The 72,089-nt window shown below is 37.4% G+C and overlaps 1 long non-coding RNA gene across 3 annotated transcripts; it reads right to left on the bottom strand.

Annotated features, from left to right (window-relative positions):
* Nucleotides 1-40,806: 40,806 nt before the first annotated feature.
* Nucleotides 40,807-62,736, bottom strand: LOC129647655 (uncharacterized). Of its 3 annotated transcripts, none has more exons than XR_008712415.1 (4): nucleotides 62,387-62,736; nucleotides 59,205-59,313; nucleotides 58,367-58,523; nucleotides 40,807-41,099 (listed from the first exon to the last, which is right to left on the bottom strand). It is a non-coding gene; the product is annotated as an uncharacterized LOC129647655 (long non-coding RNA). The 3 variants fall into 3 exon arrangements; XR_008712413.1 differs by having other exon boundaries at nucleotides 58,367-58,467; XR_008712414.1 differs by lacking the exon at nucleotides 59,205-59,313.
* Nucleotides 62,737-72,089: the final 9,353 nt, after the last annotated feature.

The raw sequence follows: 72,089 nt of genomic DNA, 5'->3' as shown, positions 1-72,089 counted from the left end.
AGATTGAACTCCTCTCCTCCAGAGGCCAGGACTCCTGGCATCTTTCACAGCTCGTAGTAACAACTTTTCAAAATGAAAACAAATGTACAACTTATCAAAATTTGTGGAAGGAACTGAAATCAGTACTTATAGGGCAGTTTATAGCAAAAATTAGAAAAGAAGGATCTAAAATCAGTCACTTATCTTTATCTTAGGAAAGTAAAAATAGAAGAACAAATTAAATTCAAAGTAAACAGAAGAAAAGAAATCATAACTCTAAAATGATGAAAGAAATCAAAGAACTTACTAAATGGAGGGGTAGTCTATGTTCATAGATTCAGTAATCTTAAAATGTATTCTTAAAATGTCAGTTTTCCCCAAGTTTGTCTATAGATTCAGTGTAATCCCAATTCAACTTCCAGAAAATTACTTTTTGGAGACTGACACATTGATTCTAAAATTTTTACAAAGAGGCAAAAGACAAGAGTAGCCAATATAGTACTAATGTCATACTAAAGGAAAAGAAAAAAGTCAGAGGACTGATGCTACCCAACTTCAAGCCTTACAGTAATCAAGACAGTATAGTATTGATGAAAGAAGAGACAAATGGATCAATGGAATAAATTAAGGAGCCCAGAAATGTATTGCTGTAAATATAGTCCACTGATCTTTGACAAAGGAGCTAGAGCAATACAATGGTAAACCTAGATACATTTTACACTAAATAAGATTTTATATTCTTTACAAAAATTAACTCAAATTGAACCACAGATCTAAATGTAAAATTTAAATCACTAAAAGATAATATGGGAGAAAACCTAGATGCTATTAAGTATGGTGATTCCTATAGATATAACACCAAAGACACAGTCCATGAAGAAATAATTGATAAGCTGAACTTCATTAAAATCTAAAACCTGCTCTGCAAAAGAGAATGTCAAGATAATGCAAAAAAGAGCCACAGGCTTAGAGAAGATATTTATGAAAGCCACATCTGATAAAAAAAACTGTTATCCAAAATACACAAACAAGACTCATCTATAAGGACTCAAACAACTCAGTTAAAAGTTGAGGCACAGACCTTAACAGACCTCAGCAAAGAAGATATACAGATACCAAATTAACACATGAAAATATGCTCCACATCATATGTCATCAAAGAAATGAAAATATGACAATGAGATACCTCCGTGCAGCTATTATAATGGCCAAATCCAGAACATATTAAATACTGACAAAGATGTGGAATAACAGGATCTCTCATTCCATTGCCGCGGGAAGGCTAAATAGTACAGTAACTTAGAAAGACAATTTGGCAGCTTTCTATAAAGCCGTGCAATTCAACAATTATACTCCTTGGTATTTACACAAAGGAGTTGAAGTTAGATCCACACAAAAACCTGCACATGGATGTTTATGGCAGCTTTATTCATAAATGTCAAAATTTTGAAGCAACCAAGATGTTCTTCAGCAGGTGAATAGATAAATAAACTGTGGTCCATCCAGACAATGAAATATTGTATACTGCTAAAAATAAATGAGCTTCCAAGCCATGAAAATACATGTAGGAACAGAGTGTCAATTCTTAAAGTAGGCTGATAAGGAGTCTGGGGGTCCTGAAGAGGAGGAAGGGGTCCAGGGCCCTCTAAAAGGAGAAAAGAACAATTTTTTTTTCTATATTCCGTGTCTTAGCCACATTTTTTTTTTCTTTAACATCAGAACTAATGATTATACAACAAAACAGTTTATCTTCCTCAAGGGTATGTTTTGGCTTAAACTCTGTACCAATGATTATATAACAACAATGTTTCCTGCTCTAGGAAATTTCTCCTCAAGTACCTTCTAACTAATCTTGTTATCTTAAAATGCATGTTATGGGAGTGGGTCTGGTAAGACCTTTATAACCTTAAGACATTATTTTGATTTATTGTTAATAAGCAATTGGAAAAGTAAATAGCTCCTTTGCTAAGACTAGGGATGGGGCATTCTCTGCCCCCTTCTGATGTCTATGTCAGAAACTTTCCCTGTCCCTTTTTCACTGTAATAAAACTTCTGCCACATGAAGCTTCATATGCTTGAAGCCTTGTCTCTGGAGACAAAGCTAAATTCTCTTCTTTGGAGATCATGAATCTGACACCATTCCCTGTAAGCTATCAGGACCTTAAATGCATATTACTAAGTTAACAAGGAAGATCTGAAAATGAGAAATACTGTATGATTCCAACTACATGATAGACTGGAGAAGGCAAAAAAATGTGGAAACAGTAAAATCATCAGTGGTTGCCAGGGACTGAGGGAGCTAGGAGAGGGATGAATCAGATTACAAGGCAGTGAAAATACACCATGTCACACCTTAACACTATACACATGTTGTTAATCCACAGAAAGTATACTGAGAGCAAAATGTAACATAATTTTTGGACTTCTGGTGACAATGATGTGTCAAAGCAGGCTCAAAAGGTGTAACAGATGCCCCCTTTAGTGGAATGTTGATGATGGGGCATCTATGAATGTGTAGGGACAGGGTAGATGGGAAATCTCTGTACTTTCTACTCAACTTTGCTCTGAATTTATTGATAAAAACTACTCTAACAAATAAATATATAAAAAATGAAATAATATGTCCAAATTTAAAGAACTGGGAAGGAATGTGATCAGGATCAAAGAAAAAACAATTTATTGGTCAGATTAGGGAAAGAATGTATTAGAATTTTAGAAGAGAGAAGACAGGATAAGTTCATGGCTGGCACAAGCGCTGTGGTTTTACTGTCAAAGAGAGAGAACACATAGAAGCCCCACGAAAGAAGCCCCATGTCAGTTACAGGCTAAAGAGACAGGCAGGGTGTTTGCTGCATTTACATACATTCTACCATAAAGCAAGGTTAATCAGAGCTGCAAGACACTTGCATAATATAAGTTTAGACAGAATAAAGCTAATGGGCTAATTTTACCTCAAACACTCACAATTCTTCGCATATCTAGAACTATAGAAATCTAGAACTAGATTTCGCATATCTAGAACTAGAAGAAATCTGAGATTTCTTATCTGAATTCGTCTGCCTTTAATTGACTTTTTGATTTCTGCTAAAATCACAAGATGTTTCAAAACAAGTCAGTTTAAGAATAATCTCTTACTAGGTAAATATGAGGCAACTATAAACTGAAGTTCCTTGGTATCATCAATCATAATGTGCTTTCAGGTTGTGTGGAACACAATCTCAAATCTAGTCCATTCGACCATAACTGACAGCAATTACTATTGAAGAAAAATGTGCAAGTTATTTGATTTTAATGTTGAACCACTGATGAATCCCACAAAAATGGTGAATTGACCCGCTCTCCAAAGAAGCACTGTGCCTGAGACATTTATTACTCAATTTGCTCAAGCATTTGTTAATGCTTTCCTTTGTAATATGCTTTGAACTCATTTGCAAAACAAAACAAAACAAAACTGAGTTAAAAGATGACAACATAAATCAACTATTCAAATTATTACATATTATCCATACCTAAGGAAGGGAGTGGAAATTCCCTGGGCCACTGACTTTTTTCAGTCCATGGTTAACGGTACTGATGGCTTGATGATGATGATAATGTAATCCTACTGTAAGTAGCTGCTCTGCTGGCAGCTTCCTCTTTCCATTCTTTTCCTTTGCTTCCATTTCCATTCCCAGTCAGGCCTTCTATGTGAAGATGCTAGAATAACATTTTGTCTTTCTGTATTCAAACAACTAAAAGCTACACATAAAGTCAGATCATCAGGATGTGATTTTTTTTCTGTTAAGAATTTCATTAATGCAAACAACTGCTACATGACATGTTGTTGGACCTCTAAAACATTATCTTCACTTATTTTGTACATTTTACGGCAGAGACTCCAGAGTGTTAGCTATAGGTAGCAATATTTTGTTTCTGTATAGAATATACTTTTTCCTTATCTCTTGTAAGAAGTAAATTGTCTTTCTTACAAATCTAATTTGCTATAAACCAAATACAACTTAATCTTGTCAACTTCTTTCTATTGCTATTAAATGCTTACACAAGCCCTCCTGACACATTTAAACAAATTCTGCCTATTAGAGCAAGTCCAGTTAGTCCCCACCCAGAGCCATTTCTGCCCCTCACCCCATGAATATGATAAGCAGCTTTATTTGTATCTTCATTTTTTGGTTAAGCTTTTACTGACCTCTCCTTGCTCTTTCCCAAATGTGTAAGTGTAACCTCAATGTCAAGAATAATTGCAATTTTCTTAACCTGGGGTTATTTGTTCCTTCTTTTGAGTACTGGGTTCAGCCCAGTCATTTTTTACCCTTTCACTATAACTAGAAACAAAGTTGTTCTCCCTCTGTCTGGAGATGGCCCCATGATATTATCCAATATAAGTTTAGAAAAAAAAAATTGTTTTGAAGTGATCTAAATGAATGATAATAATTTAAACTACTGAATTAAAAGAGAAATTCCCAATTCCCACCAAGATTCTCTGTGACACTTAGGGGCTCAGCTCTTGAATACTGAGCTGGTATATCGGTTCAGGCAGTAAAGAATCTGTCTGCAATACAGGAGACCAGTGTTTGATCCCTGGGTTGAAAAAATCCCCTGGAAAAGGAAATGGTAACCCACCCCAGCATTCTTGCCTGGAAAGTCCCATGGACAGAGAAATCTGGTGGGGGCTCGCAAAGAGGCAAACATGACTGAAGTAACTAACACTTACTATATCAGTTATATCTTCAAGTGTTACCCTTATTTCCTTGAAGAGATTTAATTCCCCCAAAAAATTGTTTACTTGTTTTGTCCAAGTTTGGGACATGGAAGGCTCCTGAACTCATCTATTGCTACAGACACATAAAAGCCTACATTTATGCTCAGAGCAATTCCCTCTGAAGAAAATTCAGAAATTGATACCAAATCCAGTCTCTGTGCCCTGACACTGAATTAAATCTTTGAGACAGAGTTTTGTGTGAAGTAGAAAAGAATAGCTTTATTGCTTTGCTAGGCAAAGGGGGTCACAGTGGGCTAATGTTTTCAAGACTGTGTGACTCACTCTGGAGGGTGTAGTGAGGAGTTTTTTATAGAATTGATTCAATGACAGTGTGATCAGTTCATGGACATTCTTCTGATTCACTGGTGGTGAGGTAAGTGTGAATCAGCATCATGAACCTTCTGTTTCCAACTGATCTGGGGTCTAAGTGTTGTGGACAGCATACGGTTAACTTCTCCCATTTGGTGGGGGTTTCAGTATCTGCAAAACTGCTCAAAGATATTGTTGTGTGTATCCCTTGAGGAGGAATATTTTCCTAAGGCTGCACTACTGTTCATTGACTGTTCCTCCTAGTCTCTACATCCCTTCTCTTCCCTGATTAGCAACTGTTTGATTCTGCCTGTTGGAACTCATGAAAGTTTATGGAGGCTGAATGAAGCTTATTTCCTGTAATCAGAAAATGAGGGACCCAGAAATGATTTTGTGTCCAGGAGTCCCAGAGGATTTTTCTGGTTTTAAAACTAGTGTGAAATGAAACTATCTCCTGCCATATTAATCAACAAGAAATATCACAGCTATCAGCAATTTATGGCCTCCAAATGTGAATGAGGCTCCCAAAACTGAGATCCAGCGGATACTGCCATCCCCAACCCCCACCCCTGCATGATGATGGCTGAGGAATTGGGAGAAAACAAGAAGCAAGGTGAATAAGGAAACAAGACTGGCCCCAGATAGCTAAGGTGCATATGAAAGGAATGATTTCAGTGGGCACAAAAGCTTGCCTCCTCCCATAAAGAGAATGCTAAATTCCTTAGCTTGATACCTGATCTTTGATGTTCAGACTGCCTGCTCCCTTTGTTGCAAGCTTGTATACATCCTGACTTCTTCCCTGCCTCCTTGGAGCAGTTTTCTCAGAGCTACTGAGATGTTGTTGTCTCCTGGTTTCTGAGTTCTAAACATTCCCATCAAATAAAATCTCTCTACTTTCATGTTGTGATTATATTTTTTAGTCAACAGTTTTGGCAACCAACATGAAGGGGCACAGAACAAATTTCTCTCCTTTGTCTGAACTCTATGAGACACTGGAGCCATGGGACCAGCAGATACCCATTGTGCCCCTCCACTTCTTCAGGAGTTTGGGACATGAGTGACTGAAAGTTGTTCAGTCGTGTCTGACTCTTTGTGACCCCATGAACTATACAGTCCATGGAATTCTCCAGGCCAGAATACTGGAGTGGGTATCCTTTCCCTTCTCTAGGGAATCTGCCAAACCCAGAGACTGAACCAGCTGAGCCATGGGATGGATTTGAGTAAGTCTCTCCTGGTCCTTGGATCTCCCATATTGGTTGAGATCCTGAATTTTTATTTGGTGGAGTTAGCAGGTACCTGCCCCCTCTCAGTAAGGTATTGGGGAGGTGGGGGGGGGGTGTTGGTGGTGGGAAGACACCAGGAAATACCCACCCAGGATCTAGATACTGGGTGGGGCTCCGTTGGAAGATACTGAAAGAATTCCCATCCAGTTGAAAGACACTGGGAGGGGGAGGGAGTCAGTTAAGGTCACTCAGGTCTGGGTTGAAACACTCAGATAAAAACCCATCTGTGAAAAGGCACAGGTGAGGGCAGCCAGTTTTTACCAAGAAATACTCGGGGCTTGGATGAAAAACACTGAAGAGGGAGGTGGCTCCCTTGTAGAAAGACATAAGGAATGGAGCTCATACTTGCAAGTATCTAACGAACTGTAGAAATTAAATCTCACCCTAAATATTGAGAGGGTTCTTTAATGCCTATGCAGTTAAAGATTAAAAACTGGCTTGGTAAAACCTTAAGTAAGGCCTTCTAGAGAAGCTCAGATTTCTCTGTGTCTTTGAGATGTAAATATCCTATCTGATCTCCCAAGGTTGTTCTATTGTGTGTTTGTTTGTATTAGGCTTATAAGAGATCACTTTTTTTTTTTTAAACTTTACATAATTGTATTAGTTTTGCCAAATATCAAAATGAATCCGCCACAGGTATACATGTGTTCCCCATCCTGAACCCTCCTCCATCCTCCCTCCCCATACCATCCCTCTGGGTCGGAATTTTTAATTGGTGGCCAAATAATGTATCCTTTTAAAATTAAAGAAGAAAAATTTTAAATCTCATTGTAAACAACTTTTTTGTTGGTACCTATAAAACAAAAGTCAAATTAACCTAAGAACTTTTTTTTGAAAGAGAAAAACTGTTTTAGGAAGCTTCACTAAGGCCTTCTCAATGGGCCTTACAGATGCTAATAAGAACAGTTAAGAATATCAATAAAAAACTTGGAAAAAAACAAACAAACCAAAAAAAAAAAAAAAAAAAGGTCTAGCTATGATTTCAACGGTATTTTTTTCTTTTCGTTTCTTTTCTTTTACAAAAAAGGAGTCACCACAATTGAATTTTTAAAAAAGATTCTTTGGATGGTTATTTATAATGGGATAAATAAAATAGACATTTATGTAATTAAAACAGGATTTGATATTATTACACAACCTAAAGTTGGCCTCCCTGGTGGCTTAAATTGTAAATAATCTGCCTGCCAATGCAGGAGACACAGGTTCAATCCTTGGGTCAGAAAGATCCCCTGGAGAAGGGAATGGCAACCCACACCAGTATTCTTGCCTGGAGAATTCCATAGACAAAGGAGTCTGGCAGGCTACAGTCCATGGGGTCACAAAGAATCTGACATGACTGATGACTAACACTTTCAATTTTACCTAAAGTTAATGAGCCAAGAGGGACCCTCTACTGGCCCCCAACATTAAAAATTAAACAAGTCTATACTATTTACCCCAGTTCTAAGTTATATATTTTAGAGTCTAGAAAAATTTATACTGAGATATCTGACCAGTTATTTGGGGCCAAATAGGCTAAGGCCTGAATTCCTCGGTTCTACCCAACTCTGGGGATCCCAGAGCCTTTTATATAAAAGTAGGTAAAATAGGAAACAAAAAAAAAAGTCATCTAAACTCTCCTTTAAGATGAAAGTTTGTTGACTGTATCTTTATGAAAGCTAAATTAAAGGTATAAAAGTTGGTAGAATCCAGATCAGTTCAGTTCAGTCACTCAGTTGTGTCCAACTCTTTGTGACCCCCATGGACTGCAGCACACCAGTCTTCCCTGTCCATCACCAAATCCTGGAGCGTGCTCAAACTCATGTCCATTTAGTTGGTGATGCCATCCAGCCATCTCATGTTCTGTCATCTGAAAGTAGTCTGAATTGGTTATTTCCCATCTGAAAGACAGTGATGACAGGGAGGAAAAGAAAAAAGAAAAAAAAACCCTAATAGGCCTCCTTCAATTTCCATGGGTGGACTTCCTTAGGGGTGAGTCTTCTTAAAGTTTATCCTACCTAGTACTGTTGTAACATCCCCAGGTCAGGGTGCAGATCCCCAGGCAGGCTGAGGCATGACAGCCTACTGGAGATCGAATCCCCAGACAGGTCGAGACAGGTCAGCCTCCTGAGAATTGGATTCCTGGGCAGGTCAAGGCATGTCGACCTCCTAGGACCTCTGGACTGGCGGATCCCCAAGCAGACTGAGGTGTGACAACTTTCAAGGACCAGATCCCTACTGCCTGCAATGCGGGAGACCTGGGTTTAATCCCTGGGTTGGGAAGATCCCCTGGAGAAGGGAAAGGCTACCCACTCCAGTATTCCGGCCTGGAGAATTTCATGGACTGTATAGTCCATGGGGTCACAAAGAGTTGGACTTGATTGAGCAGTTTTCACTTCACTTCTTCCACCATGGGAGTTTTCACAGAGTTGGGCTTCTGCTGTGATTGGCCTCCCCATCAAGGGGGCGAGCCAAGGTTAAACCGGTTTCAGCCGGTTAAAACTGAGAAACAGCGCCATAGATGTTGGGGGAGTTTGTGATTTCCTCTGTTCTGTCTCATCGCAACAAAAATTTGAAACAATGGACGGACCAGTGCTATAGCCCTCAGACTGACCAGTGTTACAGCCCCATGTAATTTTCTTCGAAGACCAGTGTTACAGCCCCATGTTAAAGTTCATTTGGGATTCTCCAGGCAAGAACACTGGAGTGGGTTGCCATTTCCTTCTTCAGTGCATGAAAGTGAAAAGTGAAAGTGAAGTCGCTCAGTCATGTCCGATTCTTCGCGACCCCATGGACTGCAGCCTACCAGCCTCCTCCGTCCATAGGATTTTCCAGGCAAGAGTACTGGAGTGGGGTGCCATCGCCTACTCCAAAAGGAAAATATATCCTTGAGGCGTGAGGGAATGCCAACCCAAAATATTTGAAGAGAAGAGGAGCCGCCGCCCCCACTCTCCCCCCACCCACCCAGCCGCATTTTGGCTCTTCTTTTTATATGTTTTTTCTCCTCTCCCTGAGCCTCCCCTATGTAAATTGGCCTAGCCAGGAAGGCTGTCTGTGTTACCTGAGGTTCCCATTCCAGTCCTCGGATCTTCCTTTATTCTATTTTCGTGGGCTTTCCCCTTCTTTGCCTTTTAGTCACTGCCTTTCTAGACTCCTTTTTCCTACTCTAACTACTTACCAGTTAGGACTAAGTTTAAAATAAATTTAATTGAGTTTACCTTTAAATGAATTTAAAAGTAACTTGGTGCAAAAAAATACAGCAACTTGAATTTGGCTTTTCTCTCTGTTAAGAGGACACACTTTCTTCAGATGTTGAAATGCCTTTGATAATAGATTTAAGTTTATTTATCTCTTAAATGATCTATATTTGCCTCTGAAATTCTTTATTGTTACTTTGGCTAAGTGAATAGGTATTGTTTGACAATGATCTATAGTCCTATCTGACTGAGTGTTCTAAACATTTTTGATATTTGTTAACAAAACTTCCTAATCATTCTAATGACGCACTTTTAACTTCTAGCTAACTTTGGGTTGTTTCAGAGGTCCCCTGAAACATCCCAAAGAGAGATATTATACTAATTAGGTTCATTTTATATGCAGAATTACATGGGAAGTATTGTCAATTGAGTAATAAATCTCTGGTCATATTGTATAGTAAAAGTTACTTATATAGATATCCTAGAAACTATATGGAGTTCCTAAAATTCTGATAAGTTCAGGTAAAATGCTATCAGTTACAATCCTAGTTACTTACTATCTTAGTGTTGTCACAGCACTAACCAAGTTTCTCACAAAAATGATTCTTCTTCAAAAAGATTTATTGGAAGAACTTTTGGATAAATACAAGTTTCTGAACTGGGTAAGAAATTAAGCAATTCTAATGGAAAACCTGATGACTTCAGAAAGGTTAAAGAAAATGCACTGAATGAACTGAGTTTCTGTGCCCTTAAATGATCTATAATCTGTATTTATTTTCTTTGTGGCCTTGATTAAATGAATAGGTAGTGGCCTATGATCCTGTGTTTTAAAATCTTTCTCATATTTCTAAAAGCTTCCCACATACCAAAATCTACCCAACCTTTTTAGCCTCCAGCTGACTGTGGGATGGATCCTTTGAGGAAACATCTCTGAGGAAACAGAGACGAATGTTAAATTTATTTGGTATTTTTAATTCAAAGACCTTGTCAAGTGCAAACTTTATGTTGTAATATATAGATAAATATCATTAATACAACTATTTCAAATTTTACATGGAATCCCTAACATCTGCCATGTTCTGATATAATGTTTTTAGTTATAATTCTAGTGCTAATACTAAAATGTTTTATGTTGCAAAAATATCCAAGTTTCCTAACTGCATTGTTTTCAAATCTTTAACCATGCAGAAGAGCCATGGTACAATCTGTAAGAAAGTTGCTTTTAGAAAGATGGATATCCATATGGAGAATTCCCTCTGAACTACACAGTGACAGAGGGACCCATTTTTCTGGACAAATTGTTAAGGGAATTTGTAAAATGTGGATGATTATGCAACATTTCCATTGTGCATGTCACCCTCGGACTTCTGGGTTAATAGAAAAGACAAATGGAACAATTAAAACTCAGTTGGCTAAAATTACAGATGTTTATTCCTTCCCTTGACTTAAGGCCCTTCCATTGGTTCTCAACCTGGGATCTACTCCTTTGACAAATATCACTTGTCTCCCTTTGAAATTATTGCAGGGAGACCAATGAGATAATAGATCATATGATCCTATATCACTTAAGGTTTTGTTTGAGCCCTCCAAGACTCTCTGGTGGGTATGGAACGTGAAAGTGAAAGTGACTCCGTCGTGTCCGACTCTTTGTGATGCCATGAACTATACAGTCCATGGAATTCTCCAGGTCAGATTACTGGTTTGGGGAGCCTTTCTCTTCTCCAGGAGATCTTCCCAACTCAGAGATCAAACCCAGGTCTCCCGCATTGCAGGTGGATTCTTTACCAGAGGAGCCACAAGGGCAGCCCAGCAGGTATGGGGTTTGATTTTAAATGTGATTTCATCCCTCCTACCATCTTACTGAGCTTCTCCTTTTCCCTTGGATGTGGGGTATTTTCTTTTTGGTGAGATCCAACATTCTCCTTTCGATGGATGTTCTGCAGCAAGTTATAATTTTGGAGTTCTCGCAGCAGAACATGAGTGCATGTCTTTCTACTCTGCCATTTTGCCAGATGAAACTGCAGATCGTGACTGCAGCCATGAAATTAAAAGATGCCTGCTCCTTGGAAGAAAAGCTATGACCAAAATAGATAGCATATTTAAAAGCAGAGACATTACTATGCCAATGAAGGTCTGTCTAGTCAAAGATATAGTTTTTCCAGTAGTCATGTATGGATGTGAGAGTTGGACCATAAAGAAATCTGAGTGCCAAAGAATTGATGATTTTGAACTGTGGTGTTGGAGAAGACTCTTGAGAGTGCCTTGGACTGCAAGGAGACAAAGCCAGTTAATCCTCAAGGAAATCAGTCCTGGATATTTATTGGAAGGGTTGATGTCAAAGTTGAAAGTCCAATACTTTGGCCACCTGATGCAAAGAACTGACTCATTGGAAAAGATCCTGATGCTGGGAAAGATTTAAAGCAGGAGGAGAAGGGGATGACAGAGGATGAGATGGTTGGATGGCATCACTGACTTGACGGACATGAGTTTGAGCAAGCCCCAGGAGTGGTAATGGACAGGGAGACCTGGTGTGCTTCAGTCCATTGTGTCACAAAGAGTCGGACATCACTGAGTGACTGAACTGAACTGAACCAAAATTACTTAAAGAAGATATATTGTATTATTGCAAGGGTTTAATCAAATTATTGACAAGTCATTCTAAACATGTTTCTAAGCTTATTGTGGTAATCTACCCTCAAATGAAGATCAGATGTCCCAAGACTTACAACCAGGAGATTATGTATATTAAAAAAGACATCATTTAAAGGACTCCCTCCAAACTAGATGGAAGGGCCCTTATCAGGTTCTTTCAAGTAGTGCAGTGAAACTAAAGGGAATTGACTCTTGGATTCATATTTCCCACCTAAAAAGGGCTTCTGCACTAGGCTAGTCTATAAAGAGAAATGATGACCTTTAAACTCACCTTAAAATAGTGCTCTGATAATAAGGAAATACCAATGCCAGGAAGAAAAGAAGATGACATCAGAAACAGCTGTCTCAAGATGCCAGACCGGACCCATATGATTGTTCATAAGTTTTCTTCTTAGTTTCTTGGGCTCTTGTACATGAATAAAAAAAAAAAAAAAAAGTTTTTTCTATCATGGGCATGATCTCATGCAAATTTTAAAAATCAATCAAATTGTTGGGTTTGTGGTTGATTACCTGCATCCAGTACTTCTGGTTTACCCAGACTCCAAGGCTCTGATTGAATGGCCCTTAGAAAGTTTATTTTGAAAGAAAATAATTACAGTTCTCTCTGGGCTACTACTGATATCACTAGATGGGACCCACTCACTTGGCCAATCAAACATACTTATTCTGAACCTGACCATAAATATGTTTTCCCTTAAGGTTACTCAATCTCAGTAAGAGCAATAAGTTGAATTCCAGTCAAAAAATGTAAACTGTAGACTATTAGGAGGGACAATTCCTCAGTTATGGGATGGATTATCTGGCTAACACCAGGCTATGGTAATCTAAGCCTAAACTATGGTAACCTAACCCCTACGCTGAAAACAATTAAATCATACCAAAGATAATCAACCTAATAGCACTAGAAAATTAGGCTGGGTGTCTTATGAAAATTGCTAATATACCATTTCTCTTAAAGACAGTGATTGGTAAGAAACAGATTGGATCATATGTCCAAAAATATACTGACTGGTACCTAACAGGATTCAATGGCTTTGTGGGTCCAATCTATGATTGTGGCTTCTACCAGGCTGGCTAAGATATACTTTAGGATTCCCTTGGGCTCAAGGCTACTTATGAACCTTATGTGACCCCAGCAAATTTACCATTAATATGAACCCTATGGACCAAGAGATCTGTATTTCACTGGCATGATCACTTAGCAGCTATTTGTGCCTTCAATAGGATTGGAAAATGTTATTTCTCACATTGAAGCCTTAACAAAATTCACTCAAAAGGCATTAAATGATAGAAACCAGACTATTAATCTACTAAATTTTGAAGTCTCTATGATAAGAAATTCTGTCTTACAAAATTATATGGCCCTTGATGTCCTTACAGCATCTCAAGGGGGCACCTGTACTATAATTCAAACTTAATGTTGTGTTTATATACTAGATGAACCCTTAAATAGGTGATGTTTTTGAAAGACAGTTTGGTTCTAGAAACTCATGGCTTAAATCCCTATTTGTAACTTTAATCGTGCTATTAGCTTATTACTTATAATCTTTTTAATTTATAAGATTGTTGCCTTTTGTATTCCATGATATATAACCAGCCTCTGGCCAAATTAATGATAGCTAAGTATCTTAAAGAAATAGATCATATTCATAATGTAAAATATTTGTAATAACGTGGTTCTAGATATGAGAAGATGCAACCATAGAAATATCTTTTGTATCCCATTATGTTATAAGATAAAGGATCCAGAGAATCTTTTACTATTTATTTATCAATGGGCCTAATCTAGAAATTGACACCCCTGCCAGTGCCTGCTTTCTGTAGTTAAGAGATATTTGAAAGGTATCTAGATAATGAAACAAAGGACTGTCATAAAAATATAGAAATAGAACCCTGGGAAGGAAGACAGTGTGTCCTGTTTTACAGTGGGAAGGATCTTAAAAAGTGAAATGGTATTTGATGTTTATGGTATATTTAATAATGTTCCAACTGAGAGTAAAACCATGAGAAAGAAGGATGACATTCAAGGTAAATAGCTAAATGTCAGCAGACAAGGTAGGGGCTTGGCACTACTTGAGTTCTCAATTTCAGTTTAAGTAGAGAAGGCCTTATGATTTTCTGTTTTATTATAGCCTCTGACATTTTTTAATGAGTAATATAAATATGTGGTTGTTTAGTTGCTAAGTCGTTTCCAACTCTTTGCAACCCCATGGATTGTAGCACACCAGGCTCCTCTGTCCCCCACTGTATCCCAAAGTTTTCTCAAATTCATGTCCATTGACAATATAAATACATTTATTATATTGATAATATAATGTAAGTAATATAACACATGTATTCAAATAAATCATCACTCTCTTCCCGATAAGAGTCAAGCCACCTATCCGCTATTAACTGAACAAGATGACAAGTATGCTATTAAACAGTTGTCATTCGGTAGCTTAAAATAATAGTTAAACAGGTTTCAAGAGGAAATGATTGCTTTGTTTTACAGAAGCATTCAACAATGTGGCTGGATTAAAACCCTCAAACTACATCATTGGACTCTGTCCATCTGTGTGACTCGAATAGTCTTTTTTTGTAAGATGGGCCCAATGAGGTTGTATCCTCCAGCTTATCCATCATAAAAAAAGATATTCTTCCTTGATAGCTCAGGGAGAAACTCCAAAAAAAGTCTTTGATTGGTCAGTCTCTGTCACAGGCACTCCTTTGCTAATGTGATTCTAATCAGTTAGACGTAGCTCAACATATCTTCATAAATGATTTAAATTCATGCTTTAATTTCATTTATATTATTACATTTGATTGCAATTCCTTAACTAAAGCCAGCTATGATTGTTATACTTCCTCCACTGTGAAAAAAGCTGAGGCTTTACAATATGATGGATATTGTGAATGATGAAATTTAACTGAGATTTTTACAAATTCCAGCAATGAGCAGAACTGAGTATTTGGAAGATGTATCCATGAGGACTGGAATGTGCTAAAGAACTAGACCACAGACCACAGAGGTAAAAAGAGCACTCCAGAGACATGGAATAGAAGGCACAGGGCAGACAGTTTCTAGGCAGAGAGAGTAATAAATGCTGTACGAGTTCAAGAACAGAACTGGAGACAAAATCACCAGACTTTAAATATTTATGTGAGGGCAGGAAGTTGCACTACAATGAAGACATGTTGGGAAACTTTGGGATCTTGGAATTTGACTTTTCTTTAGCTTAAGAAAAGTGCTAAAAAAAAAAAAAGTAACAACATCATAGCTAAAAAGAGCAGCAGCAATGAGGAATAAAGGAAATTTTGTTTTGATTTTAGAAGAGTAGAGATCAATTTTGATGTCATATGAACAATAAAATAAGCATAATATGTATTGAAAATATTATTCAAGCTGGCTTGAATAATAAGTGTCATCCAATGTATTCAATGATGAACTTGTTAAAAATTCATCTCCTTACTTGCTATTTGACTTCCCTTATCCTACGACAGGACTTCCATGGTGGTTCAGCTGTAAAGTACATGTTGCCAATGAGGGAGACAGGAGTTTGATCCTTGAGTCTGGAAGATCTCCTGAAGAAGTAAATAGCAACCCACTCCAGTATTCTTGCCTAGGAAATCTCATGGACAGAGGATCCTGACAGGCCATATAGTCCATGGGGTCACAAAAGACTTGGGTATGATTTAGCAACAAAACAACAACAATCCTGTGACAAACCACTAACAAGAAACAGATCAAGGTTTCCTATGATCTGAAGTCTAAATAGCAGTGACCATGTCTACATCTGTTATTACTTACTGATTGTAACAGAACAAAAAACAGCTAAAGGTTATCAAGGGTAAATTTCTTACCTTTACTAAACTGTCACAAGCTTGCAATTTAGTGACTTTGGTCAATAGGCTGTCTTCTTTTGAATTGCCTAGCATTATTTCTAGTGTCATTCTGAGGCATTCACCTAATATTCCTAAGCTACAACATTTTAACCAGACCTTTTGCTCTTTTTTCATTAAGTCTGACAGATGACAAGTGCTCAATTAGTTTGAGCCATTGGAAAGAATAAAAGCACTGTGAAATGAGTTGATGGCTGCATTTAGCAAACTTTTTTCTTTCCTTGGTTCTGACTTTGGGTTGGATGTATATTTGACTTTAGACTGATTTTTGTAAATGATTTTTCCTTGCACCCCCAAAGAGATTGTGCCTTCTTGGAAGCATTTTAGTCTGGGATAATTCTGAGAGGCAGTGCAAGATTAAAATGGTAAACCCTAAGGAAAGGGGAATCCAGTTTTGGGCACAACTTTTATTTTCCCTGCTTGTATCATTTCTGTATGTGTCATGTTTTTAATACACTGATTACAAGTAACAGTGTATTTTTGGCAAGGGAAAAATTGATGGGTGAATGAAAAGAAGACATACTGATGCTGTGGGCCACATACTTTGCTTCAATTCCTGAATATTAAAAAATAAACATATTATAGTTAAGTAAATGAGTGATTTCATACTTTTATACAATATAGAGCTTTTTTTTTCAACAAAATCCTACAGAGATTGTTCCCCAAATTTGGCCTCTGTACATTGGTGCTGTATTAAATCTCAGTGATAGAGTTTTGGGTGATGTAAAAAGAAATAGCTTTATTACTTCACCAGGTAAAAGGGACCACAGTGAGCTAATGCCCTCAAAACTGTGGGTATGTAGTGAGGAGATTTATAGTAATGGTTCATAGAGGGAGTGGTCAACTCGTGTACATTCTTTTGATTGGTTGGTGGTAAGGCAAGTGGGAATCAGCATCATCAACCTTCTGGTTTCAACCAGTCTGGGGGTCAATATGCTAAATATAGTTAACTTCTCCCACTTGGTGGAAATTTCAGTATCTGCAAAACAGTTCAAAGGACATGGCCCAGAATATTTTCTGTAATCTTTGAGGAAGATCCAAAGGTCCTCTACTTTGTTTAATGGCTAAAGTATTATTTTCCTGTTTGACCATTTTCTTTTCTTTCTGTATTTTCTCACTTTTCTGCTTATATTTATTCTTTGGCTAAGTTTTTCTACAGACTAAAGGCAGGCAGAAGGCATTGGTGGGGGTGTATTCTGTGAAAACTTCATAGGGTCCCTCTCAGTTACAAGATCACCAATCAGGTAAAAAGTCTTTTTGAAAGAGAAAGATATCGGAGTCCTATTTGATTACTTTTCATAGTCTTAAAACCCTGAATTGGGCAGAAGGTATCTAAAACAAGTCATCTCTGAAATTTCATGGGCAATATGCTAACAGTGTTGACCTTGGATTTTAAGTAGGTGTGGAGGGGAGAGGAAAGAAATATATGGTTTGGGCATGTGTAATATAGTCAAAGCTTTATTCTGTTGAGCAGAGTAGATATAGTATATATAACCCTCCAAATTAGAGAGTATTCACTTGGAGAAACATTATTTACTCTTCTTTTAGAAATATAAAAAGCATATCTTGGCTCAGTTGTGGCAAAGTCTACTCTATGTGAGCACAGAGTCAGAGACAGCCCAACTTCAGGGATGAGAAGAGATGCATCTCCAGATGAGAAGAATTTCACTCTGGCAACAGTCAGAAGGTCTTTTTTCCTGGATAAATTATCTTTGGTCAAAGAGCTAAACAAAGGAAACTGCCAGTGTGACAGCTACAATAAAAAGTGGGCAGTCTTTGTAAGTGAAGCATCTTGATTTAACATTTAGTGAAAATATATTTGGGTCCTGATGAATAACTGCTTCTAAGGTATGAACAGGGGCATTTGTAGACTAGCCAGATAGTTCAAAGCTTTTCCAAACCATCCAATCTGAAGATTAGCCCTTGTGACAATCTCTTTTATTACCCTGGGTTTTCATCCAAAGAATGTATCACAATTTTTAAAATTATGCATTTACATACTTTTTGAATTTAGGTATTCAGTACCTCTTTATCCTACTCTTTACGTTTGCACAGAACATAACATTTAGAATTGTTCAATTTTTTTTTTTTTTTTTTGAGTGAATAATAGTGTGTGCCATAATGAACTACAGAACCCTGGAAACTGGAGCTGCCTGAAGGGGCTGTGGAAGGGTTCACAGGTAAACCCACCAGTAGAGATCAAAGGTTAATATATTCACCTGCTTTCAATTCAATGTCTTCATTTAATTCTTTCCCTGGAGCAGAAATTTTTTCATGTCAATTTATTACAATAGACTTGACCATCCATGGCAGATAATTTACTTTCACTTCCACTGAGTAATAAATTTGAGACACACATGGAGGGAAGAGAGAAGGAACAAGATGTTCTTTTAGCTTTCATGTGTAGAGTGGGCAACTCCTACTTTACACCACAGTGGAGTGCTGTTTTTCTCTGTTAATTGCTACAAACAGCTTTCATATTATTTTTGTCCATTTTATAAAGATAAGCACAAGGAAAACAGAACTCTATGAAACATGACTCAAGCAAAATGCATTTAACCACATTTATAAGTGACTCTTTTGTTACAGTTACTAAAGATTTAATGAGTATCCACACATCCTTTTCAAATACTTTGTGAGAAAAAGCACTTACTATAGAGATATTAAAGACTTTAAGAATTCCCAATAAATACATATCCTTAATAAATGTCAATGAGGTACTAAGTAATTTAAAAATTCAAGTTCGTCAAGATGCACTGAAATAGCTAAACATCCACATAAATATCATTAAGGGAAGCACAGTTGTGTATGAGAGAGCTTATTTCTTTACTACTGAATCCCAGAGTAAGTTACTCTTTCTTTCTTTGTTTCAAAACTCAGACTTTCTAGTTGCTTTTACAACTTCTGTGCTTTATATTCAGTATCCATAGTAATTTAGGAAATGTTCATGTTGGAAAAATATTCGAGGGAAAGAAAAGGATGGAAATGCATCTAACTGTGTGCCCTGCAGCCTACAGTGTAATTGCTTTAAAAACCAGGGAATGGAAAGCAGTTAAAGTGTTATGCTGCCATCCATCTTACAGGGATTTGAAGTTATCATTTTTCAGACTTGCACAGGGCAGTTTGTTTCAGTGTGGCACACTGCCATGTGGTGATGTATTTGCCTGCAGAGATCATGCTGAGGTGGTATAATACACAGTCCTGCTTTGAATTTCCCCTAAAGGCAGACACAATCACTAGAACAATCATGATAAATTGTGTGGCACTATGTTCAAGAGCAAGAAATTCCTCCAAAATTTCCAACAGTTTGAAAAAAGTTGACTTCCCTTGTGGCTCAGCTGGTACAGAATCCACCTGCAATGTGGAAGACCTAGGTTCGATCCCTGGATTGGGAAGATCCCCTGAAGAAAGGAAAGGCTGCCCACTCCAGTATTCTGACCTGGAGAATTCCATGGACTGGATAGTCCATAGGGTAGCAAAGAGTAAGACACGACTGAGTGATTTTCACTCACTTGAAGCAAATTGTCCTTGCTGGGTTTGTTTCTTTGTTTGTTTTTGCTTTTTTAGTTTTTCAATTGTATTATCAAAAGATAAAACTGGTTCATTAATTTAATTTTGTAAATAGTGGTAACAAACATTTTCTTCTGGCCTTTAACAATTTTTGCCAAAATATTTTGAATTTGAATCCATCAATTGGTTAAGGCAATAGGTTTTTGTGTGTGTGTGGGTGTTTTTTTAATAGAAATTTAGCTTTGAATTTCGTCTATTTTTTAGTGAGAAAAAACATATTTGACTACTCAGTTCATTTCAGTTGAAAATGACAAGTGCCTTCTATGTGCCAGATAAGATATTAACTGTTGAAGAAACAGAAATGAACATGACCCATTTCTAGCCATCAGTGAATTTTGAATCTGGAGGGCTTTCTGGTGTATTTAACATCATCATGTGATCTTCTTAGTCTTTCAATAACTCACAAATGAACCCACATTTCATTAATCTCTTCTACTTCTGTTATGTTCTCCATTATGTTTCTGCAGCACCTAAGCACTATCGAAACCTCATCAATTCCAGAAACAATTTTTGCATCTGAATATGGATCAAAACTGACAGAATGTGGTCCACTGGAGAAGGGAATGGCAAACCACTTCAGTATTCTTGCCTTGAGAACCCCATGAACAGTATGAAAAGGCAAAATGATAGGATACTGAAAGATGAACTACCCGGGTTGGAAGGTGCCCAATATGCTACTGGAGATCAGGGGAGAAATAACTCCAGAAAGAATGAAGGGATGGAGCCAAAGTGAAAACAATACCAAGTTGTGGATGTGACTGGTGATAGAAGCAAGGTCCAATGCTGTAAAGAGCAATATTGCATAGGAATCTGGAATGTCAGGTCCATGAATCAAGGCAAATTGGAAATGGTCAAACAGGAGATGGCAGGAGTGAACGTCAACATTCTAGGAATCAGCGAACTAAAATGGACCGGAATGGGTGAATTTAACTCAGATGACCATTATACCTACTACCGCAGGCAGGAATCCCTTAGAAGAAATGAAGTAGCCATCATGGTCAACAGAAGAGTCCAAAATGCAGTACTTTAATGCAATGTCAAAAACGACAGAATGATCTCTGTTCGTTTCCAAGGCAAACCATTCAATATCACAGTAATCCATGTCTATGCCCCAACCAATAACACTGAAGAAGCTGAAGTTGAACGGTTCTATTAAGACCTACAAGACCTTTTAGAACTAACACCCATAAAAGTTGTCCTTTTCATTAAAGGGGACTGGAATGCAAAAGTAGGAAGTCAAGAAACACCTGGAGTAACAAGGCGAATTTGACCTTGGAACACGGAATGAAGTAGGGCAAAGATTAATAGAGTTTTGCCAAGAGAACACACTGGTCATAGTAAACACCCTCTTCCAACAACACAAGAGAAGATTCTACACATGGACATCACAAGATGGTCTACACTGAAATCAGATTGATTATATTCTTTGCAGCCAAAGATGGAGAAGCTCTATACAGTCAGCAAAAACAAGACTGGGAGCTGACTGTGGCTCAGAACATGAACTACTTATTGACAAATTCAGACTTAAATTGAAGAAAGTAGGGAAAACCACTAGACCATTCAGGTATAACCTAAATGATATCCCTTATGATTATACAGTGGAAGTGAGAAATAGATTTCAGGGAATAGATCTGATAGATAGAGTGCCTGATGAACTATGGACAGAAGTTCATGACATTGTACAGGAGACAGGGATCAAGACCATCCCCATGGAAAAGAAATGAAAAAAATAAAAAAAGCAAACTACTGTCTGAGGAGGCCTAACAAATAGCTGTGAAAAGAAGAGAAGCAAAAAGCAAAGGAGAAAAGGAAAGATATAAACATCTGAGTGAAGACTTTGAAAGAATAGCAAGGAGAGATAAGAAAGCCTTCCTCAGCGATTAATGCAAAGAAATAGAGGAAAACAACAGAATGGGAAAGATAAGAGATCTCTTCAAAAAAATTACAGATACCAAGGGACCATTTCATGCAAAGATGGGTTCAATAAAGGACAGAAATGGTATGGACCTAACAGAAGCAAAATATATTAAGAAGAGGTGACAAGAATACACACAAGAACTGTACAAAAAAGATCTTCACAACCAAGATAATCACGATGGTGTAATCACTGACCTAGAGCCAGACATCCAGGAATGTGAGGTCAAGTGGGCCTTAGAAAGCATCACTACAAACAAAGCTAGTGGAGATGATGGGATTCTAGGTGAGCTATTTCAAATACTTAAAGATGATGATGTGAAAGTGTTGCACTCAATATGCTAGCAAATTTGGAAAACTCAGCAGTGGCCACAGGACTGGAAAAGGTCCATTTTCATTCCCATCCCAAAGAAAGGCAATGCCAAAGAATGCTCAAACTGCCACACAATTGCACTCATCTCACACTTTAGTAAAGTAATGCTCAAAATTCTCCAAGTCAGGTTTCAGCAATATGTGAACTGTGAACTTCCAGATGTTCTAGCTGGTTTTAGAAAAGGCAGTGTAACCAGAGATCAAATTGCCAACATCCTCTGGATCATCGAAAAAGCAAGAGAGTTCCAGAAAAACATCTATTTCTGCTTTATTGACTATGTCAAAGCCTTTGACTGTGTGGATCACCATAAACTGTGGAAAATTCTTCAAGAGATGGAAATACCAGACAACCTAATCTGCCTCTTGAGAAACCTATATGCAGGTCAGAAAGCAACAGTTACATCTGGACATAGAACAGTAGACTGGTTCCAAATAGGAAAAGGAGTACGTCAACGCTGTATACTGTCACCCTGTTTATTTAACTTATATGCACAGTACATCATGAGAAACACTGGTCTGGAAGAAGCACAAGCTGGAATCAAAATTGCCAGGAGAAATATCAATAAGCTCAGATATGCAGATGACACCACCCTTATGGCAGAAAGTGAAGAGGAACTAAAAAGCCTCTTGATAAAAGTGAAAGAGGAGAGTGGAAAAAGTGGCTTAAAGCTTAACATTCAGAAAACAAAGATCATGGCAACTGGTCCCATCACTTCATGGAAAATAGATGGGGAAAAGTGGAAACCATGTCAGACTTTATTTTGGGGGGCTCCAAAATCACTGCAGCTGGTGATTGCAGCCACGAAATTAAAAGACGCTTACTCCTTGGAAGGAAAGTTATGACCAACCTAGATAACATATTCAAAAGCAGAGATATCACTTTGCCAACAAAGGTCCGTCTTGTCAAGGCTATAGTTTTTCCAGTGGTCATGTATGGATGTGAGAGTTGGACTGTGAAGAAAGCTGATTGCCGAAGTATTGATGCGTTTGAACTGTGGTGTTGGGGAAGACTCTTGAGAGTCCCTTGGGCTGCAAGGAGGTCCAACCAGTCCATTGTAAAAGAGATCAATCCTGGGTTTTCATTGGAAGGACTGATGCTAAAGCTGAAACTCCAATACTTTGCCCATCTCATGTGACGAGTTGACTCATTGGAAAAGACTGATGCTGGGAGGGATGGGGGGCAGGAGGAGAAGGGGATGACAGAGGATGTGATGGCTGGATGTCATCACCAACTCAATGGACATGAGTTTGAGCGAACTCTGGGAGTTTCTGACGGACAGGGAGGCCTTGCTGCGATTCATGGGGTCACAAAGAGTCGGACACGACTGAGTGACTAAAGTGAACTGAACTGATTTATCAAAACACAAAAAAATGTAGGAAAGACCCAAGTATATATTCAAGTGAGGATAACACTTTAAATTACCAGCTTTATTAGACTAGACGTTGATTTTAAAAACCAAGAAGGATCATATGAAGTAAACATATCTGTACATTACAATCATAACTGAACAAATAAAGAGAACAATTTGATACCACAGAGAAGGGATTCTTTTCCCATATAGACAACAAAGGGAAAAGAACAGTCAATATCCTGCAAACTGCAGTCCAAGGAGATTTGTGAGGAGGGGTCAGAAGTGATAAAAGGAGTTTTCCATCAAATTATCAAGACCAGACTTCATGAGAAAGTTTGTTGTAAATGTGACATTCAGCCAACATATTCAAAGAAGCCAGAAGCATCACAAAGAAAAAATTCTCAAAAAAAAAAAAATTTTTTTTTTCCTATTTGAATACTTCTTTTGTTGGTGTTTTAACCATATATTGTGCATGCATGTGCATGCATGCTAAGTCCCTCCGTCGTGTCCAACTCTGTATGACCCTATGGACTGTAGCCTGCCAGGCTCTTCTATCCATGGAATTCTCCAGGTAAGAATACTTGAGTGGTTTGTCATGGCCTCCTCAAGGGCATCTTTCTGATGGTACCAATTTTTATTTTTAGGGTGTACATCTAGAACCACTCTTCAAAATATCCTTTGGAAATCTTACTTAGATATTTAGCAGTTTAAATGTATTCTGTGAAAAAGGGGCCTTCTCAGGTGGCTCAGTGGTAAAGAACATGCCTTCCAATGAACGAAATGTGAGTTTGATCCTTGAGTCAGGAAGATCCCCTGTAGAAGGAACTGGCAACCTACTTTTGTATTTCTGCCTGGGAAATTCCATGCACAGAGATGACTAGCAGGCTACAATACATGAGATCACAAAAGATTTGGACATAGTGACTAAACAACAACAAATGAAAACTGAATTTGATTTTTCTTTCTGTTCAGAGCACAAGTCATTTCAAAAGACTTAAATTCAAAATTCCCCATTCTTCTCTTTTGTTCCTACATATAATACATTGTGAAATTAGTTTCCATATTGTCCTCCTTCTCTGTTCTTCTCACTTCTTTCAGATTCTGTCAAGACAGACACAGCATTTGGAAAGACCATAGGTTTGCAGAAAGGTAAACCTTGCTTTGAATTGATTTCCATCTCTCTGTTAGGTGACTCTATAAAATAATTTCATCTCCCTAGGCCTCAGTGTGGTCTTTAGTAAGTACAGATTATAGCCTAGTGTTAAAGAAATTATTCTCTTTTATATACAGGAAGGATAAACAACAAGGTCCTACTGTATGGCACAAAGAACTACATTTAATTTCTTATTATATATATATATAAAATCTGAATCACTTTGCTGTACAGTAGAAAATAATACAACACTGTAAATCAACTATGCTTCAATAAAATTTTTTTCACTGACTCTCTTGAATGGATAGGGTGCCATCCCACTGGTGCATGAGTTTATTTATTCTTTCATAAATATACGTCAAGTGCCTACAGTAAACTAGGAACTATGTCAGCCCTGGAATTGTTCAACCTGGGTGCCATTAACTGGGATGAGGAGTGTTGGAAGTTGCCTTGATTGGTGGCATATATCAGGGGAGCTGAGAGAGGACATATATCTGTATAAGACCTTTGTCTACAGGGAATAGAATATAGAGAAAAACACTAGTATTACTCATAATGGACCCCAACATTTCCTAAATAGAAAAAAGTGAGTATGCAAATGATCAAAAAATCAGGGAAATCAAAGAGACTACTGTGTCACAGAGGTCAAGCTGAGAGATCCTCTCAAGAAGGAAATAAACTCTCCCCATTGTTGCTGAGAGAAAAAATGGGAGAAATACAGAAAAAAGGCCCATTGGATTTAAATTCATGGATATAGTCATCAATTTTACTGAAACTTCTTTTGAAGGAGAAAATACAAAACTGGAATACTTGGCATATTCTGCTGTGTTCTCCAGTATCCAGTTAATAGAACTTCCAGTGTTTAGCTGTGTACATGACCCGCTAAATTAAACCAACATTTCTCAACTACTACTGCAGAGAAATGTGGTCATATTATTAATTTATAGATAACATAACAAATCTATTACCCTTTGTTCTTTCAATATCATGAAGTACTGGTATGAATTGCTTTGATGTAAAGGTTTTACCCATGTCACTTCTGGGATATATTTATCTTTCTATCACAACTATTGCCTGTCATCATTTATGTCATTAAGTGCACCTTCAACAAGTTCCTCTCGATGTATTTCTCAAACAGTTGGCATCAACATTCCTATGATCAGCTATCTCTTCATGTCTCCATGTATGTTTGATATGGATTCTGAAAAGTTATTTGCAAAGTATAGTAAAAACTTGCCACAGTGATAAATATTATTCTTCCTGCCATCATGCTTGAATGTTTTCCATTGCATGCTATAAGTCATATTTTTTCCCAAAATTTATCTAAGGAAATTTTGTGACCTGTTTCATCTGTGATAACAGGCTTTAAAGTTGAAATAAACTCTGGTTTCTTAGCTGGATTGATAAAGCTTCATTTTGTGGGGGGGGGTGGGGGGGGTGGGGAAATGTTCAGGAGTTCGATCAGGATGGCAGAGAAGTAGGAAGCGGAGTTTACCTTCTTCAACAAAAACACTGAAAATACATCTACAAGTGAAACACTTCACACTCTACAGTTACAAAGCAATGAAAGAAGATGCCAGATGTCTGAAAAAGACAAGAAAATGTCCACATAACTGGATAGGACAAAAGTCAAAAGAAAAAGAAGGAATCAGGATGGGACCTGCACCCCAGGGAGGGAATTGTAAAGGAGGAATTTTTCCCATACTAGGGAAGTCTTCTCACTAGCTGAGGAATCAGTCTAGACGGAGAGGGGGATCTGGAGCCTAAGAGGAGAGAGCAGGAATAGTTTGTGTGAGGCAGAGCAGAGATTAAACTTCACAGAGGTTCAATACCATCACCCTGCACTCCCCAAACTGAGATAACCCCTGTCTGTGAAGATGGGATTGGATGACAAAGCTCAGACTCTGGCAGTCAAACCCAGGAGGAGGGCCAGGGTTGAATGTGGAAACAGCCTGAAACCATCAGGCTATTGCAACTGAGGGTGTACTAGGAGGGAGCATGGGCCCACAAGAGAGGCAGAGGGCCATTAGTGGGAGGCACAAGAGGAGAGAAGTGGAACCATCATAAGAACTTCTATCTCTGTGAGAACTCCCAGGCAACAGGAGCTCCAGGGGCCGAGTGAGTTGCCTCTGCCAACTTGGGTTCTATAGCTGGGCAGTGGCTGTCTCTTCCATACCTAAAAGCAGACACCAGGGCCCACCTCTGCTGAACTGGAAAGACACAGACAGCTTCTCTCACTAGGAATTCCACCAACAGGACATAGGACCTGCCCACATTGTCCTAGGGGGATGAAGAGAACTTCTATGACCAGGAAATCTGTCAGTGGTACCAGGACCCACCTTGTGTCAGAAAGTCACAGATAGCACCCCACACAAGAAAATCCGCTGATAGACTGAAAACACGGCTGAGTTCCAGGGGCTGAGTGACTAAGGAAGAAGTGCTGAAATCTCTCCTTTCAGATGCAGGAATTGCAAAGTCACACCCCTGTTGATGGCACCTGTGGAACATCTGAAAGGACAAAATGCTTCTGCAGCTGGGGTGGGTCTTGCTTAAGTAGCTGTGGGCTTTGTGGGCATATACACATGGGATATGGGTCAGACCAGACTCTATGCTCCCTTCATAGCTCCCACAGCAAGTCCTGATGCACAACTACTGCAGTTCTGGGACCTGAGCTTAATGGATTAGCACCAGTGACCTCGAGAATTACTGGCATACCCATAGTTGAGTCAGGACCAAGAGCAGTGTCAATAACAGTGTACTGTATAAGCCCACAGCATGGGCACAAGGGAACACATTAGAGTTCACTCACAGGTGAACAGTTCCAGAGGAGGGATATTAAGTGGCTTCTCTCCTAGTGGGAATGCTCCAATTCAACCTACTTTGGACCATGGATAAGAATCACAGCTAAAAAACAGATATTGGGCCTCTACTCAAATAACTATGGAGCAGACCCCACCTCTGGTAAGGAAGTGACAATGGCAGAGCAAAGAGGAGGCCCTGTTCAATATCTAAGGAAGGTTCTTTTCATTATAATATGAGTCAAACTTCCTACAAGGGGATAATGGCACAGATCTCTGGATCAAACTCATTCACTAGGGGACAGAAGCCAAAGGAGCTACGATCCTACAGTCTGAGCAAAGGGGGCTACAAATAGTGTTTTGACAAAATGAAATGACAAAGTTGAAGGACAAAGATTAAAAACCTATAACAAAAGCTAAACGAAGAAGAGATAGGCAATCTACTTGAAAAAGAATTCAGAGTAATAATGGTAGAGATGTTCCAAGGTCTCAGAAAAAGACTGGAGGCACAGATTGAGAAGATACAAAAAATATTTAACAAGAAGGGAATGGCAACCCATTCCCATATTTTTACCCGGAGAATTCCAAGGACAGAGGGGCCTGGTGGGCTACAGTCCATGGGATCACAAAGAATTGGACACAACTGAGCAAGTAAAACACACAGAAAAACTCAACAACAAATAGAGATAAACAAAACAACTGAAATAAAAAATACACTAAAAAGAAACAATAGCAGAATAACTCAGGCAAAATAATGGATAAGTGGTCTGGAAGACAAAATTGTGGAAATCTCTACCATGGAACAGAATAAAGAAAAAAGAATGAAAAGAAATGAAAACACTCTCAAGGACCACAGGGACATTAAATGAAACATCATTTAAATTATAGGGGTCCTAGAAGAAGAAGAAAAATAGAAAGGATCTGAGAAAATATTTGAAGAGATTAAAATTGAAAACTTCCCTAACATGGGAAAGGAAATAATCACCCAAATCCAGGAAGTGCAAAGAGTTCCATGCAGGATAAACACTAGGAGAAACACGTCAAGACACATATTAATCAAACTAACAAAAAACAAATGCAAAGAAAAATATTAAAAGCAACAAGGGAAACGGAAAAAATAACACATAAGGAAATGTCCATAAGGTTTATTTTTAGCAGAAACTCTGCAGGTCAGAAGAGAGTGGTGGGAAATTGTTCAAATAATAAAAGGGGGAAACTTACACCAAGAATACTCTACCTAGCAAGGCTTTCATTTATATTTGATGGAGAGCTCAAAAGCTTTCAGTTCAGTTCAGTTCAGTTCAGTTGCTCACTCGTGCCTGACTCTTTGCGACCTCATGGACTGCAGCACACCAGGCCTCTCTGTCCATTACCAACTCCCAGAGTTTACTCAGACTCATGTCCATTGAGTTGGTGATACCATCCAACCATTTCATCCTCTGTCATCCCCTTATCCTCCTCCCTTCAATCTTTCCCAGCATCAGGGTCTTTTCAAACGAGTTAGTTGTTTGCATCAGGTGGCCAAAGTATTGGAGTTTCAGCATTAGTCCTTCCAATGAACATTCAGGACTGATTTCCTTTAGGATGGACTGGTTGGATCCCCTTGCAGTCCAAGGGACTCTCAAGAGTCTCTCCAACACAACAGTTCAAAAGCATGAATTCTTTGGCGCTCAGCTTTCTTTATAGTCCAACTCTCACATCCATCCATACTACTGGAAAAACCATAGCCTTGACTAGATGGACCCTTGTTGGCAAAGTAATGTCTCTACTTTTAAATATGCTGTCTATGTTGGTCATAGCTCTTCTTCCAAGAAATGTCTTTTAATTTCAAGGCTGCAGTCACCATCTGCAGTGATTTTGGAGCCCCCCGCCCCCCCAAAAAAAATAAAGTCTGTCACTGTTTCCACTGTTTCCCCATCTATTTGCCATGAAGTGATGGGACTGAAAGGTTGTTGCTAAACCATGAAAGACGTTGGGATTCTTGGCTTCTGGAGGAGAAGAATTCAATCTGGGACAAGAGACAAGTCTTGATCACTCAGAGCTTTTGTATAATAAAGTTTTATTAAAGTATAAAAGACATACAGAAAGCTTCTGACTTAGACATCAGAAGGGGCCAGAAAGAGTGCCCCCTCGCTAGTGTTAGCAATGGAGTTATATACTTTTTAATTACTTACTACAGTGAATCAAAAGAATGTCTAGCGTTTGTAAAGACCTCACTAGACCCACTCTCATAATTTACATTTTAAGATAACAGGATTAGCCAGAAGGTTTTTTCCAGAGATTGTCCTCAAGCAGGATACATTATTGTTATATAATCCTAAGGAATGTAGAGGGAAAAAAAAAAAAAAGTTGAAAGCATTCCCTCTAAAGTCAGGAACAAGACAAGGGTGCCCACTTTCACCATTACTATTCAACAGAGTATTGGAAGTTTTGGCCACAGCAATCAGAGCAGAAAAAGAAATAAAAGGAATCCAAATTGGAAAAGAAGAAGTAAAACTCTCACTGTTTGCAGATGACATGATCCTGTACATAGAAAACCCTAAAGACTCCACCAGAAAATTGCTAGAACTAATCAATGAATATAGTAAAGCTGCAGGATATAAAATCAACACACATAAATCCCTTGCATTCCTATATACTAATAATGAGAAAATAGAAAAATAAATTAAGGAAACAATTCCATTCATCATTGCAATCAAAAGAATAGAATACTTAGGAATATATCTACCTAAAGAAACTAAAGACCTATATGTAGAAAACTATAAAACACTGGTGAAAGAAATCAAAGAGGACACTAATAGATGGAGAAATATACCATGTTCATGGATTGGAAGAATCAATATAGTGAAAATGAGTATACTACCCAAAGCAATTTATAGATTCGATGCAATCCCTATCAAGCTACCAACGGTATTCTTCACAGAGCTAGAACAAATAATTTCACAATTTGTATGGAAATACAAAAAACCTCGAATAGCCAAAGAAATCTTGAGAAAGAAGAATGGAACTGGAGGAATCAACCTAAATGACTTCAAGCTCTACAACAAAGCCACAGTCATCAAGACAGTATGGTACTGGCACAAAGACAGAAATATAGATCAATGGAACAAAATAGAAAGCCCAGAGATAAACCCACGCATCTATGGACACCTTATCTTTGACAAAGGAGGCAAGAATATACAATGAATTAAAGACAATCTCTTTAACAAGTGGTGCTGGGAAAACTGGTCATCCACCTGTAAAAGAATGAAACTTGAACACTTTCTAACACCATACACAAAAATAAACTCAAAATGGATTAAAGATCTAAACGTAAGACCAGAAACTATAAAACTCCTAGAGGAAAACATAGGCAAAACACTCTCCAACATACATCACAGCAGGATCCTCTATGACCCACCTCCCAGAATATTGGAAATAAAAGCAAAAATAAACAAATGGGATCTAATTAAAATTAAAAACTTCGGCACAATAAAGGAAACTATAAGCAAGGTGAAAAGGAGAAACTATAAGCAAGGTGAATGGGAGAAAATAATAGCAAATGAAGCAACTGACAAACAACTAATCTCGAGAATATACAAGCAACTCCTACAGCTCAATTCCAGAAAAATAAATGACCCAATCAAAAAATGGGCCAAAGAACTAAATAGACATTTCTCCAAAGAAGAAATACAGATGGCTAACAAACACATGAAAAGATGCTCAACATCACTCATTATCAGACAAATGCAAATCAATACCACTATGAGGTACCATTTTATGCCAGTCAGATTGGCTGCGATCCAAAAAGTCTACACGCAATAAATGCTGGAGAGGGTGTGGAGAAAAGGGAACCCTCTTACACTGTTGGTGGGAATGCAAACTAGTCCAGCCACTATAGAGAACAGTGTGGAGATTCCTTAAAAAACTGGAAATAGAACTGCCTTATGATCCAGCAATCCCACTGCTGGGTATACACACTGAGGAAACCAGAATTGAAAGAGACACGTGTACCCCAATGTTCATTGCAGCACTGTTTATAATAGCCAGGACATGGAAGCAACCTAGATGTCCATCAGCAGATGAATGGATAAGAAAGCTGTGGTACATATACACAATGGAGTATTACTCAGCCATTAAAAAGAATACATTTGAATCAGTTCTAATGAGGTGGATGAAACTGGAGCCGATTATACAGAGTGAAGTAAGCCAGAAAGAAAAACACCAATACAGTGTACTAATGCATATATATGGAATTTAGAAAAATGGTAACAATAACCCTGTATACGGGACAGCAGAGGAGACACTGATGTATAGAACAGTCTTTTGGACTCTGTGGGAGAGGGAGAGGGTGGGATGATTTGGGAGAATGGCATTGACACATGTATAATATCATATATGAAATGAGCCGCCAGTCCAGGTTCAAGGCACGATACTGGATGCTTGGGGCTGGTGCACTGAGACGACCCAGAGGGATGGTATGGGGGGGGGGGGGAGGAGGGAGGAAGGTTCAGGATGGGGAACACATGTATACCTGTGGCGGATTCATTTTGATATATGGCTAAACCAATACAATATTGTAAATTTAAAAAATGAAATAAAATAAAAAAAGTTTGACCTTTCCTCCTTCTTGAAAATTCCAGACCCCTCTCTCCTTGGGGACCCTCGGACTTCTTATTAACCTTCCTAGGAATTGACTCTCTCAGGATCATATGTCATGATCTTTCTTTCTGAATGTTGAGTTTTAAGCCAGCTTTTTCACTCTCCTCTTTCACTTTCATCAAGAGGATCTTTAGCGTTCTTCACTTTCTTCAGTTCTTCACTTCTTCACTAACACACAATAGAGGTGGTGTTATCTGCATATCTGAGGTTATTGATGTTTCTCTAAGCAATCTTGATTTCAGCTCGTGCTTCATCCAGTCCAGCGTTTCTCATGATGTACTGTGTATATAAATTAAATAAGCAGGGTGACAATATACAGCTTTGACATACTTCTTTTCCTATTTGGAACCAGTCTGTTGTTCCATGACCAGTTCTAACTGTTGCTTCCTGACCTGCATACAGATTTCTCAAGAGGCAGATCAAGTGGTCTGATATTTTCATCTCTTTCATAGTTTTCCACCGTTTGTTGTGATCCACACAGCCAGAATCTTTGGCATAATCAATAAAGCAAAAGTAGATGTTTTTCTGGAACTCTCTTGCTTTTTCAATGACCCAGCAGATGTTGGCATTTTGATCTCTGGTTCCTCTTCCTTTTCTAAAATCAGTTTGAACATCTGGAAGTTGATGGTTTACATACTGTTGAAGCCTGGCTTGGAGAATTTTGAGCATTACTTTACTAGCATGTGAGATGAGAGCAATGTGCAGTAGTTTGAGCATTCTTTGACATTGCCTTTTTTTGGGATTGGAATGAAAGCTGACCATTTCCAGTCCTGTGACCACTGCTGAGTTTTCCAGATTTGCTGACGTATTTAGTGCAGCACTTTCACAGCATCTCCTTTGGAGGTACGAGTCATCAGTGGACTGACACAGGGGCAGGGGCTCTGGGTGAAGCAGACTTGGGTATGGCATAAGCCCTCTTGGAAGAGGTCGCCATTAACCACAGCTGCCAGAACTTACACAGGAATGGGAAATAGACTCTTGGAGGGTGCAAACAAAACCTTGTGCACACCAGGACCCAGGAGAAAGGAGTAGTGACCCCACAAGAGTCTGACCCAGGCTTTCTCAGGAGTGTCCAGGAGTCTCCAGTGGGGACTGCAGGGTTGGGGGCACAGAGTGTAGCAGTACATGCATGAGACCTTTTGAAGGAGGTCGCCATTACCTTCAAAAGCTTTACAGACAAGCAAAAGCTAAGAGAATTCAGCACCATCAAACTAGCACTACAACAAATGTGAAACGAATTTCTCTAGGCAGAAAACACAAGAGAGGAGAACAAAAGAGAAAGGGAAGGAAAAACACCTGAAGAAAACCCAAAACAATTAAGGAAATGAGAATAGGACCACATTTCAATAATTACCTGAAATGTAAATGGTTTAAATGCTCCAACCAAAAGACATGGAATATTTGAATGGATTAAAAACAAAAACAAAAACAAGATCCATATATATATATATATATATATATATATATATATATATATACACTGTCTACAAATGACCCATTTCAAACCCAAGGGCACCTATAAATGGAAAGTGAGGGGATGAAAAATTATATTTCATACAAGTGAAAATCAATAGAAAGTTGGGATAACAACACTCAAATCTGTCCAAATAGACTTCAAAATAAAGACTGTTTCAAGAGACAAGGAAAACAGTACATAATGATCAAAGGATCATTTCAAGAAGAAAGATAACAATTGTTAATATAGATACACCCAACATGTGTTATTATTGCTCAGTCACTAACTCATACCTGACTCTCTATGACCCACGAGCTACAACAGGCTTCCCTGTCCTTCACCATCTTGCAGAGATTGCTCAGATTCATGTTCATTGAGCTGGTGATGCTATCTAACCATCTCATCCTCTGCTGCCACCTTTTCGTTTTGCTTTCAACCTTTCCCAGTACCAGGGTCTTTTCCAATGAGTCATCCCTTCGCACCAGGTGAACCAACATAGGAACACCTTAGTATATAAGGCAAATGTCATAAAAGGGGAAATCTGCAGTGACACAAAAATAGTGGGGGAGTTTACAACCCCATTTATAACAATTGATAGATCATCCAGATAGAAAATTAATATGGAAACACAAACATTAAGTGACACATTAGATAAGACAGATTCAATGGGTATTTTTAGGACATTACATCAAAAGCAGCAAAATACACTTTCTTCTCATGTGCACATAAAACATTCTTCAGGATAGATCACATCTTGGTTAACAAATAAAGCCTTGGTAAATTAAAAAAAAAAAAAAAAAGGAAATCATATCATGCATCTTTTCCAAATACAATGATATGAGATTAGACATCATTTACCAGAAAAAAGAAAAAAAAAAAAGAAACTGTAAAAACACACAAACACATGGGGGCTAAACAATATGCTACTAAGTAAACAGCAGATCACTGAAGAAATCAAAGAGGAAAAAAAATTCTTAGAGACAAATAAAACACAATGATCCAAAAACTAGGGGAAACAGCAAAGCAGTTCTAAGAAGGAAGTTTATAACAACACACTCTTGCATCAGGAAACAAGAAAAATCCCAAGTAGAAAACCTAACCTTACACTGAAAGCAACTAGAGAATGAAGAAAAAAACAAAACCCAAATTTAGTAGAAGAAAAGAAATTACAAATATCAGAGCAAAAATAAATGAAATAGAGTTGAAGAAAGCAATAGCAAAGATCAATGAAACAAAAAGCTGATTCTTTGAGAAGACAAAGAAAATTGAAAGTAAAACTTTAGCAAGACTCATCAAGAAAAAAGGGAAAGGACTCAATCAATAAAATTAGAAATGAAGGCGGAGAAATTATAGAAACTCAAGGGATCGTAAAAAGCAACTACAAGCAGCTATATGCCAATCAAATGGACAACATGGAAGTAATGGACAAATTGGCAGAAAGGTACAAACTTACAAACCTGAACCAGGAAAATATAGAAAATATGAACACACCAATCAGAAGTAATGAAATAAAAACTGTGATTAAAAATCTTTCAATAAAGAAAAACAGGAGCAGATGGCTTCACAGGTAAATTCTATCTGACATTTAGAGAAGAGCTAATATTTACCCTTCTCAAACTCTTCCCAAAACTGCAGAGTAAGAAACCTCCCAGGCTCAGTCTATGAGGCCTTCATTTCAGTTGCTCAGTCATGCCCAACTCTTTGTGACCCCATGGACTGCAGCACGTTGGGCTTCCCTGTCCATCACCAACTCCCAGAGCTTGCTCAAACTCATGTGCATCGAGTTGGTGATGCCACCCAACTATCTCATTCTCTGTCATTCCCTTCTCCTCCTCCCTCCAATCTTTCCCAGCATTAGGGTCTTTTCAAATGAGTCAGTACTTTGCATCAGGTGGCTGAAGTATTGGAGTATCAGCATCAGTCCTTCCAGTGAATATTCAGGACTGATTTCCTTTAGAATGGACTGGTTGGATTTCCTTGCAGTCCAAGGGACTCTCAAGAGTCTTCTCCAACACCAGAGTTCAGAAGTATCAGTACTTCAGTGCTCAGCTTTCTTTATAGGCCAACTCTCACATCTATACATGACTACTGGAAAAACCATTACCTTGACTAGATGGACCTTTGTTGGCAAAGTAATGTCTCTTCTTTTTAATATGCTGTCTAGGCTGGTCATAGCTCTTCTTCCAAGAAGTAAGTGTCTGTTAATTTCAAGGATGCAGTGACCACCTGCAGTGAAATTGGAGTCCCCCCAAAATAAAGTCTCTCACTGTTTCCATCATTCCCTCATCTCTACAATGAAGTGATGGGACTGGATGTCATGACCTTAGTATTTTGAATATTGAGTTTTAAGCCAACGTTTTTACTCTCCTCTTTCATTTTCATCAAGAGGCTCTTTAGTTCTACTTCACTTTTAGCCATAAGGATGTTGTCATTTGCATATCTGAGGTTATTGATGTTTCTTGCAGCAATCTTGATTCCAGATTTCGCTTCATCCAGCCTGGCATTTCTCATGATGTACTCTGGATATAAGTTAAATAAGCAGGATGACAATGTAGAGCCTTGACGTGCTCCTTTCCCAATTTGGAACCAATTCATTGCTCCATATATGGTTCTAACTCTTTCTTCTTGACCTGCGTACAGATTTCTCAGGAGACAGGTAAGGTGTCCTGGTATTCCCATCTCTCTAAGATTTTTTCACATTTTGTTGTGATCCACACAGTCAAAGGCTTTGTCAATGAAGCAAAAGATGTTTTTCTGGAACATAGTTTTTTTGGAACTGTCTTTCTGGAACACGCTTGCTTTTTCAATGATCCAGCAGATGTTGGTAATTTGATCTCTGGTTCCTGTGCCTTTTCTAAAACCAGCTTGAACATCTAGAAGTTCACATTTCACATACTATTGAAGCCTGGCTTGGAGAATTTTGACCATTACTTTGGTAGCATGTGAAATGACTGCAATTGTCCGGTAGTTTGAACATTCTTCGGCATTGCCTTTCTTTGGGTTTGGAATGAAAACTGACTTTTCCAGTCCTGTGGACACTGCTGAGTTTTCCAAATTTGCTAGCATATTGAGGGCAGCAGCTGCACGGCATCATCTTTTAGGATTTGAAATAGCTCAACTGGAATTCCGTCACTTCCACTAGCTTTGTTCGTAGTGATGCTTTCTAAGGCCCACTTGACTTCACATTCCAGGATGTTTGGCTTTAGGTTAGTGATCACACCATGGTGATTATCTGGGTCATGGAGATCTGTTTGTCTAGTTCTTCTGTGTTTTCTTGCCAGCTCTTCTTAATATCTTCTGCTTCTGTTAGATGCATACCATTTTGTTCCTTTATTGTGCCTATATTCACAAGAAATGTTTCCTTGGTATCTCTAATTTTCTTGAAGAGATCTATAATCTTTCCCATTCTACTGTTTTTGTCCATTTCTTTGCATTGATCACTGAGGAAGGCTTTTTTATCTGTCTATGATATTCTTTGGAACTCTGCATTCAAATGGGCATATCTTTACTGATGCTTCCATTAGAAACAAATTAATATATTTTAAATACAAAAGCTGGCAGAGAGCAGATGAAAATCACAACTCCCAGAACACATGATTTACTGGAACCATGTATGATCACCCAATTTGTTTGTTGTTAGCCTCCATCCTAATTGTGCCTTCATCAAAAATTCTTTATGACCAAATTACATTTTTGCAAAAACACATGCATAATCCTGTAGCAATGCCCATATAGTACCTTGTAATCTACTTTTTCTAAAAGTCTAATGCCAATCAAAATTAAATTTGTTTAATTATTTTCATTATGAACTGCTAACATATTGTATCAAAATTCATGCAAGTACTCATATCACGTGGATGGTAGCAAAGAGACAAAAGTTCATAGAAAACTAAAAATAGATCTTGTGGGATATCCCTTTAATCTCTGCCTGTTAAGTCACATTTTTCTCTGAGGTCACAGATAGTTTTATTCATTGTAACCCAATATGTTTCATTAATTAATATTTCTTTTTCAATTGCAATGGCACTCAAGTGTCACCACAGCCTTTTAAAATTACAAACAGGCATGAAATCACATACTTCTCCAAAAAGATAAAATGATTCCCCCATTAAGTGACCTTGTCAAGTGTCACTTCCACAGCTTACAAATCCCAACACTTCAAAACCCTGCTACCTGGCAGGCCTTCAGGTCTCAGTAGCAAATCAGCTGAGAATGAGAGTGAGACCTCATTATCCCTCATACTAAACAATTTTCACAAAATGTGTTGGAAGAAATTTGCTAGTCTACCCTAAAGCATTCTCAAGAATTGATACCAAGCTACATTTGTTAAGCTAAATTAACAAAGCAAATTTTGTGATGTGGTCTTGGTCACTTTAAGCCACATTTGCTGGCTTGTTCACTAATTCATAAAACTTGGATATTGGCAGTAGGTTTCTGTCATGTGTGCAAAGCTAACCAGATCATCTGTAACTTTAAAATAAAAACAAGTGTATGATTTTGTGGCTATTTTTATATTTAAAATGTAAATATTCATAATTATCTGTTTATTTAATAGAGTATGGTAAAAACTGAAATCAGATTGATTATATTCTTTGCAGCCAAAGATGGAGAAGCTCTATATAGTCAGCAAAAACAAGGCCAGGAGCTGACTGTGGCTCAGACCATGAACTCCTTATTGCCAAATTCAGACTTAAATTGAAGAAAGTAGGGAAAACCACTAGACAATTCAGGTATGACCTAAATCAAATCTTTTATGATAATACAGGGGAAGTGAGAAATAGATTTAAGGGACTAGATCTGATAGATAGAGTGTCTGATGAACTATGGAATGAGGTTCATGACATTGTACAGGAGACAGGGATCAAGATCATCCCCATGGAAAAGAAATGCAAAAAAGCAAAATGGCTGTCTGGGGAGGCCTTACAAATAGCTGTTAAAAGAAGAGAAGTGAAAGCAAAGAAGAAAAGGAAAGATATAAACATCTGAATGCAGAGTTCCAAAGAATGGCAAGAAGAGATAAGAAAGCCTTCTTCAGCGTTCAATGCAAAGAAATAGAGGAAAGCAACAAAATGGGAAAGACTAGAGATCTCTTCAAGAAAATCAGAGATACCAAGGGAACATTTCATGCAAAGATGGGCTCTATAAAGGACAGAAATGGTATGGACCTAACAGAAGCAGAAGATATTAAGAAGAGATGGCAAGAATACGCAGAAGAACTGTACAAAAAAAGAGCTTCACGACCCAGATAATCACGATGGTGTGATCACTGACCTAGAGCCAGACATCCTGGAATGTGAAGTCAAGTGGGCCTTAGAAAGCATCACTACGAACAAAGCTAGTGGAAGTGATGGAATTCCAGTGGAGCTATTTCAAATCCTGAAAGATGATGCTGTGAAAGTGCTGCACTCAATAGGCCAGCAAATTTCGAAAACTCAGCAGTGGCCACAGGACTGGAAAAGGTCAGTTTTCATTCCAATCCCAAGAAAGGCAATGCCAAAGAATGCTCAAGCTACTGCACAATTGCACTCATCTCACACGCTAGTAAAGTAATGCTCAAAATTCTCCAAGCCAGGCTTCAGCAATATGTGAACTGTGAACTTCCTGATGTTCAAGCTGGTTTTAGAAAAGGCAGAGGAACCAGAGATCAAATTGCCAATATCCACTGGATCATGGAAAAAGCAAGAGAGTTCCAGAAAAACATCTATTTCTGCTTTATTGACTATGCCAAAGCCTTTGACTGTGTGGATCACAATAAACTGTGGAAAATTCTTCAAGAGATGGAAATATCAGATCACCTGATCTGACTCTTGAGAAATTTGTATGAAGGTCAGGAAGCAACAGTTAGAACTGGACATGGAACAACAGACTGGTTCCAAATAGGAAAAGGAGTACGTCAAGGCTGTATATTGTCACCCTGCTTATTTAACTTCTATGCAGAGTACATCATGAGAAACGCTAGACTGGAAGAAACACAAGCTGGAATCAAGATTGTCGGGAGAAATATCAATAACCTCAGATATGCAGATGACACCACCCTAATGGCAGAAAGTGAAGAGGAACTCAAAAGCCTCTTGATGACAGTGAAAGTGGAGAGTGAAAAAGTTGGCTTAAAGCTCAACATCCAAGAAACGAAGATCATGGCATCCGGTCCCACCACTTCATGGGAAATAGATGGGGAAACAGTGGAAACAGTGTCAGACTTTATTTTTCTGGTCTCCAAAATCACTGCAGATGGTGATTGCAGCCATGAAATTAAAAAATACTTACTCCTTGGAAGGAAAGTTATGACCAACCTAGATAGCATATTCAAAAGCAGAGACATTACTTTCCCAACAAAGGTTCGTCTAGTCAAGGCTATGGTTTTTCCTGTGGTCATGTGTGGATGTGAGAGTTGGACTGTGAAGAAGGCTGAGCACCAAAGAATTGATGCTTTTGAACTGTGGTGTTGGAGAAGACTCTTGAGAGTCCCTTGGACTACAAGGAGATCCAACCAGTCCATTCTGAAGGAGATCAGCCCTGGGATTTCTTTGGAGGGAATGACACTGAAGCTGAAACTCCAGTACTTTGGCCACCTCATGCGAAGAGTTGACTCATTGGAAAAGAGTCTGATGCTGGGAGGGATTGGGGGCAAGAGGAGAAGCGGACGACAGAGGATGAGATGGCTGGATGGCATCACTGACTCGATGGACGTGAGTCTCAGTGAACTCCGGGAGTTGGTGATGGACAGGGAGACCTGGTGTGCTGCAATTCATGGGGTCGCAAGAGTCGGACACGACTGAGCAACTGATCTGATCTGATAGTATAGCTTGCAAGGGAAAAGACACTATTTCTAAAAATAAGTACTATCTTCTAAATTTGATTATATTATAGTAAATGTTTTTGAATAAAATAATTAATACAAAATAAAAGATAAGAATCTAAGAAATATATGAAAATTTACTAAACTTGTTAACATGTAAAGAATGCTTACAAATTAATGAGGACTGGAAATTCAATATACAAATGGGCAAAGGAAAAGGAAAATATAACAGGCAATGAACTTGAAAGGAAGTCTTATTATAATTAAATATTGTAAAATAAAATAACAATGAGATACTGTTATTCACCTATACAAAATTTTAAAATATACTCATATTTGGTGAGAATGAAAAACAAACAGGCCTCCAGACATTGTTAACAGAAGTATAAAGTCATACATTTCTTTTTGAGAAGTATTTGGGCAAACGCAAATGAAAGAACAGCTAAATTTGCTTTCTCATTAACCAAGTTAGTTTTCTTCAGGGCAGATAGAGATGCAGATATATTTACATATATTTTGTGAGTAAATATGCCTAAGTAAATGTGCAAAACTCTAGTATAAAATGTTTCCAAGTAATTCTTCACTAGTCAAAAAGATCAAAGAATAAGCAGTGTTCATAAGTAGCAAATTTGTTCAATAAGTTACCATCATTTAGTTGCTGATATCAGGCTGCTCACCACTCAAAAGCCAATAACTTGAGAGACAAATGTCAAGAGAAAAGAAAGTAGCTTTAATTGTAAAAGTGGGCCATCTGGGGAGAGGGTGGACTCATGTCCAGAGACCAATTCCAAAGATTCTGCCCAGCCAGGACGGTTTTTAAGGGAAACAAGGGGGAAAAATCTTAGTGAATTATCCAGGCAGGAGGGTCCATCTCCAAGAGTGCAGGCTGGGAGACTCTTTCAGATCTTATCTTGCTTACTGTGATCAGGATTGCTTAGAGAAGTGTTGTGGGTAGACGTCTAGTCAGTTTTAACTGCTAAATTATCATTCTTACTTCTTTTAATCTAGGAAAAGAACAAGCAGGTTAGGCAAGGCATAGTGTGCATATAGGAGAGCATAAGTCAGGAGTTAGTATCAATTGTTTAGTGATCTCATGTGTATAATTAGGTTTTTAACAGAAATGGGCCAAACAGTAAAGGGGCAAAAGAGTTGTCTCTTTCTTAAAATTGCAAATATGCACATGTTTTGCCTGTTCTATGAAAGCACATTTATGATTAGGGTATGTTTGTATGTGTGCAATGTCACTCCATGGTAATAGTGGCCCACTCCCTAAAGTTGGATTCAAATGGGATTCTATTTTTGAAGAAGAAACCAAGACTGGAAATTTTAGCTTTACTTTAAGCTCTATGTTTCTTTATTGCAATATATATATAACTCAATTGTCATCTTCTATGATGATCTTTTTCTTGGTACTCTAATGCTATTAATACTTAATGAGGAAGATGCATTTTAATTTTTGTTGTGTGAGTTCAAAGTTGAAATGGGAAGATAAAAACAGGTTACCTTTCCATCTAAAATACCCATAAAGAATTATCTCTTTTTATGTGATCTCTATTTTGACATTTAAAAAATGCAGAACACAAAATTATATCAGTTACTAGTCAAGAGAGAAATAATACTAAGGACGTGTTTAAGTTGAACAAAATAAACCTTTGCAGCATTGCCCTTACTGCATGTGCAAACTGCTCCACATGACCTCAGACAATAAATGTAAAATCACCACCAGATGATCAGACTTATTACTAGGAAGTGTAATTAGACCTAACTACACTCAAGACTTATTTTCCCTGATTTTTTATTCTCCAGGTACTCCTGTATATTTATTATACCACATGATCATGGGCTTACTGATTTGTTGCCTTTTAACTGGTCTCTAGTGTTTCACTGATGTATATTTCTTTTCCCAATATCACTGTGGGGATTTTAAAAGTGCCTTCTCCATATTCCTTAATACAATTGACAATCATGAAATGTTTCTTTAATGAGAACATGGTGAAGCAGAAGCTTTTCAGTGTGCCCTACTAAGACACTTAATTAAACAGGATATACCTATTAGCAAAGGTGAGATTCTGGTTGTCAATTTGGATAATAGTAAAAAAATAAATAAATAAATAAAGCAAAAGTTGTGTAGGCGAGGATGAACCAGAGAATCTAGGTTCAGTAAGTTAAATGGGAAGTGAGGGATGGTCACAAAAAAGTAATTTTGAATAAATATTTCTAGTCACAAAAGGGGGGAAAATAATGCTAAGAATTCACATAGTTTACTTTTGATCACTAAATACAAATTTTTTCATGATCTATAATAAAATGTAAAAAATTATGAAATCCTAACTAAAATGACAACTTAGATTCAACATTTTTAAGTTGTTCCTATAATATTTTTCCTAATAAGTTTCCTTTGTTTCATAAAAGAATAGGGTAACATTGTCTAAATTATTTACATTTTAATCTCTGTGATAGAGAATATACTAACACATCTCAATCTTTGGCATTGAAGAGGATTTTGAGAGTAGTAAAATTAAATTATAAATGAAATCACACATATACCTAAAGCCTTATAAAATGTATTGAAAAATGTTAGTACATAGGCAATACATGTGAGTCTCAGATACTTGGAAAAACCGTTTAATTTTAAAATCTAACTTATTGAATCTTGCTAAAGGCTTTTGTCTACATAAATTGCTAATTCCATCTCCAGATTAAAATTTTAACAGATATGATATGCCTCAGATGAAATATATTATGAAATGTTTCTAGGAACTCATAAACACTCATTGGCAAAGTATACAAATATTTCACCCAGTCACTTTTAGTTATTGGATAATTGAAACTACATTGTGTTTCTATCTATGCATAATTAAAATAAAAACAGTGTTTTTCTGAAGTTAATTTGTAAATATCTTTCCCTTTCTCTATGAAAGTTGAGTATGATTCTTTTGAATTACAGGAAAACATTGATATCAGCCATGAGTCAAAATTGATAACTTTGTGAGGAAAGGGTTCATCTTTGGGCTCCATATCTTTTCCCAGACATTTATATAGGACATAGCATGTGTTAGTACCATTATCAGTACATAATTCATCTTAACTTGCTTAACCTTCCTGCAGTTCTAAGATATAGGTCTTATTATAACCTCTACTGTGCAGGTGAGGAACTGAGGCAGAGCGGTAACTCAGGGTCTCACAGCAAGGATGTGAGCATTTAAACAGTTAGGGCTATACGGATTTTGTGTTCTTAACCACATAGAATGTTTCTTTTCTATAAACTCTGACAATATGGTTAAATAAGACAACTATCCAAGGGAGTTAGCCCAGTTTTATATAAACCCAGGGTGAATTCCCAAATCGGTAGCTTTGCTAAATATGTTATGTGTTTGTGTAAGTTGCTTCAGTTGTGTCTGACTTTGTGGCCCTATGGACTGTAGAATGCCAGGCTCTTCTGCCCATGGGATTCTCCACGTATAATACTTGACTGGGTTGCCATGCCGTACTTCAGGGGATGTTCCCAATCCAGGGATCAAACCTGCCTTTGTTACATCTCCTACATTGGCAGGTGGGTTTTTTACCACTAGCGCCACCTGGGAAGACCAATATTATACATGAAAGTGAAAGGGGCTTGGTTGTGTCCGACTGTTTGTGACCCCATGGACTACACAGTCCATGGAATTCTCCAGGCCACAAAACTGGAGTGGGTAGCCGTTCCCTTCTCCGTGGGATCTTCCCAACCCAGGGATCAAACCCAGGTCTCTCGCATTACAGGTGGATTCTTTACCAGCTGAGCCACAAGGGAAGCATATCATCCATATGACTTGCTTATTTATAAACTGCCACTTCCTAACTCAGGACTAGAATTCAGCAAAATTACTCTTGGGAAACCTACCTTGAGTAACTAAATTTATCATTGTGATATAGTTTGTGGAAAATAGATCACAATAATAAACTTAGATGTATATGCACACATACACACAGATGTAAAATAAAAATCATTTGTACAATAACTCTACAAGATTTCATTTTTTGCCCTAAGTAAGGAGTCATAATTATCTGACCAATGACAGCTTACTTTTATCCTGAGAACAGTATCTGACTAAGACATTCACTGCACTCAGATGCACTCAGAATCCTTCTCAACATAAAATTCTAGTCACCATCACCAAATTATTGAAGGCGCCATTCTGAGAGAAAACGATTCGTCTCTGCAATGTAATCATCATCATAATAATTAATTACAATATTTTTAAAGTTCTGGTATCAACTGTGATACTCATTTCACAGAAATCATTTAATGTTTCTTTTCTTTTTATGTTTTTCAATACCTGAAATATCTGAAATCATTTACTCTTTAAAGAGGGAAGTGAGAGATGGTCACAAAAAATTCATGATATTTGGATCATTTATGACATTTGGAGCATACATATATGCTACACTGTTTATAAACATTGTGAATGACAGTGAATAATGATGTTTTTTTTATTCAATGTTTTTGCACTCAAAACTAGCTTGCCTAATAGCAAAAAAATTCCACTTTCTTTTTGCTTGCAGTAGTCTACATGCTTTTTGCTTTTTTATTTGTTTTTAACTTTTCTTAATCAACTTGCTTAGGTTTATGTCTATAGCATAGAGTTGGTTTTTGCTTTGAAAGACAATCTGGAAATGATTCTAATAGGTGAGCCATTCTTATTTACATTATTGATATAATCAGTACATATGTAAATATTACTTTGACTTATTTTAAAATAACATATGCAGCTTGTTTTTCATTATGATGTAGCTCTGATATTTAATAAGGTTCATACTTTTGTTCTAGAAATTACATTTATACTAGCATATAGTGTATTTTGTTTATTTCTTTCAGGATTTCCTCGTGTGAGCAAAGCAAAATAAAATTGTTACCCTTTTTTCTTTTTACCTGATTTTATTTAGTGAAGTTATTTTACTTAGTGTTTTTCTTATATGTAATTAAGATTCTATTATTTGATTTATCAACTTTAAGTGATATGTTTATCTTACATCTATTACCTATGAGGTAATAACGTAGAATACTTTATTTTCTATCATTTTCTCAACTTTTTTTCCTATTGAAACAAAATGTTTGCTCTTTTCTTCTTTGTCAAATTATATTCTATATATCTAGCAACACTTCATCCTCATATATCCTTTGTTTAGCTTTATTTTCAAATATAAATAATATTCCCAATGCTGAATACAAAGTATTTGACATACAAAATATATTCAGGGTTTGTCAGCATTGCTGAAGTTTCCTAGTTGTCATTGCTTAATGAAGTTTATTGTCTGGCACCCTGTGTTCAGAAAGAAGCACAGAGCTCATTGTCAGTCTTTGTATTTGAAAGCAGTATATATATCACAGTTGAGAACACTGGTCCTATGCTCATGCACCGGAATATGATGCCCAGTTTTAGAATTATCTGGAAAGGATAATAAACCCTATAGATTTCTGAAAAGCCTCAATAGGATAATTACAATGCAGACTTTTAGGATTCCATAGGTATTCTACACTGTCTATTTGAAAAAGAGCTCCTGATGGAATTCAGAGATCTGGGATAAGAGTCTGGAGAAGAGATATATGGAGGGTCTGTGGGACCATGTGAAAGGCCTTTAGATGCTTGTGTCCCTCCAGAGGATGTCCACTGTAGAGGCATATGACTGTCCTGTGAACCTCAACAAGATGTCCCCTACAATATGGTCTCAGAACAAAAGGCCCATTTTTTAGGGGGAAAAATGTAAGGGGGACACAAGATTACATGATTCATTGTCTTAAAACATACCTTATACCCAGAACAGCTAGATGACTCCTAACAGCATTCCAGAAAGAATGAAAGGATGGAGCCAATGCAAAAACAATACCCAGTTGTGGATGTGACTGGTGATAGAAGAAAGGTCCGATGCTGTAAAGAGCAATATTGCATAGGAACCTGGAATATCAGGTCCATGAATCAAGGCAAATTAAAAGTGGTCAAACAAGACATGGCAAGAGTGAACGACAACATTCTAGGAATCAGCGAACTAAAATGGACTGGAATGGGTGAATTTAACTCAGATGACCATTATATCTACTACCGCGGGCAGGAATCCCTCAGAAGAAATGAAGTAGCCATCATGGTCAACAAAAGAGTCCGAAATGCAGTACTTGGATGCAATCTCAAAAACAACAGAATGATCTCTGTTCATTTCCAAGGCAAACCATTCAATATCACAGTAATCCAAGTCTATGCCCCAACCAGTAACGCTGAAGAAGCTAAAATTGAACGGTTCTATGAAGACCTACAAGACCTTTTAGAACTAACACCCAAAAAAGGTGTCCTTTTCATTATAGGGGGCTGGAATGCAAAAGTAGGAAGTCAAGAAACACCTGGAGTAAAAGGCAAATGTGGCCTTAGAATACAGAATGAAGCTGGGCAAAGACTAATAGAGTTTTGCCAAGAGAATGCACTGGTCATAGCAAACACCCTCTTCCACCAACAGAGGAGAAGACTCTATCATGGACATTACTAGATGGTCAACACTGAAATCAGATTGATTATATTCTTTGCAGCCAAAGATGGAGAAGCTCTATACAGTCAGCAAAAACAAGACTGGGAGCTGACTGTGGCTCAGATCATGAACACCTTAATGCCAAATTCAGACTTAAATTGAAGAAAGAAGGGAAAACCACTAGACCATTCAGGTATGACCTAAATCAAATCCCTTATGATTATACAGTAGAAGTGAGAAATAGATTTAAGGGACTAGATCTGATAGAGTGCCTGATGAACTATGGACTGAGGTTCATGCCACTGTACAGGAGACAGGGATGAAGACCATCCCCATGGAAAAGAAATGCAAAAAAGCAAAATGGCTGTCTGGGGAGGCCTTACAAATAGCTGTGAAAAGAAGAGAAGTGAAAAGCAAAGGAGAAAACCAAAGATATAAGCATCTGAATGCAGAGTCCCAAAGAATAGCAAGGAGAGATAAGAAAGCCTTCCTCAGCGATCAAAGCAAAAAAAAAAAAAAAAAAAAAAAAAGGATAACAAAAGAATTGGAAAGACTAGAGATCTCTCCAAGAAAATTAGAGAAACCAAAGGAATATTTCATGCAAAGATGGGCTCGATAAAGGACAGAAATGGTATGGACCTAACAGAAGCAGAAGATATTAAGAAGAGGTGGCAAGAATACACAGAAGAACTGTACAAAAAACATCTTCATGACCCAGATAATAACGATGGTGTGATCACTCACCTAGAGCCAGACATCCTGGAAAGTGAAGTCAAGTGAGCCTTAGAAAGCATCACTATGAACAAAGCTAGTGGAAGTGATGGAATTCCAGTGGAGCTATTTCAAATCCTGAAAGATGATGCTGTGAAAGTGCTGCACTCAATATGCCAGCAAATTGGAAAACTCAGCAGTGGCCACAGGACTGGAAAAGGTCAGTTTTCATTCCAATTCCAAAGAAAGGCAATGACAAAAAATTCTCAAACTATCGCACAATTGCACTCATCTCACACGCTAGTAAAGTAATGCTCAAAATTCTCCAAGCCAGGCTTCAGTAATACGTAAACCGTGAACTTCCTGATGTTCAAGCTGGTTTTAGAAAAGGCAGAGGAACCAGAGATCAAATTGCCAACATCCACTGGATCATGAAAAAAGCAAGAGAGTTCCAGAAAAACATCTATTTCTGCTGACTATGCCAGAAGCAATAGTTAGAACTGGACATGGAACAACAGACTGGTTCCAAATAGGAAAAGGAGTACGTCAAGGCTGTATATTGTCACCCTGCTTATTTAACTTATATGCAGAGTACATCATGAGAAACGCTGGGCTGGAGGAAGCACAAGCTGGAATCAAGATTGCCAGGAGAAATATCAATAACCTCAGATACGCAGGTGACACAACCCTTATGGCAGAAAACGAAGAGGAACTAAAAAGCTTCTCAATGAAAGTGAAAGTGGAGAGTGAAAAAGTTGGCTTAAAGCTCAACATCCAAAAAACGAAGATCGTGGCATCCAGTCCAATCATTTCATGGGAAATAGATGGGGAAACAGTGGAAACACTGTCAGACTTTATTTTTCTGGTCTCCAAAATCACTGCAGATGGTGATTGCAGCCATGAAATTAAAAGACGCTTACTCCTTGGAAGAAAAGTTATGACCAACCTAGGTAGCATATTGAAAAGCAGAGACATTACTTTGCCAACAAAGGTCCATCTAGTCAAGGCTATGGATTTTCCAGTGGTCATGTATGGGTGTGAGAGTTGGACTGTGAAGAAAGCTGAGGGCTGAAGAATTGATGCTTTTGAACTGTGGTGTTGGAGAAGACTCTCGAGAGTCCCTTGGACTACAAGGAAATCCAACCAGTGCATTCTGAAGCAGATCAGCCCTGGGATTTCTTTGTAAGGAATGATGCTAAAGCTGAAACTCCAGTACTTTGGCCACCTCATGCGAAGAGTTGACTCATTGGAAAAGACTCTGATGCTGGGAGGGATTGGGGGCAGGAGGAGAAGGGGATGACAGAGGATGAGATGGCTGGATGGCATCACTGACTCGATGGACATGAGTCTGAGTGAACTCCGGGAGATGGTGATGGACAGGGAGGCCTGACGTGCTGCAATTCATGGGGTGGCAAAGAGTCAGACACGACTGAGAGACTGAACTGAACTGAACAGCATAACAGGAGGAAACTGTCCATGTGCTGAATTAAAACTCAACATACAGTGTGTGCTGTATTCCTAATAGAAAATAAGGTTCAGGAACAAAAGGCTGGTTACTCTCAGTCACCTGCAATAATGTTCCCATCTCCCTCAAATTAGGGTCTACCAGATTTGAAGTCCTAGTTACTAGTGCCTATAGAATAAACAGAGAATCAACCACCCGAAATTGAAGTTGGGATTGCCACCTGATCATTATGGGTTTTACTCATACCTGCACACCAAAAGAAAAGAATTTCTATATGGGATAGGGGTCATGAACTTAGGTTACCACTAGGAAGCATCACTGATATTACACTGTGGTGTCAGGAAAGAATGTGTAAAGAAGCATAGGATTTCCTGGGTTTATCTGTGCCCTATTTGGTATAGTGGTGATGAGACAGTTACAGGAACCACAATCCAACAATCTCAAGGCAACTAATGGCTCAAATCAGTTGAAATCCTGACTGAGTATAAGAAAAACAGAGTAATAAGTGGAAAACTGAGATCTTGAATATCACTTGTGTCCCTGAAACATGTTGAAGCAGTGAGAATTGCAGCTTATTTATTATCATAATACTTTAAGTCTCTGCAGAGATTGCAACCAGTTACCTCTCCAAAAGAAACTCTGGAAAACTCTGGGAAATTTCTGTCAGATTACATGGGAAATTCTGAGTGGTACAAATGGTGAGCATTGTGGAACATCTCTTTAAGCACATATTAGATTCTGTTGGTTTAACTTATTTTTTCCCACTTCTGTGAAAATGAGCTTCTTGTGGAGTCAATAGAGTTGCACAGGTACAGCCTGACCTAAACACATCTCCAGTCTTGTTTCTGCACTCTTCTAGCTCACAGCTCCAGAAATTTGCAGTTGACATAGTGATGGTGAACATCTTGACAAATAGTTCGAAATTCATGCCTATGTAGCCTGCCCCTTTGAGGCACTCAAGTGATTGTTAAGTGAGCAGAGCTAACGAATAAATGCTTTCTCCTTCCCTCCTTGGACAGAGAATCATAATTCCTCAAAAATTCTCAAGGGATTGACCAAGCAAGCAATTAGTGGTGGCAAATTCAATAGCTTATCTTTGTATGGCTCTCTGTCCTGCCTGTTTTGTTTTGCTCTCACTCTTGCTTCTTAAACGATGCTATTGTTGCTGTTCAGTTGCTAAGTCATGTCCAACTCTTTGCAGTCCCATGGACTGGTACCTTGCCAGGCTCCTCTGTCCATGGGATATCCCAGGCCAGAATTCTGGAGTAGGTTGCCATTGCCTCCTCCATGGGATCTTCCCAAGTCAGGGATCAAACTAGAGTCTTCTGTGGCTCCCGCATTGGAAGGTGGATTCTTTACCACTGAGCCACCAGGGAAGCCCCAGCAAAATCCTCACACCTGACCATTCTTTTTAGGTTCTGATTTCTGAGGAACAAAAGAACAGAATTGCAAGAGATTAATTGTATCATCATTCTTATTAGTTTAAGAAATGAAAACAACTACCACAAGAGGAATGATTAAACATAATTTGGTACGTCCTTATTATGGAATGTTATTCAACTATTAAAAAGATCAAGTTACTGAAAAGCTTTTGCACAACAAGGGAAACCATAATAAGACCAAAGAAAACACTCAGAATGGGATAAAATATTTGCAAATAAAGCAACTGACAAAAGATTAATCTCCAAAATACATAAGTAACTCATACAGCTCTACATAAAAATAAAAAAAAAATTACATAAATGGGCAGAAAACCTAAACAGACATTTCTACAAAGAAAATATACCGATGGCCAATAAATACATAAAAAGATGCTCAACATCACTCATTATTATAGAATCTCAAATGGAAACTATAATAAGGTATCACCTCACATCAGTCAGAATTGCCATCATCAAAAATCTACAAACAGTAAATGTTGGAGAGGATGTGGAGAAAAGAGTACCTCTTTGCACTGTTGGTAGAAATATAGATTGTTATAACCACTATGGAGAACAGCATGGAAGTTCCATAAAAAACTAGGAATAAAACTAACATATGACCCAGCAACCTCACTATTGGGCATATACTCGGGGAAAATCATAATTAAAAACAACAGATGTACCCCCAAAGTTCACTGCAGCACTATTTACAATAGCCAGAGTATGGATACAACCTAGATGTCTATCAACAAAGGAATGGATAAAATATTTGTTGTACATATATGCAATGGAATATTACTTACTATAAAAACAAATAAAATTGAATCATTTGTAGTGATGTGAATGAACTTAGAGCTGGTCATACAGAGTGAAATAAGCCAGAAAGAGAAAAACAAATACTGTATATGAGCACATATATATGGAATCTAGAAAAAATGTTACTGATTAACCTATTTGCAGGCAGGAATAGAGACACAGACATAGAGAATGGACTTTTGGACATAACAGCAGATAGGAAAGGGTGGGATGAACTAACAGAGCAGCACTGACATATTTACCCTGCCATGTGTAAAGTAGCTAGCTAGCTGTAAGCTACTGGACAGCACAGGGAGCTTAGCTTGGTGTTCTGTGATAACCTAGGTGGGTGAGATGCAGGGAAGTGGAAAAGAGACTCGAGAAGGAGGGGATATATGTATGCACATAGCTGATACACAGTGTTATACAGCAGAAAATAACACAACAATGTAAAGAAATTATACTCCAATTAAAAAAAAAAAACTAGGTTAAATCTACATACATCAGAAGGCATACATAAATCATGAGACTCTTTTATAGTATAATTCCATTTTTTTAAAACCAAACCAAACTGTATACATGAGATCATGCAATGTTGTATAAAAACAGAAAAACAGGAAGTTTGACAATAGATTTTTGATTGGTTATCTCAGGAAATAAATGGTCCTTAAGTGTTTCTTTATTCAACTTTAAATTTATCTCTTTTGTGTAAAAGCAAAGTAACAATTTGGAATTTCAAAAAATAAAACAGAAAATGATTGGGTCATGATTATAAGAGCTAAGCTTCTATCATGAAATTTTGCAGCGCAGTCATTTCAAGGAGTGGTTAAGATCAAGACAGAGACACGATCAGAACAATCTAAAGAGAACAACAAGAGGTGAGATGTAGAAAGTGTAGTGCATCTGCACTTCCATGTACTTTGGTACAAAGGACAGTTGGCACATGAGGCAGATGGACGGGAAATGGGTTCACGGAAGGGAATTACTAGGTTATGAAAATAGGAACTTACTTCTTATTCTCATAGGAAGAATCTTAGTAAGGGAATGGGATCTAGTGCAGGAGGGGAAGCATTGGCCTGGGGCGGGGGTGTGGGGGGTGGAGCGCAGTCAGGAGGCCATTGAGAGGGCACAGGCACAAAGGCTTGGGTGGTTAGCTGCCATTGCTTACATTGTTTTCTCAGTGAAATAAAAAGTGAGGTCACCAGTCACGAGTAGGAGACTGGCAAAAGAGATGGAATTTTGAAGAAAGAAAGACAAGGAATGTGGAATCCAGAGAGAGAGCACACTGAGTGGGGTAATAAGATTTATGATTTAGCACGAGTCTTTTTTTTTTTTTTTTTTTTACTTTATTGTATATTGTATTGGTTTTGCCATACATCAACATACATCTACCACGAGTGTACACATGTTCCCCATCCTGAACCCCCTCCCACCTCCCTCCCCATACCATCCCTCTGGGTCATCCCAGTGCACCAGCCTCAAGCTTCCTGTATCCTGCATCGAACCTGGACTGGCGATTTGTTTCTTACATGATATTATACATGTTTTAATGTCATTCTCCCAAATCATCCCCATCTCCCTCTCTCACAGAGTCCAAAAGACTGTTCTATATATCTGTGTCTCTTTTGCTGTCTCACATACAGGGTTGTCGTTACCATCTTTCTAAATTCCATATATATGTGTTAGTATACTGTATTGGTGTTTTTCTTTCTGGCTTACTTCACTCTGTATAATAGGCTCCAGTTTCATCCACCTCATTAGAACTGATTCAAATGTATTCTTTTTAATAGCTAATACTCCATTGTGTATATGTACCACAGATTTCTTATCCATTCATCTGCTGATGGACATCTAGGTTGCTTCCATGTCCTGGCTATTATAAACAGTGCTGCGATGAACATTGGGGTACACGTGTCTCTCAATTCTGGTTTCCTTAGTGTGTATGCCCAGCAGTGGGATTGCTGCATCATAAGGCAGTTCTATTTCCAGTTTTTTAAGGAATCTCCACACTGTTCTCCATAGTGGCTGTACTAGTTTGCATTCCCACCAACAGTGTAAGAGGGTTCCATTTTCTCCACATCCTCTCCAGCATTTATTGCTTGTAGACTTTTGGACCGCAGCCATCCTGACTGGCGTGAAATGATACCTCATAATGGTTTTGATTTGCATTTCTCTGATAATGAGTGATGTTGAGCATCTTTTCATGTGTTTGTTAGCCATCTATATGTCTTCTTTGGAGCAATGTCTGTTTAGTTCTTTGCCCATTTTTTGATTGGGTTGTTTATTTTTCTGAAATTGAGCTGCAGGAGTTGCTTGTATATTTCTGAGATTAGCTGTTTGTCAATTGCTTCATTTGATATTATTTTCTCCCATTCTGAAGGCTGTCTTTTCACCTTGCTTATAGTTTCTTTTACTGTGCAGAAGTTTTTAATTTTAATTAGATTCCATTTGTTTATTTTTGCTTTTATTTCCAATATTCTGGGAGGTGAGTCATAGAGGTTCCTGCTGTGATGTATGTTGGAGAGTGTTTTGCCTATGTTCTCCTCTAAGACTTTTATAGTTTCTGGTCTTATGTTTAGATCTTTAATCCATTTTGAGTTTATTTTTGTGTATAGTATTAAAAAGTGTTCTAGTTTCATTCTTTTACAAGTGTTTGACCAGTTTTCCCAGCACCACTTGTTAAAGAGTTTGTCTTTTCTCCATTGTGTATTCTTGCCTCCTTTGTCAAAGATAAGGTGTCCATAGGTGCATGGGTTTATCTCTGGGCTTTCTATTTGTTCCATTGATCTATATTTCTGTCTTTGTGCCAGTACCATACTCTCTTGATGACTGTGGCTTTGTAGTAGAGCCTGAAGTCAGGCAGGTTGATTCCTCCAGTTCCATTCTTCTTTCTCAAGATTGCTTTGGCTATTCGAGGTTTTTTGTATTTCCATGCAAATTGTAAAATCATTTGTCCAAGCTCTGTGAAAATTACCATTGGTAGCTTGAGAGGGATTGCATTGAATCTATAGATTGCTTTGGGTAGTATACTCATTTTCACTACATTGATTCTTCCAATCCATGAACATGGTATATTTGTCCATCTATTAGTGGCCTCTTTGATTTCTTTCATCAGTGCTTTATAGTTTTCTATATATAGGGCTTTAGTTTCTTTAGGTAGATATATTCCTAAGTATTTTATTCTTTTAATTGCAATGGTGAATGGAGCCCAGATTACTGTACCCAGCAAGGATCTCATTCAAATATGAAGGAGGAATCAAAAGCTTTACAGACAAGCAAAAGCTGAGAGAATTCAGCACCACCAAGCCAGTTCTCCAACAAATGCTAAAGGCTATACTCTAGACAGGAGACACAAAAATGGTGTATAAACTTGAACCCAAAACAATAAAGTAAATGGCAACAGGATCATACTTATTAATGGGTTGAATGCCCCAACCAGAAGACAAAGACTGCCTGAATGGATACAAAAACAAGAGCCCTATATATGTTGTCTACAAGAGACCCACCTCAAAACAGGGGACACACAGACTGAAAATGAAGGGCTGGAAAAGGATTTTCCATGCAAATAGAGATCAAAAGAAAGCAGGAGTAGCAATACTCATATCAGATAAAATAGACTTTAAAACAAAGGCTGGAAAAAGAGACAAAGAAGTACACTACATAATGATCAAAGGATGAATCCAAGAAGAAGATATAACGATTATAAATATATATGCACCCAACATAGGAGCACCACAATATGTAAGACAAATGCTAACAAGTATGAAAGAGGAAATTAACAATAACACAATAATAGCGGGAGACTTTAATACCCCACTCACACCTATGGATAGATCAACTAAACAGAAAATTAACAAGGAAACACAAACTTTAAATGATACAATAGACCAGTTAGACCTAACTGATATCTATAGGACATTTCACAACAAAACAATGAATTTCACCTTTTTCTCAAGTGCACACGGAACCTTCTCCAGGATAGATCACATCCTGGGCCATAAATCTAGCCTTGGTAAATTAAAAAAAAAAAAAAAATTGAAATCATTCCAAGCATCTTTTCTGACCACAATGCAGTAAGATTAGATCTCAATTACAGGAGAAAAAATATTAAAAATTCCAACATATGGAGGCTGAACAACACGCTGCTGAATAACCAACAAATCACAGAAGAAATAAAAAAGAAATCAAAATATGCATAGAAATGAATGAAAATGAAAACACAACAACCCAAAACCTATGGGACACTGTGAAAGCAGTGCTAAGGGGAAAGTTCATAGCAATACAGGCATACCTCAAGAAACAAGAAAAAATTCAAATAAATAACCTAACTCTACACCTAAAGCAACTAGAAAAGGAAGAAATGAAGAACCCCAGGGTTAGTAGAAGGAAAGAAATCTTAAAAATTAGGGCAGAAATAAATGCAAAAGAAACAAAGGAGACCATAGCAAAAATCAACAAAGCCAAAAGCTGGTTCTTTGAAAGGATAAATAAAATTGACAAACCATTAGCCAGACTCATCAAGAAACAAAGGGGGGGAAATCAAATCAATAAAATTAGGAATGAAAATGGAGAGATCACAACAAACAACACACAAATACAAAGGATCGTAAGAGACTACTATCAGCAATTATATGCCAATAAAATGGAAAACGTGGAAGAAATGAACAAATTCTTAGAAAAGTACAACTTTCCAAAACTGAACCAGGAAGAAATAGAAAATATTAACAGACCTATCACAAGCACGGAAATTGAAACTGTAATCAGAACTCTTCCAGCAAATAAAAGTGCAGGTCCAGACAGCTTCACAGCTGAATTCTACCAAAAGTTTAGAGAAGAGCTGACACCTATCCTACTCAAACTCTTCCAGAAAATTGCAGAGGAATGTAGACTTCCAAACTCATTCTATGAGGCCACCATCACCCTAATACCAAAACCTGACAAAGATGCCACAAAAAAAAGAAAACTACAGGCCAATATCACTGATGAACATAGATGCAAAAATCCTTAACAAAATTCTAGCAATCAGAATCCAACAACACATTAAAAAGATCATACACCATGACCAAGTGGGCTTTATCCCAGGGATGCAAGGATTCTTCAATATCCGCAAATCAATCAATGTAATACACCACATTAACAAATTGAAAAATAAAAGCCATATGATTATCTCAATAGATGCAGAGAAAGCCTTTGATAAAATTCAACATCCATTTATGATCAAAACTCTCCAGAAAGCAGGAATAGAAGGAACATACCTGAACATAATAAAAGCTATATATAACAACCCACAGCAAACATTATCGTCAATGGTGAAAAATTGAAAGCATTGCCCCTAAAGTCAGGAACAAGACAAGGGTGCCCACTTTCACCATTACTATTCAACATAGTTTTGGAAGTTTGGCCACAGCAATCAGAGCAGAAAAAGAAATAAAAGGAATACAAATTGGAAAAAAAGGAGTAAAACTCTCACTGTTTGCAGATGACATGATCCTCTACATAGAAAACCCTAAAGACTCCACCAGAAAATTACTAGAGCTAATCAATGAATATAGTAAAGTTGAAGGATATAAAACCAACACATAGAAATCCCTTGCATTCCTATACACTAATAATGAGAAAATAGAAAGAGAAATTAAGGAAACAATTCCATAGCATGAGTCTTTAGAATCACTGTTGGTTTACTTTTCCAGTCATAGTCACTTACGTTGGTCTAGCATGGGTCTAGCGTATGTCTAGGCAAAGAGCTGGGTTTAGGCAAAGCAAACACAAGGGAGAATGAACCGAAATAGGGGCTTTTGCACTCAGAGTTCAGCAACCACATTTATAGTGTCTTTTTATTGCTAATTCTCCTTACTTCTGCTGCAATAAATTGCATGTAGCACAAGCGATGAGAGGTATGGTTCACTTGAAACAGCTTCCAGGCGCCTTAGAGTTTTCTTTGCCCAGAAATGTTGGGGAGTGTCTTGTGGTCTCTTGTAGGTTTGGGCCAGAGGTTAGTGATTTTGAGGCTAAAATGTTCCCTGGAAGACCTCCGCATAATGTAAGGATGCCACCATGATTTTTTATCTTATGATGTGCTTCTTTGTTTTAATCTTTTGTCTTAAAGCTTTAATCTTTGTTTCTATCTTTTGTCTTAAAGCTTTTGTAACTCAGTGTGCTGAAAGAAGGCAGTTGTATTTTGTTCCTCGCTACCTGTGGCTTATATTAATTCATAAAAAAGTTTAATTCAAGCAATATTTTGGGGATTTACCATGGCATTAGTAGAAATACATGTGTATTCATACAAAGTCATGTCATGTAAAATGTGCAGTGTTTCTTATAAATCACTTGACTCCAGAGAAAAATCACTTTCTTAATAACCAGTAATATATTGTTTGGGTGCAGTTGTTAGAATTTTGCATCCATCTTAAGTTTTGACAAAATATGTTACAAGTTAGTCATCAAGTTATATTTACTTTTTGTCTGTTTATATGACATGTTGGATTGCATCATCAACTCGTTGGACACAAATTTGAGCAAACTCTGGGAGACAGGGAGAAGGACAGGGAAGCCGAGTGTACTGCAGTCCATGGGGTCACAGAATCAGACACAACTGAGTGACTGAACAACAACAACAATAACAGTGTATATCTAGATAAGTTTTATTCAGCACATAACATTTTAAAAAATGTTTTCTGCTTTCTCACATTTCATTATGGAGCTTGAATCTTTATAATAAAGGAATTTCCCTAATGATTAGTGATGTTGAGTATCTTTTAATGTGCTTATTGGCCATTTGTGTGTGTATATATGTGTGTGTGTGTATATATATATATATATATATATATGTTTTTGAGAAATGTCTAGTCAAGTCCTTTGACCAGTTTTAATCACATTTTTTTTTTTTTGCTGTTGTTTAATTTCAGGAATTCTTTATATATCCTGGATATTAACATCCAGGATAATAAAGTTACATCCAGAATATTAACCTGGATAATAAAAATGTGTTATTTTCTCACATTCTGTGGATTGCTTTTTCATTCTGCTCATAATATCCTTTAATGCACAAAGTTTCTTTAAAAAAAAAATGTGTTTATGAAACTTCCTCTAAAGTGGAAAAATAATTTGAAAGTCAAGTTTAAATTTAGCTTTAGTCCTGTTATTTCTCTGCACTGTTGGGTTTGGAAAGGTATGCCATAGTAGATGAGTTTAAGCAGAAATCATACAAGTAAAGTCTGTGCTTCTGAAGACATCATCACTTAATTTTGAGATTGAAACAAAGATATTTACAATCTTAAATATGTTTGGATCATGTTTTTTGGTGTTTCTTTAAATAGAATTACTGAAGAAAGAATAGAAGAATAATGACTTGAGCTTAGTAGGTGAAGGGATCTGTGAATTTACATACCTGTAGTATTAACTTTGTGCCTTCCTTCAGGGGCTCAGATGGTAAAGAATCTGTCTGCAATGTGGGAGACCTGGGTTCTATCTCTGGATCAGGAAGATCGCCTGGAGAAGAAAATGGCAACCCACTCCAGTATTCTTTGTCTTAGAGGAGTAGGAGCCTGGCAGGCACAAAGAGTCAGACACGACTGAGTGACTAATACTTTCACACTTTCAGTATCAACACCAATAACAGCCAAAGTCCACTATCAAAATGTCAAATAACATTTATGAAACCTAAGTGTTTGCTATCCTAGGATCTTTATATTTGATTCTCAGCCGGGAGCATAGTTTTTCCATAGCCTTACATACTTGATTCCAACTCAACATTCAGAACCCATCTCCAACATGATCTCTTAAAGAGATCTTGGCTAATCTTGGCTAAACTGGCTGAATGAAAAAGCCCCACTTCCACCCTATGTCATTGTTTAACCCAATCAAGATCTACTGCACTTACAATAGACTAAAATTATCTTTGTTTATGTGGGGATTGTTTCTTCTACTTATTCTCACTAGATGTGTGCTCCACAGAGGAGCCGGTCTGTCTTATTTATGAGGACCCTCAGTGCTGGAATAGAATAGGTAATGAATAAAGTATTTACAGAATAAATGAGATGAAATGATGTTATGCTAAGAATTCTAATGAACTCATATCTTCCCCAAAATTTTTAGTCATGAGTATTTTTCCATTAATTACACAAATATAAAATGATTACATATGAATCAATTTTCAGTTATTCTATAAGAGCCATTCATGGCTTTGTTTATTGACCATTATGAAAAATACGTTGCCGATATCTTACCATTTATGGTGAATGGATATCTCATAACTAGTTTTTTCAAAGTCCAGGCAAGACTTTATTTCTTTACTTGCTTTTAGGCCTCTTGTACACAGAAAATGTAGCTTTCCCTCTGATATTGAGAAAAAACATTTTGTGATTTTCTAAGCTTTTGAGAGTCCTTTTATTTTCCCTATCTTTAATCCCTTAGTTCAGAAGTGATCAGTAGTAAATCAGTCTGTACTTCAAAAAACCCTGTATGAAACATAAATGAGACATTTACTAGCATGGTAGCATTTTTCAAAGTCTATGAAATGCTATTTTTAACATTACTAGTAAACCTTATGATTGAAGTATGTTAGGTATTAATTTGAATTTTATTTTTTCCAAGTCTATTAAAAGAGCTACACATATATTAAATAATTCGATGTTTTGAATACCATAATTATAGAAAGTTTCAGCTTTTAATACATCTTACAACACATCAATTTAAAGGGAAACTGGCTGCTGTTGCTTCATCTTCTTAGACACTATTAAGATTTTTTTTTTCAATTCTTTGTTAATAAAAACCCCAGGTTCTTCTTTTTTTAAAGTACTCTTTCATTTTAGCAGAATGATACATTGGAAAAATCCTACCCATCTTGAAATACTAAATACCAGAGTGATTATTGAACCATGGAGTGTTTCCATTACTTTTTGTCATGCAGACTTTTTTGGTATCATTAATTTTTTAGTGCTAACAGAGTATTGCAACATTCTAAAGTGCAACCCTTTCCCTAGTGAATCTCATAAATTTCATGGCCACAGTGGTTGGAAAGCAAGGGGGTTTTATAATTGCATATATTTATGGTCCAGAGACAAATGTCTTTCACAGGATTTATTTGTGTTGTTATACGGCATAGTCTGATGGTCTCTGGGTAAGTAATCTGCAAACATCGGCTCTGACTGATTCTGGGTCACTGGCTGGCTTAAATGCTGGTTTAAATACTAATAATGCTTATATGGCTTAATAATGCTTATATGGCTTAAATGCTAAAAATGCTTTCTATGGGCTTCCCTGGTAGCTCAGATGGTAAAGAATCTGTCTGCAATGCAGGAGATCTGGGTTTGACCCCTTGGTTGGGAAGTTCCCCCTGGAGAAGGGAAAGGCTACCCACTCCAGTATTCTGGCCTGGAGATTTCCATGGACTGTATAGTCCATGGGGGTCCAAGGAGTCAGACATAACTGAGCAGCTTTCAAGTTCAATGCTTCTAATTGGTTTTACAATATTAGGTACATTGATATACTATGATGTTTTTCATAGAGGAGGAGCAAAATGTTTTATATAAAATAAAAGCATGATTTTCTAGCAAGGCTAGACTCTTCCTTAACAAGTTTCATATTTCTGACTTAACATAGGACAGTTCTATCTAGCTTCATGTCGGGGGTGGGAGGTGGAATGAGACGATAGAGTAATTACCAGGTGGACTCTAATTTGGATCTGTCTTCAAATTTTGGGTCTCTTGAGTTGGTAATACCTTACATGTCAACATGGGAGTAGTAGTTTCTTGTACTCCAATATAGGTGTCTAAATATTGAAAAAAAAATTATTTTCAACCCCAAAGAAAAGCCTCTACAAATGAAAATGAGTGCCCTTGAAAGTAGCCTCTGGAAGATCTACCTAAAGTAGATAATAATAGCTAATAGTATCCCTAACTTTCTGCCTGCTGATTTCCAAATGAAGGATATGAGCCATTAGCAGTGCATTGGCAGCACAGATATGTGTCTACCACCATGTCTGTAGAGCCCAAATATGTTCAGGAGGTTAGCAGTAGGTAAACAGAAGATATTCAGTACAGTTCAGAAACAATTTATAAAAGCAGATAAGAGGCAAATATTTTACTAGGTAATCTTTTCAGGATAACAAATATATTAGTTTAACTCACAAATCACATTTAGTTCTTCATTTTTAAATTCAGGATGGAAGATACATATTTAATAAAGCATTTTATTGGAGTAAAATGCATTTGATTATTGCTTTGATACAAATAGGCTAAAATCTTTTGGATACTATGCATTTTTAAAAGCTTATAATTTTATTAAAAAGAACCAACATGTTGGCAATTATTTGAGACATGTTTTAAAAATATATTAGTGAACTGAGTTAAATGAGACACACTTTTTTTTTTTGAGCCACACATTTTAAGTTCTATACATTGACTTTTGACTGTGTATTTTTGTTAATTATTTTTTTTCAGAATTATTTTCATCATTAACATAATTTTATTTTCTACAAAGACTGCATTAATGATGCTTAAATGCCTTATCTTTTCTTTATACTTTGAGTCACCCATAGCATCATATTAATTAGTAATGAAAATGAGTAAAATACTTTAAGAACTTCAAAATATAAATGTATTAGATAGTTTTCACAATGATTTAAAATTTTGTTACTAAAAAACCTATCAGAAGGCTGAGCATACTAGGCTTTTATATAGGTACAGATTGATAATTATGAAATAAGGTAAAACACTCAAGAATAAATGGAACAATGCGTGAACACCAGAAAAAATAACATAAAATTGCCCAAAGTACAACAACATGAAAAATCTCTATTCATACATTGATTATTAAATGTGATATTTTTTGTCATTTTAAAAATTAATACATTAGTGCTACTTACCTTAGGTAATCATTATGTCAACTGCTAATTTTCTCTTCAAAAACTATTTTCAAATTACCAAATGAATTAAATCCTTAAAATACCACCATTGCAAAAAACACATATAGTTACTCAAGTTAAACTGAATCTCTGAATTCATTACATTCTTTTGTCTATAAGTTAAATTTTTGTCATCCAGACTGAGCCAACATGGAGAAAAAAAAATGATCAATTATATAGTTTCTGCAACTTTTTAAACAATGACTCTTTTTAGAATCCTTAGCTGAAACTTACTTTTCATATAGATTTTTAAGATTATAAATAATATTGACTGCTGTAAAGGATAACTAACTTTATTATATAATATTTTACATTTAAAATAAATAGTACACATGTAGTGTTTGATAAAACTCTAAGGCTATTTTTCGTCTTGATTAGTGTTTATGAAGCTTCCACAGTTTGCCTTTGTCATCCATCAAACAGGTGATCTTTCTTGTCACTTCTGCTATATTCCATGTACTGTATAAACATTGAAAATTTATTAAGAATTTTGAGGAAATGTACCTTTTTATGTCAGAAACGAAGATCATGGCATCCAGTCCCATCACTTCATGGCAAATAGATGGGGAAACAGGGGAAACAGTGTCAGACTTTATTTTTGAGGGCTCCAAAATCACTGCAGATGGTGACTGCAGCCATGACATTAAAAGACGCTTATTCCTTGGAAGGAGAGTTATGACCAACCTAGATAGCATATTCAAAAGCAGAGACATTACTTTGCCAACAAGGGTTCGTCTAGTCAAGGCTATGGTTTTTCCTGTGGTCATGTATGGATGTGAGAGTTGGACTGTGAAGAAGGCTGAGAGCTGAAGAATTGATGCTTCTGAACTGTGGTGTTGGAGAAGACTCTTGAGAGTCCCTTGGACTGCAAAGAGATCCAACCAGTCCATTCTGAAGGAGATCAGCCCTGGGATTTCTTTGGAAGGAATGATGCTAAAGCTGAAACTCCAGTACTTTGGCCACCTCATGCGAAGGGTTGACTCATTGGAAAAGAGTCTGATGCTGGGAGGGATTGGGGGCAAGAGGAGAAGGGGACGACAGAGGATGAGATGGCTGGATGGCATCACTGACTCAATGGATGTGAGTCTGAGTGAACTCCGAGAGATGGTGATCGACAGGGAGGCCTGGCGTGCTGCGATTCATGGGGTTGCAAAGAGTCGGACACGACTGAGCGACTGATTTGATCTGATGTTAAAAAACAAAAGGATGTTCTTTATATTTTATCTTCCCTAGGAATTTTCAAAAATGAATAATAAAAAATAATTGATTGTTGTCTTATTCTTTCACTAGAGAAAAAATTGAAGTTATATATTGTTTCAGATTTATATACTGAAGAAAGTGAAAGTGTTAGTGGTTCAGTAGTATCTGACTCTGTGATCCCATGGACTGTAGCCTATTAGGCTTCTCCGTCTGTGGAATTCTCCAGGCAAGAATTCCAGAGTGGGTAGCCATTCTTTTCTCCAGGGGATCTTCCTGACCCAGGAATAGAACACAGATCTCCTGCATTGCAGGCGGATTCTTTATCACCTGAGCCATCAGGTAAGTCCTTTGTGTATAGTAGCCATTTATAATGTGTCTTATTGAGCTCAACTGTGGCGTCAAGAGGTAGGAAATGGTAACTGGGAATTCTCTCCAAGATTTGACATAACTCTTCCACCAAAAACTGTACTAGTGTCACTGATGATGAAATTTCAAAATTACTAACAGTATAACTTTGTCTTTTGTTCCTTATCTTTCATGTTTTTGTAAAGAAAAGTGAAAGATTAAAACTTAAGGAAGATCATTGCAGAATAAGATAAAGGAGAAACCCTTGTTTATCACTCAATAAATAAACACCACTGGAAATCTTTTCTATTTTTTTAAGAATTAACTTGCTAAATCAATTATTGAGTCATAAAATCATTGGAGTATAATGAAGAAGAAAAAAAAAAGTTAAAGAAGTAAGCCAGCCATTAGAACAGGAAATGCTTTTTACTTTTTCTAAGGCTCTGGTGTGTGCAGTACAGGAAATCCATGTGCCAAACTCTGTACCAATGAACACCCAATTTATCATAATAACAGTATACTCCTACTCATTTCTATCAAATCTTTTCTTCTTCAAATGTGTTTTCAACCCCATCAGCTGCTTTCAACTTGTCAAAATCAAGGGTCATTTGTTTGCCCTCAAGTTATTCAGTCTCTCAGCACAAAGGGCCACTCTCTTCTTGAAATGCTTTCTACCCTTATATTCTACAAAATAAGTCCTTGATCTCCTTGAATTGTAGGCAGTTCCTTGACAATTGCCTCTCTTGAGTCCTTCTGTTATGACTTTAAATGTTAGGTTAAGTCATAGTTGTTGTTGTTTTTTAACTTTTCCTTTATCTATGTTATTTCCTTGTGATCTTGACTTTGCAAATTATTTGTACTTAGCTGAATCATAATTGTGTACATCATCACTGTGCTTCCCTTGGAGATACAAGCACCTTCCACAATCTCATTTGGCTTAATAATAGTCACTTCAGATTGAATATGTTGAACACAGGACCCTTGTTTCACCCCATTCAGTACTCAAACCTATATAGGCCATCCTTGGTCTTCTGCATCATGGTAAATGGAAGATTAGGTAAAATTAGGTAAAAGTCCAGAAGAGTGTCCCTTGATTAAACTCTTTCTCCTTCTGTGTATCCAATTAATCATCCAATTTTGTTGACTTGATTTCCAAAATATATCTCAAATAGGTTTCTCTCCTTCTGCACTGTCACCCTGTTCCATCTTAAACAAATGGTCTGAAATCACCACCTTACACTTACACATCTCCACACTTGTCCCCTACAATCCATTCTTCAAAGAACAGAGAGAATAATCTGGAAACAAGTTGAACCCCTCACTCTCTTGATTAAAATCATCTTCTTAGATCCAGACTCCCTCTCAAATCCAGATTCCTTGACAATATTATATGTCCCTTGTCCTTGCAGATCTATTTAATATTATATCCCAGACCTCTGCTTCTATCTCCTAACCTGTTCTTCCTGTTCTTTGAGCACATTAAGCTCCTTCCATCTCAGTGTCTTTGCACGTACTGTTCTTCCCACTTGGAATTCTCTTACTTAGACTTTACCACTCAGAGAAACTTTTCTGGATGCAACTATGAGAGACAGTCTCAACCCACACTCTCCAAGAGTGGGGCACCTTGTCTGTAGGAGCCAGCCTCACCTCTAAAAAATCTCAGAAAAGTATTAGAAATGTATTTAAACTGAAATGGAAACAGCAGTCAAGAAACATTTCTAACCTATTAAACTTATGAAACAAAATAAATTAGGTATTATTAACAGAAATATGAGTTGCTTTTATCAAATAGTTGTGGGGTTTGAGTTGTATGTCATCAGCCATGCTGGAAACTTCAAATTATTGCACATAAATCATTCCTTCAAGCTTTCCTACAAAAGTATCCAAAGAAATTGCACTTGAATTTTCCATTATTTTCATTTTCCAATTTGCTTCACTTTTAATTCATTAAAAGTTAAAAAATACTACATTAAAGAAAATCAGCCTAAAACACCAACACCACAATTTAGAAATATTTGCATATCCATGCTTTGTAAATATGATTTAAATATATGCTATTCAAGTATGGAAACTAGCAACCCTTAACCATGTGACTTATGAAGTTATGATTCCAGTGATGAAATTTCAAGGGTCGTGTCTTACTGTAGATATTAATATGAAACTCTTTTCACAGTTAGGGAAGTTCTACTGAAAACTAAGAAGACAGGTTGTGAATTAATAGTCATAAAATGCATTGTTCTATGAACCTCATTTGGAATTAATAAAAGAAATAAAAGAAATATGAGTCTGGCTAGTGAGAGACGTAGGTATATTTTCTGGTTTAGTTCCAGCATCATTTTTCAGAATTAGAGAATAATGCTGTAATTTTCTTCAGGCTATAATAACTGTTTTCAAAATTTTTGTCTTACTCAAATGAGTAATTCCTTTGCAGATAAAATATTTGGGGGTTAGGGATTCTAGGAAGTGAGGTTCTGCCCTGGAGACAGATGGATGGTCTATTTTACTGGGTGTGTGCTAATAGCACATACACACAATTTTAAACTGAAGGTTTATTTACCCTTTGGGGTGGCTGAAGATTGGCATGGGTTAGATGATTAATCATTTCAGCCTCTCTCTCTCTCTCTCTTTTTTTTTTTTACATATGAGAATATGTCTGATGACAGAGGATGAGATGGTTGGATGGCATCATCGACTTGATGGACATGAGTTTGAGTAAGCTCTGGGAGTTGGTGATGGACAGGGAAGCCTGGTGTACTGCAGTCCATAGGGTTGCAAAGAGTCAGACACGACTGAGTGACTGAACTGACTGATATGAGTCTGAAATAAGTTAAATGACAAATGAAAAGAACTGGGGTTTGGAATCAGACTACTCAGCTTTGATGTCACCCAAGTAATGGTGAAAACTTACCGAATTGCTCACCATCCCTAATCTACTTTCTTTTTTTAATTTTATTTTATTTTTAAACTTAAAGCCTAATCTACTTTCTTAATCTCTCAAGGAGAGAATAATATGTAAGGTTAAAGATAATTTTATTTTAAAAAATGAGTTAATGTATAAAAATGTATAGTAAGCTACGATGGTGGAGTAGAAGGACATGAGCTCATCATCTCCTGTGAGAACTCCAAAATTCCAAATAACCGTTGAACAACCATAGACAGGAGAATGTTGGATCCCATCAAAAGATGATACCCATGTCAAAAGGCAAAGGAGAAGCCCCAACCAGACAAACTGTAGAAACAGACCCTTGGAGGGCACAAAAAATCCTTGTATGCATAAGGAGCCAGGAGAAAGGAGTAGTGACCCCCAAAGAGACAGAGCCAGACTTGCCTGTGAGTGTTCAGGAGTCTCCAGAAGAGGTGTGGGTCAATAGTGGCCTGCCATGGGGTCAGGGGCACTGAATACAACAGTCCTGGCATAATTCCTTAAGTTTGAGCTCGGGTCAAACTACAGGGAGGGAACACAGCCCCACCCATCAACAGAAAATTGGATTAGAGATTTACTGAGCATGGACCTGCCCATCAGAGCAAGACCTAAATTCCCTCACATCCATTCCCTCCCATTAGGGAGTTTCCACAAGCCTCTTATCCTTATTTATCAGAGGAAAGACATAATGGAAACCACAATTGCAGAAAGGAACCAAACTGATCACTTGGATCACAGCCTTGTCTAACTCAATGAAACTATGAGCCAGGTTGTGTAGGGCCACCCAAGATGGATGAGTCATGGTGAAGAGTTCTGACAAAACATGGTCCACTGGAGAAGGGAATGGCAAACCACTTCAGTATTCTTGCCTTGAGAATCCCATGAAGAGTATGAAAAGGCAAAAAGATAAGACACTAAAAGATGAACTCCCCAGATTGGTAGGTGCCCAATATGCTACTGGAGAAGAGTGGAGGAATAGCTTCAGAAAGAATTGAGATGCTGAGCCAAAGCAAAACAACACCCAGTTGTGGATGTGACTGGGGATGGAAGTAGAGTCCGATGCTATAAAGAACAATATTGAGTAGGAACCTGGAATATTATATTCATAAATCAAGGTAAACTGGAAGTGGTCAAACAGGAGATGGCAAGAGTGAACTTCTACATTTTAGGAACCAGCGAACTAAAATGGACTAGAAAGGGAGAATTCAATTCAGATGAACATTATGTCTACTACTGTGGGCAAGAACCCCTTAGAACAAATGGAGTAGATCTCATAGTCAATGAAAGAGTCCAAAATGCAGTACTTGGGTGCAGTCTCAAAACCGACAGAATGATCTGAATTCATTTCCAAGGGAAACCATTCAATATCACAGTAATCCAAGTTTATGACCCAACTACTAATGCTGAAGAAGCTGAAGTTGAACGGTTCTATGAAGACCTACATGACCTACTAGAACACCAAACAAAAATGTTCTTTTCATCACAGAGGACTGGAATGCCAAAGTAGGAAGCCAAGAGATACCTAGAGTAACAGGCAAGTTTGGCCTTCATTAACTATGCTAAAACCTATGTGTGGATCACAACAAACTGTGGAAATTTTTAAAGAGATGGGAATATTAGGCCACTTTAATGGCCTCCTAAGAAATCTGTATTCAGGTCAAGAGGAAACAGGTAGAATTGGACATGGAGCAGTGGACTGGTTCCAAATTGGGAAAGGAATACATCAAGGCTGTATATTGTAACCTTGATTATTTAAGTTATATGCAGAGTACATCATGTGAAATGCTGCTCTGGATGAAGCACAAGCTGGAATCAAGATTGCTTGGAGAAATATCAATGTCAGATATGCAGATGACACCACCCTTATGGCAGAAAGGAACTAAAGAGCTTCTTGATGAAAGCAAAAGACGTGAGTGAAAAAGCTGGCTTAAAACTCAACATTCAAAAAACTAAGATTATGGCACAAACTAAGATTTGCCATTCAGTTCAGTTCAGTTCAGTCTCTCAGTTGCGTCCGACTCTTTGTAACCCCATGAATTGCAGCACGTCAGGCCTCCCTGTCCATCACAAACTCCCAGAGTTCACTCAGACTCACGTCCATCGAGTCAGTGATGCCATCCAGCCATCTCATTCTCTGTCGTCCCCTTCTCCTCCTGCCCCCAATCCCTCCCAGCATCAGAGTCTTTTCCAATGAGTCAACTCTTTGCATGAGGTAGCCAAAGTACTGGAGTTTCAGCTTTAGCATCATTCCTTCCAAAGAAACCCCAGGGCTTATCTCCTTTAGGATGGACTGGTTGGATCTCCTTGCAGTCCAAGGGATGCTCAAGAGTCTTCTCCAAAACCACAGTTCAAAAGCATCAATTCTTCAGTGCTCAGCTTTCTTCACAGTCCAACTCTCACATCCATACATGACCACTGGAAAAACCATAGCCTTGACTAAACAGACATTTGTTGGCAAAGTAATGTCTCTTCTTTTGAATATGCTATCTAGGTTGGTCATAACTTTCCTTCCAAGGAGTAAGGGTCTTTTAATTTCATGGCTGCAGTCACCATCTGCAGTGATTTTGGAGCCCCCAAAAATAAAGTCTGACACTGTTTCCCCTGTTTCCCCATCTATTTCCCATGAAGTGATGGGACCAGATGCCATGATCTTCGTTTTCTGAATGTTGAGCTTTAAGCCAACTTTTTCACTCTCCACTTTCACTTTCATCAAGAGGCTTTTGAGTTCCTCTTCACTTTCTGCCATAAGGGTGGTGTCATCTGCATATCTGAGGTTATTGATATTTCTCCCGGCAATCTTGATTCCAGCTTGTGTTTCTTCCAGCCCAGGGTTTCTCATGATGTACTCTGCATATAAGTTAAATAAGTAGGTTGACAATATACAGCCTTGACATAGTCCTTTTCCTATTTGGAACCAGTCTGTTGTTCCATGTCCAGTTCTAACTGTTGCTTCCTGACCTGCATATAGGTTTCTCAAGAGGCAGGTCAGGTGGTCTGGTATTCCCATCTCTTTCAGAATTTTCCACAGTTTATTGTGATCCACAGAGTCAAAGGCTTTGGCATAGTCAATAAAGCAGAAATAGATGTTTTTCTGGAACTCTCTTGCCTTTTTGATGATCCAGCAGATGTTGGCAATTTGATCTCTGGTTTGTCTACCTTTTCTAAAACCAGCTTGAACATCTGGAAGTTCAGGGTTCACGTATTGCTGAAGCCTGGCTTGGAGAATTTTGAGCATTACTTTACTAGCCTGTGAAATGAGTGCAATTGTGCGGTAGTTTGAGCATTCTTTGTCATTGCCTTTCTTTGGGATTGGAATGAAAACTGACTTCATGGTAAACAGATGGGGAAACAATCAAACAGTGGGCTCCAAAATCACTTCAGATGGTGACTGAATCCATGAAATTAAAAGATGCTTGCTCCTTTGAAGAAAAGCTGTGACCAACCTAGACAGCATATTAAAAAGCAGAGACATTATTTTACCTACAGTGGTCCATATAGTCAAAACTATGTTTTTTTCCAGTAGTCATGTGTGGATGTAAGAGTTGGACCATAAAGCAAACTGAGCACCAAAGAATTAATGCTTTTTAACTGTGGTATTGGAGAAGACCCTTGAGAGTCCCTTGGACAATAAGATCAAACCAGTCAATCCTAAAGGAATCAGTCCTGAATATTCACTGGAAGGACTGATGCTGAAGCTGAAGCGACATTAACAAGAGGTGTCAAGAATACTTTGACCACCTGATGTGAAGAACTGACACATTGGAAAAAGACCCTGATGCTGGGCAAGATTGAATGCAGGAGGAGAAGGGGACAACTGAAGATGAGATGGTTGGATGGCATCACTGACTCGATGGACATGAGTTTCAGTAAACTTCAGGAGTTGTTGATGGTCAGGGAAGCCTGGCGTGCTGCAGTACATGGGTCACAAAGAGTCAAACATGACTGAGCAACTGAACTAAACTTAACTGAGAAAGTAATTATTTGGGCTACATGTTTCAGAAAGAGTGATCATAGCAACATTCATCTGCCTTTGCTCATTTTTCTGAAACTGACTTTGTTTATTCAAGGGAGCTTTTTCTTAGGGCTTAGAATCTATGGACACAGAATGGATCATAATTTACTTACAAAATAATGTCTTAGCTACATGCTTGTCCATTCTACCTTATCAAGAAGTTGTGATATATATTTTTATTTTAGTTATCCTTCTCAATTTTGGTTTCTGTGCATTTTCTTGAGTCTCTGAACTATGCATGGAGGCAAAGGCTGTTATCCACTAATGCCATAATCTTTCCTGGACTGTGCTCCTGACTTTGCTTTCATACACACAGGGAAACTGATGAAATCTACAAGAATGGGTACAGCATATAAAATTAACTTACAAACATGAATTTTGTTTATTTATATGCATGACAAACCTGGAGACTGAAACTTTTTAAAAATCCAGCACTATATGTAATATCACAAAAAATAGAAAATAATTATGGATGTTGATGTAGGGCAAAACGAATATAATATTGTAAAGTAATTAGCCTTCAATTAAAATAAATAAATTTAAATTAAAAATTAAAAAAGAAAATAATTATGGAAAAAAATTTAAAATATATGAATAAGACTCTTACACTGAAAACCCCAAAATATTGCTGAGAAAAATTAAAGATACAAAAATGTGGAGAGATACAATGTCTTCCAGAATTGAAGGGCATGATGTTTTTAAGATGCTAACTTCCCCCAAATTGATTTCTAGAGCTATCACTGTTCCATTCAAAATCCAATAGAAATTTAGAAAAAAAAAAAGACAAGCTGATTCTAAAGTTAATATGTAAGTGCAAAAGGCATAGAATAGTCAAAACTACTGTAAACAAGAAAAGATCATGCTTTGGAATTCTAATGATCCATGGTTTGAACACTTACTCTAAAGCTAGTGATTATGACAGTGCTACAATGGCATAAACATAGGCAAGCAGATCAATTTAACAGAATTCAAGAATAGCTGATTTCCTTTTAAGCAAAGATGTAAAGACATTTCAGTAGAGAAAGGATAGTCTTTTCCAGAAATGTTGCAGGAACATTGTTTATCCATATGTGAAAAAAAATGGATTTGTATATATTTTTGTACCATGTATAGAATATTACTCAAAATGGTTCACAGACCTAAATGTAAAATCTAAAACTGTAAAGTTTCTAAAAGAAAATTTCTGAGAAAATGTTTATGAATATTTAAAGATTTCTCAGTATTTAGAAAGTATAATCCATAAAATAAATTTTCATTAAAATTAAAAACTGATCTTTGTAACAACATTATTAAGATAATTAACAAATAAGCCACAGATAGGGAGAAAATGTTTGCATATTGTGTATCTGATAGAGAACTTGTGTCCTGAATGTGAAAAAATAGGAAGTCAAATAATTTTTTTTTTTTTAATGTGGGAAGACTTAGAAGCTACTCCAAAGACAAATGTGTGCAAAGAAGCCCATGAGAGAAATGCTTAACAACATTAGTACTTAAGATAATGCAAGCTAAACCCACAGTGTGATACCACCGTATACCCAGAGAATGTTGAAAGTTGAATAGATTGACCAGGTTGTGGAAGTATTAAAATTTTCATGCATTTCTGTTGGAAACTTAAAGTGGCACAACCCTTTTGGAAAAAGTGTTTAGGAATTTCTGAAAATGTTAAGCATATGCCTAGATATATTCCAGCCATTTTACTCCTGCTAAGCTGCTAAGTCACTTCAGTC

The sequence above is a fragment of the Bubalus kerabau genome, chromosome 3 (assembly GCF_029407905.1).
Source record: "Bubalus kerabau isolate K-KA32 ecotype Philippines breed swamp buffalo chromosome 3, PCC_UOA_SB_1v2, whole genome shotgun sequence".
NCBI lineage: Eukaryota > Metazoa > Chordata > Mammalia > Artiodactyla > Bovidae > Bubalus > Bubalus kerabau.
Note: the sequence above shows the minus strand (reverse complement) of the source record. Positions and strands in the feature narration are given on the sequence as shown.